The 72,089-nt window shown below is 42.0% G+C and overlaps 2 protein-coding genes across 4 annotated transcripts; one reads left to right on the plus strand and one right to left on the minus strand.

Moving 5' to 3' along the window:
* Positions 1–23,423: 23,423 nt before the first annotated feature.
* LOC129820208 (CCN family member 4-like) lies at positions 23,424–34,359 on the plus strand. Of its 3 annotated transcripts, none has more exons than XM_055877211.1 (6): positions 23,436–24,231; positions 25,394–25,502; positions 29,282–29,570; positions 29,972–30,226; positions 32,406–32,599; positions 32,851–34,359. In XM_055877211.1, the coding sequence occupies exons 3-6, from the start codon at positions 29,312–29,314 to the stop codon at positions 33,154–33,156; spliced, it is 1,014 nt and encodes a 337-aa protein (XP_055733186.1). In that variant the 5' UTR covers positions 23,436–24,231; positions 25,394–25,502; positions 29,282–29,311; the 3' UTR covers positions 33,157–34,359. The 3 variants fall into 3 exon arrangements, with proteins under 3 accessions (XP_055733185.1, XP_055733186.1, XP_055733187.1); XM_055877212.1 differs by having other exon boundaries at positions 25,394–25,456; XM_055877210.1 differs by lacking the exon at positions 25,394–25,502 and having other exon boundaries at positions 23,424–24,231.
* Positions 33,975–59,919, minus strand: LOC129820207 (protein NDRG1-like). The gene is made up of 16 exons (XM_055877209.1): positions 59,730–59,919; positions 51,846–51,921; positions 50,784–50,819; positions 46,158–46,263; positions 45,715–45,835; positions 44,394–44,456; positions 44,015–44,075; positions 43,487–43,573; positions 43,210–43,254; positions 42,923–43,026; positions 41,190–41,252; positions 40,942–40,993; positions 40,555–40,602; positions 36,228–36,263; positions 35,867–35,918; positions 33,975–35,499 (listed from the first exon to the last, which is right to left on the minus strand). The coding sequence occupies exons 2-16, from the start codon at positions 51,900–51,902 to the stop codon at positions 35,285–35,287; spliced, it is 1,146 nt and encodes a 381-aa protein (XP_055733184.1). The 5' UTR covers positions 51,903–51,921; positions 59,730–59,919; the 3' UTR covers positions 33,975–35,284.
* Positions 59,920–72,089: the final 12,170 nt, after the last annotated feature.

Genomic DNA, 72,089 nt, shown 5'->3' on the forward strand with positions numbered 1-72,089 from the left:
CATGGGAAGAGATAGGAAAAGATGCATGGGAATAGATAGGAAAAGATGGGACATCTTAAATGCCTTCATCCCATTTGTAAGGTATGGATGTGTGCACAAAAATCCAAAACAACAACGCATCAAATGTACCACATTCACTTGTGGCTGTTACTTAACCCCTAAAAGTCTAGGCCTTTGGGGGGAGGGGGACGGGGTTCTACTAAGCTAACATATGTCATTGTTTTAAGATGGTCATACCATAGATCATTTAGCTATTTGATTTGGAATATTCGGACCCCTGTAGATATATTTAAAAAATATATACAGTCCCAGTCAAAAGTTTGGACAAACCTACTCATTCAAGGGTTTTTCTTTCTTTCTTTTTTTACTATTTTCTTCATTGTAGAACAATAGTGAAGACATCAAAACTATGAAATAACACATATGGACTCATGTAGTAACCAAAAAAGTGTTAAATAAATGAAAATATATGTTATACAGTATTTGAGATTCTTCTAAGTAGCCACCCTTTTTTTTACCTTGATGATAGCTTTGCACACTCTTGGCATTCTCTCAACCAGCTTCATGAGGAATGCTTTTCTAACATTCTTTGAAGGAATTCCCACATATGCTGAGCACTTGTTGCCTGCTTTTCTTCCAACTCATCCCAAACCATCTCAATTGGGTTGAGGTCGGGTGATTGTGGAGGCGAGTCGACTGTTTGTTTTTTAAATAGATGCATCATTAACATTAATCACACAACTTACCATAAACCGTTACTATTTGGATATTGATAATTTCCTAATTCTTACAGTTTTCCAAATAACATCATTACTTTACAATGCGGGAAGAAAAAGAGCCAATGGAAACAAATATTTTTAGTGTTGGTGTGAAAAGGCCAAATGTATACCATCAGCACTTTAAACTAATCCCCCATGCATTTGAGGAATGAAATAAAGGCCATTGAATTGAACTGTTGCCTGCCAGCCATTTCAATACCGGCAGGCTCTTTCTTTCTCGCTGTTGTGACCATCGGTTACTGCCGCATAACATTGACTAATTATGTTTTTAATGAGAACTCCTTAAACATACACACAGACGCACACATACACGCACACACCTATACACACCAATACACACACACACACCTATACACACATACACACACCTATATACACACACACACCTATACACACATACACACACACACAGTCTTGTACAGCTAACCTTGTGGGGACATACAATTCAGTCCCATTCAAAATCCTATTTTCCCTAACCCCTAACCCTAAACCTAATCCTAACCCGTACTCTTACCCTAACCTTAACCCTAACACTAACCCTAACCCTAACCCAAAAACCTCAACTTTCTCCTAACCCTAAACCTAACCCTAGCTCCTAACCCTAACCCTACAACTAACCCTAGCTCCTAACCTTGATATTTAACTTAATTCTAACCCTAACACTAATTCTAACCTTAACCCTAAACCCCCTAGAAATAGCATTTGACCTTGTGGGGACTTACAAAATGTCCCTAGCTGGTCAATTTTTACTTTGTTTACAATTCTTGTAGGGACTTCTGGTCCCCACAAGAATAGTTAAACACGTCCACCTATATATATATATATATATATATATATATATATATATATATATATATATATATATATATATATATATATATATATATATATATATATATATATATATATATATATATATATATATATATATATATACATACATACATACATACATACATACATACACACACACACACACACACACACACACACACACACACACACACACACACACACACACACACACACACACACACACACACACACACACACACACACACACACACACACACACACACACACACTTCAAAGGCGTTGCAGTGAGTTTGACAGTAACTTTAAAAGGGGTAACAGTATTTTACTGTAATTACAAGGGAGTGGTTCAAGCAGGTTGGCTGTTAGGTAAGTTGTTTATGCATTACAGCATTGTAATGAATATTTGGTGTTTTATATCACTTACACTTTTAGAGGCCTTAACAAAGGCTTCTAAACCGGCAGCAAATACAGGGCAAAACAGAACAAAAGAACATGACAAAATGCTCAACCATCAAGACTTGCTGCCACTCCAATCTGTCCTTAATACATTTTAAATTGATGGGAAACTTTAACCACATATGAGTTCAATTACCACAGCATTCTCTCTCACGGGTGCAACAAATATAGCCTCTTACAAGGCACGCCTCAAAATATGTTAATGACCCAGAAACCACAATACCATGCGCCCACTATAGTGGTCAAAAGGTTTTTGGCGCTCCAAAGATACGGTATGGTACTGTTTTCTGTGGGGTGGAATTATAGTACCATTTGAAATGCAGCAATTATTTCTCCGCCCATACTGCAGTATTCTGCAGTGAAACGTTTCATAGTATTTAAGTGTTGATAAAACCTCAAATTACATTATAAATTACAGTTTTACGTTACAGTGCACACAAATATACAGCAGAATGCAGTTTATTACACCTGCTGTATCCTGTACACTTGACAAACTTTGAAACTTGAAACGCACACACACACACAAATACATACATGTTCTTAGGCTGGGTCCATATAGAGGATAGAGGGTCAGCTGGGGTAACTGTCCTGGTGAATGAATGCATACCATTAGAGGGCTAGGCATGACTTGATGTACACAGTAGGCTATGTGTTATGATTGTGATCAAACACTTTCAACTGGATTCATTTGTCCGTTTTTTTCCCCTTCCTGTTTGAGACGCATTATATGGGTGTAGTATTTGTACGGCCAGAAGACTACATAACGTTCAAGGATTAGTGTCTCTGTATTCCCTTGGTTGTTATCTGGCTTATGTTGAGCTTACACTACGTAAGGCTATTAAACAACCAAGGTGATTGGTGGAGCTGAAACAAATACACCTCACAGAGATCAAATCAAATGTATTTATATAGCCCTTCTGTCACGACTTCCGCCGAAGTCGGCCCTTCTCCTTCTCCTTGTTCGGGTGGTGTTCCACGGTCAACGTCACCGGTGGTTTTCTAGTCGCCATCGATCCACTTTTCAGTTTCGTTTTGTTTTGTCTGTATTATCCACACCTGTTTTCAATTACCCCATCATGTTCCCTATTTAACCCTCTTGCTTTCATTTCTGTTTGTCCGTGATTGTTTGTGCGTTAGGTGTTGTATTTTGATACGTGTCCGTATCTGTTTATGTTCCATTTGTGGAATTGTGCATTTATCGTGAGTAAATCTCTGTGGTTTCGCTCAACACCTGTGTCCTGCGTTTGACTCCAAGTATTCTCCGCACACAACCCCTGACACCTTCGTACATCAGCTGATATCTCAAAGTGCTGTACAGAAACCCAGCCTAAAACCCCTAACAGCAAGCAATGCAGGTGTAGAAGCACGGTGGCTAGGAAAAACTCCCTAGAAAGGCCAAAACCTAGGAAGAAACCTAGAGAGGAACCAGGCTATGAGGGGTGGCCAGTCCTCTTCTGGCTGTGCCGGGTGGAGATTATGAGATTATGTTTTTTAGGTTTTAGAATTCCATGGTCAAACCATAACATTTCTCTGAGCCTCCAGCAGGGTTGGAGTGTGTTCCATTTCAATTCATGAAGTGAACTGAGATTCCAATTTTTTTTTTTTATTGTTATACAGAAGTATTGAGGAAAGTCAGAATTGTTATGTCAGTTTACTTCCGAAATGGATTTGACTCCAAACCTGTTTCCAGGCCTTGTTAGTTTATAACAGAACAGAACATTATAACAGAACATGGCCAAGATGTTCAAATGTTCATAAATGACCAGCATGGTCAAATAATAATAATCCCAGTAGAGATCCCCACACACACAGAAAGGCAATGGTTTTTGTTGGGCCATAGGAAGACAGCTCTGCTTTTCTAGACCTGGCAGCATCCTAAATCAATGCGTTTGTGTCCATGATAGATGTCTTCACAGATCCACGTGTACCCAAATACCCGAGACCCGATCCGGGACCCGAGTGGGTCCGGATCCAGAATAATGTCACGGGTTTGGGTCGGATCTGAATGATTGTCACGGGTCTCGGGTATGTGTAATTTTACCTGACTTGTCCGGAAGGGCCCGTACAGATCCGAATGTGACTGCTGCAGTAGAGAGAGAGAGACATTTGATCATTTATGCTGCTGCTTTTCACGAGAGTGGAGCATGGCCCGTGTAGCTTCCCACTTGGCAAAGACTGGTTGAATCAGTGTTGTTTCCACATCATTTCAACCAAGAAAATCAATGTGATGACATTGAATCAACGTGGAAAACTGATTGGATTTGTAAAAAAATGATCAACGTAAGGGCGTTTTCGTATTTAGTTTGACCCAACTTTATACCTAAATCACAGGACATGGTGAAATTATTTAGGGATTTCACTTTGAATTCACGTTAGTTGAAAACTCAAACAAATGTAAATCAAAACTAGATGTTGAACTGACATCTGTGCCCAGTGGGTTGTTGTTGGTCAATCATTAGTCATCAAAGCTGCAATAGGCCACAGTCACACCACGTCATTTCAAAGTGGATAATTGAGTAATATTTGGTTGAGATGTTGATTAATGAGATTACAACTGATATTCATCCACTCAATAGACAGCCAAAATGTAGTTGAATTTCCAATGTGTTATCACTATGATTACACCCAGACAATTATTCTAGTATCAAAATTGACTACAAAGTGTAAGTAGAACCTCAATGTGTCACAACGGGTAAATGAGGTTGGGATTGGATTACAATTATGTCAACAAATCACGCCCCTTTTGCATGTGCACATCTTTCTCCATCTGCAATCGCTCCTCCACCCACTTTGTTTCCCTTTATTGAATAGGGCTCTGTTGTTTTCTCGCCCCCAAAACGTTCAAAGGATCACGGCCGTTTGAGACTGAAAAGCCCAATAGGATTGTCCAACTATGATTTGCATGCTCTGCCGAAGGAACCTATCATGTGGAATAGGTGGTTGGATTTGGTTGGTCCCCAGTGCAGTGGTGGTGAGTATACCGGTAGATAGACCATAGACTGCTGGTTACAGTGCACTCGGAAAGTATTCAGACCCCTTGACTTTTTCCACATTTTGTTAGGTTACAGCCTTATTCTAAAATGTATTAAATGTTTTTTTCCCTCATCAATCTACACACAATACCCCATAATGACAGACAAATTTATAAAAAAACAAACAACTGAAATATCACATTTACATAAATATTCAGACCCTTTACTCAGTACTTTGTTGAAGCACCTTTGGCAGTGATTACAGCCTCGAGTCTTCTTGGGTATGACGCTACAAACTTGGCACATCTGTATTTGAGGAGTTTCTCCCATTCTTCTCTGCAGATCCCCTCAAGCTCTGTCAGGTTGGATAGGGAGCGTTGCTGCACAGCTATTTTCAGTTCTCTCCAGAGATGTTCGATCGGGTTCAAGTCCGGGTTCTGGTGGGCCACTCAAGGACATTCAGAGACTTGTCCCGAAGCCACTCCTATGCTGTCTTGGCTGTGTGCTTAGGGTCGTTGTCCTGTTGGAAGGTGAACCTTCACCCTCAGTCTGAGGTCCTGAGCGCTCTGGAATCGGTTTTCATCAAGGATCTCTCCATACTTAGCACTGTTTGTCTCATATTACAGCCTAAAATTAAAATGGATTCAATTGAGATTTTGTGTCACTGATCTACATACCATACTCCATAATATCAAAGTGGAATTATGTTTTTAGAAATGTTTACAAATGACTACCCCATCTTTGTAACCTACACATACAATTATTTGTAAGGTCCCACAGTTGAGCAGTGAATTATATAAAACGATTAAACCACAAAGAACAGGGTGGTTTTCCAATGCCTCACAAAGGAGGGCACCTATTGGTAGTTCAGTAAAAATTGTCCTTTTGAGCATGGTGAAGTTATTAATTACACGTTGGATGGTGTATCAATACACTCAGTCACTACAAAGACACAGGCGTACTTCCTAACTCAGTTGCCGGAGAGGAAGGAAACCACTCAGGGATTTCATCATGAGGCCAATGGTAATTTCAGTTTAATGGCTGTGATAGTAGAAAACTGAAGACAGTGTTGTGACAAGGTAGGGGTGGTATACAGAAGATAGCCCGATTTGGTAAAATACCAAGTCCATATTATGGCAAGAACAGCTCAAATAAGCAAAGAGAAATGACAGTCCATCATTAGTTTAAATCATGAAGGTCAGTCAATCTGGAAAATGTAAAGAACTTTGAAAGTTTCTTCAAATGCAGTCGCAAAAACCATCAAGTGCTATGATGAAACTGGCTCTCATGTGGACCGCCACAGGAAAAGAAGACCCAGAGTTACCTCTGCTGCAGAGGATAAGCCTGAATAAATGCTTCACAGAGTTCAAGTAACAGACACATCTCAACATCAACTGTTCAGAGGAGACTCCGTGAATCAGGCCTTTATCGTCAAATTGCTGCAAAGAAACCAGTACTAAAGGACACCAATAAGAAGAATAGACTTCCTTGGGCCAAGAAACAGGAGCAATGACATTAGACCGGTGGAAGTCTGTCCTTTTGTCTGATGATTCGAAATATGATATTTTTGGTTCCAATCGCTGTGTCTTTGTGAGACCCAGAGTTGGTGAACAGATGATCTCCGCATGTGTGGTTCCCAACTGTGAGGCATGGAGGAGGAGGTGTGATGGTGTGGGGGTGCTTTGCTGGTGACACTGTCAGTGATTTATTTAGAATTCAAGGCACACTTAACCAGCATGGCTACCACAGCATTCTGCAGCGATATGCCATCCCATCTGGTTTGCGCTTAGTGGGACCATCATGTGTTTTTCAACAGGACAAAGACCTAACACACCTCCAGGCGGTGTAAGGGCTATTTGACCAAGAAGGAGAGTGATGGAGTGCTGCTTCAGATGACCTGTCCTCCACAATCACCCGACCTCAACCCAATTGAGATGGTTTGGGATGAGTTGGACTGCAGAGGGAAGGAAAAGCAGCCAACAAGTGTTCAGCGTATGTGGGAACTCCTTCAAGACTGTTGGAAAAACATTCCAGGTGAAGCTGGTTGAGAGAATGCCAAGAGTGTGCTATGTTGTCAAGGCAAAGGGTGGCTACTTTGAAGAATGTAAAATGTAAAATATATTTTGATTTGTTTAACACTTTTTTGGCAACTACATGATTCCATATGTGTTATTTCATAGTTTTGATGTCTTCACTATTATTCTACAATGTAGAAAATAGTAAGAATTTAAAAAAAAACTTGAATGAGTAGGTGTGTCCAAGCTTTTGACTGGTACTGTAAATCTACATAAACATCTATGGCAAGACCTAAAAAATGGTTGTCTAGAAATGATCAACAACCAACTTGACAGAGCTTGAATAATTTTTTTAAGAATAATGGGCAAATATTGTACAATCCAGGTATGCAAAGGTCTTACAGACTTACCAAGAAAGGTGATTCTAACAGGTATTGACTCAAGAGGTTGAATACTTATCTAATCAAAATATATTAGTGTTTTATTTTCCTTAAAATTCTTCCACTTTGACATTACAGAATATTTTGTGTAGATGGTAGACAGTTTTTTTATTAAATACATTTCAATCCCACTTTGTAACACAACAAAATGTGGCAAAAATCAAGAGGTGTGAATACTTTCTGATGGCACTGAATGCGTATTGGGTCCGGGTGGGAAAGCCCCAGGTCCAACTTTTTGGACCCGTGAAGACCTCTAGTCCGTGTCGCCTCTCTCCTGCCAAAACCACAGAGACAAACAAAGAAAAGTAGGCTTCATAAAGACTGGTGTCTGGTTTGACAGCAGAGTCCATTAATTCTTGGAGGAGAACCCTGGCCTGTGGTGGAAGCTGTTTTAGCGATCACACAGACAGACAGACAGACAGACAGACAGACAGACAGACAGACAGACAGACAGAGGCTTTGAAGCAGGCTTCTCTCTCACACTGCAAACACTCTGGCTCAGTGCCAGGCTTCTCTCCCACACTGCAAACACTCTGGCTCAGCGCCAGGCTTCTCTCCCACACTGCAAACACTCTGGCTCAGCGCCAGGCTTCTCTCCCACACTGCAAACACTCTGGCTCAGTGCCAGGCTTCTCTCCCACACAGCAAACACTCTGGCTCAGAGTGATACATGTTTGAGCCTGGCATTCAACCCAACAAATAAAGGACAAGGCTGGTTGGAGTTTGTATTGCAGGTGTCACGTGTGCTCCCTCTCTGGCCGCAAGGTCACCGGGCTGCTCGTTATGGCACAAACCTGTCACCATCGTTAGGTGCACCTGCATGTCATCAGACTCACCTGGACTCCATCACCTCCTTGATTACCTGTCCTATGTAAACTCAGCAAAAAAAGAAACGTCCTCTCACTGTCAACTGAGTTTATTTTCAGCAAACTTAACATGTGTAAATATTTGTATGATCCTAACAAGATTCAACAACTGAGACATAAACTGAACAAGTTCCACAGACATGTGACTAACAGAAACGGAATAATGTGTCCCTGAACAAAGGGGGGGTCAAAATTAACGGTCAGTATCTGGTGTGGCCACCAGCTGCATTAAGTACTGCAGTGCCTCTCCTCCTCATGGAGTGCACCAGATTTGTCAGTTCTTGCTGTGAGATGTTACCCCACTCTTCCACCAAGGCACCTGCAAGTTCCCGGACATTTCTGGGGGGAATGGCCCTAGCCCTCACCCTCCGATCCAACAGGTCCCAGACATGCTCAATGGGATTGCGATCCGGGCTCTTCGCTGGCCATGGCAGAACACTGACATTCCTGTCTTGCAGGAAATCACGCACAGAACAAGCAGTATGGCCGGTGGCATTGTCATGCTGGAGGGTCATGTCAGGATGATCCTGCAGGAAGGGTACCACATGAGGTAGGAGGATGTCTTCCCTTTAACACACAGCGTTGAGATTGCCTGCAATGACAACAAGCTCAGTCCGATGATGCTGTGACACACCGCCCCAGAACATGACGGAACCTCCACCTCCAAATCGATCCCACTCCAGAGCACAGGCCTCGGTGTAACGTTCATTCCTTCGACGATAAACGCGAATCCGACCATCACCCCTGGTGAGACAAATCCGCGACTCGTCAGTGAAGAGCCCTTTTTGCCAGTCCTGTCTAGTCCAGCGACGGTGGGTTTGTGCCCATAGGTGACGTTGTTGCCTTTGATGTCTGGTGAGGACCTGTCTTACAACAGGCCTACAAGACCTCAGTCCAGCCTCTCTCAGCCCATTGCGGACAGTCTGAGCACTGATGGAGGGATTGTGCGTTCCTGGTGTAACTCAGGCAATTGTTGTTGCCATCCTGTACCTGTCCCGCAGGTGTGATGTTTGGATGTACCGATCCTGTGCAGGTGTTGTTAAATGTGGTCTGCCACTGCAAGGACAATCAGCTGTCCGTCCTGTCTCCCTGTAATGCTGTCTTCGGCGTCTCACAGTACAGACATTGCAATTTATTGCCATGGCCACATATGCAGTCCTCATGCCTCCTTGCAGCATGCCTAAGGCACTTTCACACAGATGAGCAGGGACCCTGGGCATCTTTCTTTTGTGTTTTTCAGAGTCAGTAGAAAGGCCTCTTTAGTGTCCTAAGTTTTCATAACTGTGACCTTAGTTTCCTATCGTCTGTAAGCTGTTAGTGTCTTAACGACCGTTCCAGGGGGGGAAGGTTCATGAATTGTTTATGGTTCATTGAACAAGCATTGGAAACAGTGTTTAAACCCTTTACAACGAAGATCTGTGAAGTTATTTAGATTTTTACAAATTTTGAAAGACAGGGTCCTGAAAAGGGACGTTTCTTTTTTTGCTGAGTTTATGTCACTCCCTTTGGTTCCTCCTCCAGAGCTCTAGGTCGCCATGCTCCCGCGTCTCAGCCGGACTGACAGGTTTCCCGCGCCTCAGCAGAGGTGACCGGTCCACTCCTGATCCCAGGGATCATCATTTCGGTCAGCGTCCTGCAGCTGGAGCCGAGTGCTGGGGAGGGTGTACTGTCACGTGTGCTCCCTCTCCAGCCTCTAGGTCACCAGGCTGCTCGTTATGGCGCAAACCTGTCACCATCATTACGCACACCTACGCGTCATCAGACTCACCTGGCCTCCATCACCTGCTTGATTACCTTTCCTATATGTCACTCCCATTTGTTCCTTCCGCAGGCGTCATTGTTTCTGTTTCTTCTCTGTGTGCTGTTAGTGTTTCTTTTGTATTATGTTGCGTTTATTAATTAATACACTCACTCCCTGAATGTGCTTCCTGACTCAGCGCACATCGTTACAGCAGGGAGAAACTGGACAGAATTCAAACTGAAGTTTGTGCTCAATTTTTTATCCAGAAGTCAGTCAGTCAGATCCAAAAATGCACCCTGAAATTCTAACAAAGTGCTATCAACACAAGGAGCGTTATTTATCCACTTGTCAGTGCCAGGGTAATGTGACATGTATCCAACGAGGAGCTTAAATCTGACACTGAGCTTTGGTTAATAAATGAGCTCAGCATTGCAGAGGACAGAGAGAAATGACGGCAGCCATACTTTTTATGTCAACAGTGAAGAGGTTCCAAATCACAACTTGTCTCGTGCCAATTCTAGATCCTCTCGAATCAAGTGTCAAAACGTCAAGCAGAAAGCATCCCACGATCCGGCTCTGGTCAAAAGTAATGCACTATACAGGTAATAGGGTGATTTTTTCTTTTGCCGATTGGGTTTTATTTTTCTAAGCGTCTGTAAGGTCCTTCAGTTGAGTAGTGAATTTCAAGCACAGTTTCAACAACAAAGACCAGGGAGGTTTTCCAATGCCTCGCAAAGTAGAGAACAGATTGGTCAATGGGTAAAACAAATAAAAAAGCAGACACTAAATATCCTAACTTAGTTGCAGGAGAGGAAGGAAACCGCTCATGGATTTCACCATGATGCCAATGGTGATTTTAGGAGAAAACTGAGAAGGGATCAGCAACATTGTAGTTACTCAATAATAATAACCTTAATGACAGAGGTAAAAGATTGAAGCCTGTACATTATAAAAATATTCAGACGCTAAAGTAATACTGTGAAAAATGTGGCAAAACTATTTTGTCCTGATTACAAGGTGTTATGTTTGGGGCAAATCCAACACAACACATCACTGAGTACCACTCTTCATATTTTCAAGCATGGTGGCTACATCATGTTATGAGTACAGTATGCTTGTCATCGGCAACAGGATAAAAATAAACGGAATGGAGCTAAGCACAGGCAAAATCCCAGAGGAAAGCACCAGACACAGGTTGGCGAATTCACCTATCAGCAGGACATTAACCTTAAACACAAATCTACGCTGGAGCTGCTCACCAAGATGACATTGAATGTTCCTGAGTGGCCTAGTTACTAAATCTGCTTGAAGATCTATGGCAAGACATGAAAATGGCTGTCTACCAATGATGAAGAATTTTTGTTAAGATTAATGTGCAAATATTGCATAATCCAGGTGTGTAAAGCTCTTAGAGACACCCCAAAAGATTCACAGCTGTAATCACTGCCAAAGGTTATTCTAACATCTATTGACTAAGGGGCGTGAATTATTATCGTATCAAGATATATTAGAGTTGTATTTTTCATTAAAAGGGCAGTGCAGTCAAAAAAGTGAATATCCTGTATCTTTTTCACACTTTGAGGTTCAAATAAACACTCTGGAATTGTGAAAATTATGATAATTCCCTTTTAGTGGAAGAGCTTTAAAAAAAAAAAAAAACATTATTTTCAGGTGGGATGGAGTTTTTGGCCAACAGCATGACATCACAGTCTGTTCAGATTACCAATAACCAGTCATCTTCTATTTGCATAAATGTCCTCCTACTTTGAAGGGGTAAGCAGGGTAAGGTATAGTCTAGACTCTAGATGATCCTATCCGCCAATCAGAGCTGTGTATGTAAATATATTTAGATTTGTATCAACACGCCCACACAAGTGTTTCGATGGCAGAAGGAGGCTCATGGAAATAAATTATAAACAATATATTTTGAGTTATTTTCATTAAATAAACACACAGTGATGTATTAGACATACAGTGATGATATAAAACATTAATTAAAATGACTGCATGTGTTTTACATACAAAGCTCTCCCCCACCCTCCATTTGGCAAATCTGACCATAATTCTATCCTCCTAATTCCTGTTTACAAGCAAAAACTAAAGCAGGAATAACCAGTGACTCGCTCAATACGGAAGTGGTCAGATGACATGGATGCTACACTACAGGACTGTTTTGCTAGCACAGACTGGACACCCTAGACCCGCGATCAACGTCTGCCATGCTGATCGATAACACTGGGGCCCCTCAGGGGTGTGTACTTAGTCCCCTCCTGTATTCCCTGTTCACCCACGACTGCGTGGCCAAACACGACTCCAACACCATCATTAAATTTGCTGACGACATAACAGTAGGCCTGATCACCGACAATGCTGAGACAGCCTATAGGGAGGAGGTCAGAGTACTGGCAGTGTGGTGCCAGGACAACAACCTCTCCCTCAACGTGAGCAAGACAAAGGAGCTGATCGTGGACTACAGGAAAAGGCGGGCCGAACAGGCCCCCATTAACATTGATGGGGCTGTAGTGGAGCGGGTCGAGAGTTTTAAGTTCCTTCGAGAGCATCCTGACCGGTTGCATCACCGCCTGGTATGGCAACTGCTCGGCATTTGATTGTAAGGCACTACAGAGGGTTATGCAAACGGCCCAGTACATCACTGGGGCCAAGCTTCCTGCCATTCAGGACCTATATAATAGGCGGTGTCAGAGGAAAGCCCATAAAATTGTCAGAGACTCCAGTCACCCAATTTATAGACTGTTTTCTCTGCTACCACACAGCAAGCGGTACCGGAGCGCCAAGTCTAGGACCAAAAGGCTCCTCAACAGCTGCTACCCCAAGCCATAAGACTGCTGAACAATTCATAAAATCGCCACCGGACAATTTACATTGACCCCCACCTACATGTACAGATGACCTCAACTAGCCTGTACCCCTGCACACTGACTCGGTACCGGTGCCCTGTATATAGACTCGTTATTCTTATTGTGTTACTTTTTATTATTACTTTTTATTTTAGTCTACTTGTTAAATATTTTCTTCTTCTTGAACTGCACTGTTGGTTAAGGGCTTGCAAGTAAGCATTTCATGGTAAAGTCTACACTTGTATTCGGCGCATGTGACAAATAAAGTTTGATTTGATTTGACATTACATAATATTTTGTGAAGATTGTTTGTTGACATTTTTTTAAACAATTTAATCCATTTGAATCCCACTTTTTAACACATGAAAATGTGGAAAAGGTCAAGGGGTATGAATACTGAAGGTACTGTAAGCCCTATGGAGGCAGCTGGGTCTCAGACACAGAATTCCACATGAATCATTTTGGATTATCAGAGGGAGTAGTGCTCTCCTGCAGTGAAATAATCTACTGAGGAAAAATGATATATTGAATGGAAATAATACACTACTGATTTAGAGAGAAAAGTATACCTCTTGAAAGTGTTGGAAATTAAAAAGTGAGAAATAATTAGATAACTTTGAAGCATTACAACTGTCCTTATTACCCTATCAAGACAGAGTGCTGTGGCTGCTGGAACTTTAGCTGTGTTTGCATGTGTGTGTGTGTGTGGGCGTGCGCCTATTTGTGTGTGTGTGTTTCCACAGGTTCTGAGTCAGTTGCTTTGGTCCCAGTCTCAGGGCACAGAGCCGATACTCTGAGACTTCTAAATAAAATAACTGTTGTTTTTGGCAAGGCTGTGGCTCGCAAAGATTTTTGCAATATCTCATGACTTTTCATTCAACAACACATTGAGACATGAATGGAAATGTCAACTTTTTTATATATAAATGGTAATTAAAACGATTGTGCAATCTATAAATACCAAAAATGGTCAATGAATAGCAGTGTTCCTGTTCCCATTGCGTAGTATTGTGGTCACACATGCCTCAAACAAATCCTCACAATGTACATATAAACCTGATTTATGATTTTTGTTTGGACCCCCATAGGCTGAACATAGAACATAGAACACAGAACATAGAACATGACATAAATCACAACACTAATGGACAGGAACAGCAACACTAAAAAAGGATAAAAAAGGAACAATTCTAGGAATAATGTGTTAGAGTGTGTGTGTGTCTCTTCACAGTCCAAGTTGTTCCTTGAGGTTTTTTATCTGTTTTGTAAAACTGATTTTATTGCTTGCCTGAGTTACCTGAGGTGTAGTCATGGCTCTGTACAGTACTGTGCATTTCCCAGCCTCTGTTCTGGATTTGGGGACTGTGAAGAGACCCCCGATTGCGTGTCTTGTGGGATATGTTTGGGTTTTTGAGCTGTGTGTTAACTGGCTGAACAAACAATTTGGTACTTTCAACACATCAGTACTTCTTACAAAGACCAGCAGTGATGCAGTAAATCTCTCCTCCACTCTGAACCAGGAGAGACTGACATGCATGTTATTGACATTAACATGTATTGCAAGAATTAGTAATTTCATGTTATTTTATCTTAGAGCCTAGAAACATGTTTGTTTTTCCCTGCTTTTATGAACCGTCTCGTAGCCCTTAACAAAGAGGGAGACAACACGGAGAGAAAGAAATAACAAACATATATTTATTAAAGAAAGTGAACTATATACCAGTAACAATGGTGTGTGTAGTCAGTAGTGTAAGTGAGGGATGTGTTCATAGATGGTGATAATGAGGGGTGTTGAGAGGTGCTAAAGAAACAAACACAAAGTAGCCCCAAAATGCCACAACCAAAAACAACAGTGTGTCTGCATGGAGAGAGTCTCCTCAATGAATGGGGGAAAGGTGTATTTACACCCGAGCCCAGGTGTGTCTTATTTCACTGACGACCCTGCCAGCTCCACACACCGACATCCTATTAAAACCTCTCTGGGATAGGCGGGACGCTTGCGTCCCACTTGGCCAATAGCCAGGGAAAATGTAGAGCGCCAAATTCCAAAAAAAATATAAAATCAAACTTTCATTAAATCACACATATAAGATACCAAATTAAAGCTACACTCGTTGTGAATCCAGGAAACATGTCAGATTTCAAAAAGGCTTTTCGGCGAAAGCATAAGATGCTATTTTCTGATGATAGCACAACAGTAAACATAGAGAGTTTAGCATATTTCAACCCTGCAGGCGCAACACAAAACGCAGAAATAAAATATATATCATGCCTTTGACTAATTTCTTTTGTTGGCACTCCAATATGTTCCATAAACATCACAAATGGTCCTTTTGTTCGATTAATTCCGTCCATATATGTCCAAAATGTCCATTTATTTGGCGCGTTTGATCCAGAAAAGAACAGCTTCCAATTTGCGCAACATCACTACAAAATATCTTAAAAATTACCTCTAAACTTTGCCAAAACATTTCAAACTACTTTTGTAATACAACTTAAGGTATTTGTAAACGTTAATAATCGATCAAATTGAAGACGGGTCTATCTGTTTTCAATACAGGATGACAACAAACTAACGATACTTTTCTAGTCTTGCGCAACTCTCAAACAGTACACATAACGTTACACTGATTCCAGATGGCTGTTCTTCTTCATTGCACAAAGGAATAACCTCAACCTATTTCCAAAGACTGGTGACATCCAGTGGAAGCGGTAGCAACTGCAAACAGGTTGATTAGAAATCTAGTATCCCAATGAAATTCATTGAACAGACGGTGACCTCAAAAAAAAAGAATCTGAATGGTTAGTCCTCGGGGTTTTGCCTGCTACATAAGTTATGTTATGCTCACAGACATGATTCAAACAGTTTTAGAAACTTCAAAGTGTTTTCTATCAAAATCTACTAATAATATGCATATCTTATATTCTGGGGATGAGTAGAAGGAAGTTGAAATTAGCACGCTATTTATCCAAAAGTGAAAATGCTGCCCCCTATCCTAGAGAAGTTTTAAGGAAAACAAGAACAGAGAGAAATAATTTGGCAGATAGGGTGGGAGGGTCGTCACACTGCCCTGATCACATGTCAGCTACGGATGCAATAAGGTCTGGCTGCAGAGTGTGTTACACAGTTATACCTTTGACTCATCTGTCTATACAACATTCTTCCAAGAGGCTTGGTGACTATTCAGGTGCTTCCAGGTGCTTTTTGACAAACTTGAGTCAACTTTTTGAACAAGATAGGTCCCATTATGTCTGGCGAAAACCAAACACTGCATTCCACAGTAAGAAATTCATACCAATGGTAAAGCATGGTGGTGGTAGTGTGGTGGTTCAGGGATGCTTTGCTGCCTCAGGACCTGGACGACTTGCCTTAACAGAAGGGCCTCCGTCAGTGAGCTGAAGCGCAGCTGGGTCATGCAGCAAGACAATGATCCAAAACACACAATCAAGTCTACATGAAAATTATTAAAAAGCAACACATTTTAAGTTTTGGAGTGGCCTAGTCAAAGTCCAGACCTAATCTCAATTGAGAAGATGTGGCAGGACTTGAAACGAGCGTCGACAGAGAGGGCTGCCTCACTTCTTGCTCTTGGGAAACTTTTTTAAAATGTATTATTTCTTACATTGTTAGCCCAGAAAATGTTTTGTGTTATTACATACAGCCGGAAAGAACTATTGAATATCAGAGTGGCGGTAACTCACCAGCACTGCCAGCATCACAACCAGGAATACGACTTTCCCGAAGCAGATCCTTTGTTAGCACCCCCCAGGGCAATTGAACTGATTCCAGAAGCCGACCCAAAACAACGCTGGCAAAGGAGAGGTACTGGTCTTCTAGTCCAATTTAGGAGGCGCGCACACCACCCACAGCCACCACGTGAATCACAGGCTACCTAAGTATGATTCTCAATCAGGGACAACGATTGACAGCTGTTTCTGATTGAGAATCATACCCGGCCGAACACAAACAACCCAACAAGAAAATAACACCTTGACAACCCACCACAACTCACGCCCTGACCAACTAAATAAACACAAGAAAAAGGAAAAACAGGTCAGGAACGTGACACTCTCCTCCTCCTTCACTTTTAAATACATTAGTTTGCGCTCATGAAATTCCATGGGAAGTTTCTCATGCATGCTCAGCCTCTTTGTCTTTGTCCTCTGGCCCAGGTTAGTGACACAATCTTCCCTCCTGGTTGCTGCAGTTGTAGCAGGTTGACCTTCATCCTGTTAAGCCCCTCCAAGCTATGGTGATCATCTGCCTCTAAAAAATGATTACATTGCTGCATTAGAGAACATTGTTTATGAATTATAATTTTTTATTATCGGAGTGCAAGAGATGACTGACAACATTACATATTCCCTGCAGTCTGGGGATGAATGAATGTGTCCTACCAAATTAGGATTGGAACGGTCCCCCATCTGTACTGTCCAAATGGTCATCATCGGGGATACCTTTCAGAGGTCGCTGGCTATCAATGATCCCAGTTAACAAGTCCCCCAGCTCATCTGTCTCTGGTCTTACCAATCTTGAAACGCTCCCTACAAGCAACAGCCTTTTTTCTCTTTTAATTGATTTTTATGTTTTTCCACAGGACCATAGAAAGAAAAGACAATATAGAGATGTTATTAGTAATTTTGTATTATATTGTTTGTTTTACATTTCTATCTCACAAATACATTTAGGCAGTGGTGGAAAAAGTACCCAATTGTCATACTTGAGTAAAAGTAAAGATACCTTAATAGAAAATGACTCAAGTAAAAGTCACATAGTAAAACACTACTTGAGTAAAAGTCTAAAAGTATTTGGTTTTAAATGTACATAAGTATCAAACGTAAATGTAATTGCTAAAATATACTAAAGTATCAAAGTAAAAGTAAAAGTATAAATAATTTCAATGTCCTTATATTAAAAAAGGGTTTGATCTGATGGGTTGAGTGATGCAGAAACCAATTTCATAAATCGGCTGACTGTAGAAAACCAAGCCTTGAGGTCAAAGGAATTGTCCATGGAGCTCTGAGACAGGATTGTGGCGAGTCACAAATATGGGGAAGGGTACCAAAAACATTCTGCAGCATTGAAGATCCCCAAGGACACAGTGGCCTCCATCAGTGGCCAAACTGAGCAATCGGGTGAGAAGGGTCTTGAACAGGGAGGTGACCAAGAACCCGATGGTCACTCTGACAGAGCTCTGGAGTTTCTCTGTGGAGACGGGAGAACCTTCCAGAAGGACAACCATCTCTGCAGCACTTCACCAATCAGGCCTTTATAATAGAGTGGGCAGATGGAAGCCACTCCTCAGTAAAAAGCACATGATAGCCTGCTTGGAATTTGCCAAAAGGCAACTAAAGACTCTCAGACCATGAGAAACAAGATTCTCTGGTCTGATGAAACCAAGATTGAAGTCTTTGGCCTGAATGCCAAGCGTCACGTCTGGAGGAAACCTGGACAGGGACTGGAAGATTAGTCAGGATCGAGGCAAAAAATAAGGAAAAATGAAAGGAGGAAAGTACAGAGCAATCCTTGATGAAAACCTCCTCCAGAGAGCTCAGGACCTCAGACTGGGGCGAAAGTTCACCTTCCAACAGGACAACGACCCTAAGCACACAGCCAAGACAACGCAGGAGTGGCTTCGGGACAAGTCTCTGAATGTCCTTGAGTGGCCCAGCCAGAGCCCGGACTTGAATCACATCGAAAATCTCTGGAGAGACCTAAAAATAGCTGTGCAGCAATGCTCCCCATCCAACCTGACAGAGCTTGAGAGGATCTGCAGAGAAGATTGGGAGAAACTCTCCAAATACCGGTGTGCCAAGCTTTTAGCGTCATACCCATGTAGACTCGAAAATGTAATCGCTGCCAAAGGTGCTTCAACAAAGTACCAAGTAAAGGGTCTGAATACATATGTAAGTGGGATATTTCAGTTTTTTATAAATTAGCAAACATTTCTAAAAAACAGTTTTTGCTTTGTCATTATTGGGTATTGTGTGTAGATTGATAAGAGGAAAAAACTATTTAATACATTTTAGAATAAGGCAGTTACGTAACAAAATGTGGGAAAAGTCAAGGGGTCTGAATACTTTCCGAAGGCCCTGTATATACAGGGCTACAGATGTAGAATCTTAATCTGATCGTCCTATTGCAGGAGAACTTTGCTGCAGGACATTTTAAACTTGTAGGCTAATTCTACTTAAATTAATCCAGATTTTTAAAAATTGCTTTCTGAGATGTTGATTAACTTCAGATGAATTAGTTCTAGACTAGGGAGTCCCAGACTAGGGTAAGTAAGGACTAACCACTTAATCTTTGTGAAGCCTGATTAGATTAACGATATCCACATGGTCCTGATCTGAGGATGCTTCAAAAAACAGGGATGGGACACTAATACGTTGCATTGTGTGGAATTGGAGCAAGTCACCTAAACCAAACAATGGACAGAGGTAAAAAAATAAATAACGGCCAAAGAATGTCAGTGACTTTGAAAAAACCCTCTTGAAGCTACTTTTGTCACACCACCCAATTATGGAGAATAAACATGAAATAATGCCTGGACAAGCATCTGTAATGAATTCAACTCAATTGAAAAAGTAATCAAAAGGAGGCTACAACAACTTCAGGTAAGATACTGTATTTATTGTTGGCCCACTTTTACAAAATTACAGTCGCTTTGAAATGTTACTTCTTCTTGTGTATTACAACACAGTGGGGCCTAAATGTAGTGGTGTAAAGTACTTAAGTAAAAATACTTTAAAGTACTACTTAAGTCGCTTTTGGGGGTATCTGTACTTTACGTTACTAGTTATATTTTTACTTTTACTTCGCTATATTCCTAAAGAAAATAACATACTTTTTACTCCATACATTTTCCCTGACACTCAAAAGTACATTTTGAATGTTTAGCAAGACAGGAAAATGGTTCAAGTCACACATCAAAATCTCTGGTCATCCGTACTGCCTCTGATCTGCCGGACTCACTAATGCTTTTTCATTTTTTTCTTTTGTAATGATAATTTTCTTAGTTTTTTTTGTTGTTTAAAACAAATATGTATATTTATTTTTTAGGGGGTGTTTTGTTTGTAATTTATGTCTGAGTGTTGAAGAGTACCCCTGGCTATCCGTCAATTTAAAAAACAAGAACATTGTGTCATCTGGTTTTCTTAATGGTTGAGATAGAACAGTCCCTATTTTATCAAATGTCTCAGAGTTGGAGTGCTGATTTAGGGTCAGTTTTGCCTTTTAGATCACATTTAATAAGAATACATGGACATGGAGGAACTGATTCTAGGTCAACAATCCATGAGCCTCCTTGTGAATAACTTTAAACATTAGGAACTGGTTGTGACAAGAAAATTACCTTAGGTCAGCCAACTCTCATTGGGCTGAAGCGGAAGCATAGGTCAGCCAACTCTCATTGGGCTGAAGAGGAAGCATAGGTCAGCCAACTCTCATTGGGCTGAAGCGGAAGCATAGGTCAGCCAACTCTCATTGGGCTGAAGCGGAAGCATAGGTCAGCCAACTCTCAGTGGGCTGAAGCGGAAGCATAGGTCAGCCAACTCTCAGTGGGCTGAAGCGGAAGCATAGGTCAGCCAACTCTCATTGGGCTGAAGCGGAAGCATAGGTCAGCCAACTCTCATTGGGCTGAAGAGGAAGCATAGGTCAGCCAACTCTCATTGGGCTGAAGAGGAAGCATAGGTCAGCCAACTCTCATTGGGCTGAAGCGGAAGCATAGGTCAGCCAACTCTCATTGGGCTGAAGAGGAAGCATAGGTCAGCCAACTCTCATTGGGCTGAAGAGGAAGCATAGGTCAGCCAACTCTCATTGGGCTGAAGAGGAAGCATAGGTCAGCCAACTCTCATTGGGCTGAAGCACAGTGGTGGGAAAAGTACTCAACACTACTTGAGTAAAAGTTTTAAAGTATTTATTTTTAAATATACTTAAGTATCAAAAGTAAAAGTATAAATCAGTTGAACGTTCTTATATTAAGCAAACCAGATGGCACAATTTTTTGTTGTTGCCAGGGGCACACTCCAACACTCAGACATAATTTACAGACAAAGCATTTGTGTTTAGTGAGTCTGCCAGATCAGAGGCAGTAGGGATGACCAGGGATGTTCTCTTGATAAGTGTGTGAATTGGACCATTTTCCTGTCAAAATGTAACAAGTACTTTTGGGTGTCAGGGAAAATGCATGGAGTAAAAATTACATTATTTTCTTTAGGAATGTAGTGAAGTAAAAGTAAAAGTTGTCAAAAATAGAAATAGTATAGCACAGATACTTCAAAAAACGTCTTAAGTAATACATTAAAGTATTTTTACTTAAGTACTTTACACCACTGCTGAAGCATAGGTCAGTCAACTCTCATTGGGCTGAAGCATAGCACATCCTATACTTAAGGCAAGGTGGTAGTCAACATGGTTGTTATTACTAGGGCCATGTGTGCAATCATGTGACATACCTGGATTTTAACATTGATTTAAAGCTTTTTCATTTAACAGTCCCCTTTTCTTTTTCTGTCGGACGGACAATTGCTTACATAGTCACCCGAATCTCTTCACCACATGCAGTTTGATAACGCAGCTACAAACACATGCAAAACAAGCCGCCTTGCCTCAGGTGCAGTTTTTGATTGACATTTTTATGATGCACAGCTTCACACTGAATTTCACTATTGTGTTAAAACTAAAATTAGTAGCAGATGCATGATGAATGGTTTATCACCGGGACACTAGGTGAAATGTGTTCAGTCCTGGTGTTATCCTCTGGTAGTGGATAGTGACAATGTTTACTGGGCCGGAGAAGAGGACAAGGTGTGTGTGCTCTGAGGGGTAATGTCAGTGTCTGTCTGTGTGCTCTGAGGGGTAATGTCAGTGTCTGTCTGTGTGCTCTGAGGGGTAATGTCAGTGTCTGTCTGTGTGCTCTGAGGGGTAATGTCAGTATCTATCTGTGTGCTCTGAGGGGTAATGTACTATGAGGGGTAATGTCAGTGTCTGTCTGTGTGCTCTGAGGGGTAATGTACTATGAGGGGTAATGTCAGTGTCTGTCTGTGTGCTCTGAGGGGTAATGTCAGTATCTATCTGTGTGTAATGTACTATGAGGGGTAATGTACTATGAGGGGTAATGTCAGTATCTATCTGTGTGCTCTGAGTGGTAATGTACTATGAGGGGTAATGTCAGTATCTATCTGTGTGCTCTGAGGGGTAATGTACTATGAGGGGTAATGTCAGTGTCTGTCTGTGTGCTCTGAGGGGTAATGTCAGTATCTATCTGTGTGCTCTGAGGGGTAATGTACTATGAGGGGTAGGTTGATGTGGGAAAAAACACCTCTCAGATCACCTCAGAGCATCGCTCTCGTCAGTTTACCTGGCTTTACACATGTCCACAATACACCAATGCATTGCTTTGGTTTAGTACAAAGAGGTTTTTCCATAGTATGTAGACCAGCAGTCAGCTACACTTGGTCAGGAGTGAGAACTCCCTGTGTTGGAGAGTGTGAGCTGTCTGTGCTAAAGTGACTGTGGATCTGAGACATAACCACCTTTCACATAAATCCGTTTCCTTAACACATTTTCCACACCAAAGGCAATGTAGAAAACTTCAATAGGCCTATGTCATTTAATAGCAAAGGCCGTTAATTCCAGACATTTAAAAATACATCATTGTCTTCCTGAACTGAACATCTGTGAACCAGACGAGTATTCAACCAGACACGTTTCATTTAATTCCTATAGGCTAGACTCTTAACTTTGAGGGGAAATTCAACTCACCTTGGTGGTCATATGAAAACATCATAAACTACTTCTGCCTTCTTTAGAGAATGTAGGACTATCCCTCCCTAGTCATACAGCTACACGTAATAATTCCTGTTTGTTTACCAATGCTATTGAACAATCTACAGCTCAGTGGCATAGCTGGGATGCACATTGCTCAGTTCATGGCCAGTTCGTCGGGGGGGGGGGGGGGGGGGGGGGGGCTTGTCCAACTTAAAGTGTCATAAAAAAAAATACACTCCCCTCTCCAACGTAAAAAATATTTCCACATGACCCTCCCATTTTACTGAAAAGAACATTGTACACCCTCCCCCGCATACAATCAACTCACAATATTGTTCCATGAACAGGTTTCTGTGCCAATGCACCACAACCAGTAAGCAAAGCATACCGATTTCGGGCACTTCAACATTATGGTATACGTCAACATTATTTTAGGAAGACTTGAAGAAGAATGGCCAGCTACTGGGCCTTTCTAGACATTATAAACTGTCCAGAGTAGACCCACAACTGGTCCAAATGGAATGAATGGAATTAAATATTCACATCACAGGGCTTTTGCGTCGTTATTCAAATGAGATTTTCACTGCAGTTTACAACCTAGAGTAGAATTTTGTACTCACTTGAAAACAATTATGCAATTTTTCATTTCATTGTGGTGTTGTAGGCTAGTCTAGGTAGGATAATAATATGGTCCCTAAACAAGCTCAGTAAGGGAGCTTTTTGAAATGTGTGTCTCATGTCTTCACTGTTCTTTCATGAGCAATGACATACCTGGCCTCTCCGCATTTATTGAAAATTAGTGCAGCTTTGAATGAATTTATGTGTGGTATGATTACTAGTTAGCATTTTGTAGATCTGGACGAACGATCCACCTACCACTATTGTCACTATGAATGGTGGATAGAGGGCAGTTAGACTGGTAGACTATATTGACTTGTGGTATAGTTAGCAAAAGGAAAAGCATAGTGCATAATTGAAGTATCAAGACACCTCGACATAGGGGAGGCGCAAGCAGACGAAATGTGTCTTGGACGGAATAAATGATATAGTAAAACCTGCAAAAGGGCAAACGTAAAACCTAACCCTCCCCAAAGCAAAAAAAAGGTTTGACAATCCTCCCCTATTTTGGAAAAACACCACCCTTCCCCTAATAAATGTTGAACTGTCCCTTATTGACAAGCCACCTCAACTTCATGAAAGGCTTTCGTGCCTGAGGAGCAGCGGGTGAGAGTGGAGGAGAGGGAAAAGACAGAGCGCTATGCTAGAAAAATGCGGGGCTCGTCCTAAAACCTGACGTCAGCAGCACGAGCTTTAATAACATCTCCAGTCCCAGTCCGAGACAGTGGTCCTCGCGGAGGAGATGACAACTAGAAGAAGCAGAATGCCTGAGACTTGTGCAGTGCAAAATATTTTGTTTTTAGAAAAGGAGTAATTCTGGGTTCAATGAATTTAAAATTCCTAACCAGTGATGAGCTGGCTCCTGGTGTGGATTCTTATAGCAGCTGGGATTCAAAAGGTGAGAAATGTCATAATAATTTTTATTAACAGATGGTTGAAACTTTATTTTGCAAATATATTTCTTTCTGAAGTACCAGACCCGACTCTTATGATTTATTTAGATTTATTTAGAATTTTAAGTCCACCAGATCAGAGGCAGTAGGGATGACCAGGGATGTTCTCTTGATAATTGTGTGAGTTGGAATATTTTCATGTCCTGCTAAGCATTCAAAATGTAACAACTACTTTTTTGTGTGTCAGGGAAAATGTATGGAGTTCTTTGGGAATGTAGTGGAATAAAAATACAAGTAATCAGAAATATAAATATTAGTCCAGATATGCAAAAAAAAAAACTACTTAGGTAGCACTTTAAAGTATTTTTCACTTAAGTACTTTCCACCACTGCTAATTTCCAATTAAGATATAAACATAGTCGCTAACGATGAAAAAGCTATATTGAATATTGAATGGCCTACCAATATGTGATTCCTTAGTCACCTTTAGGCTTCAGAATCAGAGAAGATAATTATGCAGAATTGACTCCTCTGGCATTGGATCTACTGTGATCACCCGGCATTCCTTTTACACATCCCATTCTTAGTCATACTTTACTGCCACCTTGTGGTTGTGTGGAGTCAGGTTTTGTATTTTACTCCAGATTCCACAAGTCATTGGAAAATACTATTATTTGCATGGCCTCAACAAACAGCAAAGTTTCAGTTTTTTCTAGTTTAATTGTCCTCATGAAAGATTTTAAAGAACCTCAATAGATTTCAAAAGTTAAAACTGCTCACATCGTCTCTGATTTGCTGGGCTCAAACGTATGTTGTATCACACACCCTCCATCAAGATAATTGACAATTGATTGATCACATTTTCAGTCTCAGCACTTTACAGCGTTTGATGATATATGTCTGTTTAAGGTCACAAGGTCACACAAAGGGTCAAAAGGTTATAACCTTGAACACATCATGGTATTCGGGTTTATCTCAACTCCAATTTCAGCTGTCTAGATATGATGGGGGTTAGGAATGATGCAACTATGCAACAATGTACCCAAACCGACATGCACAAAGCTTGTCATCTCATTAGAAAGCCCAATTCAACTTCCTGTTATGCCATATGTATATGGATATTATGACATTATTGACTACACCTCTCTACTTTCTCTTCCTTTTTAGGTTAAAGAAGGGAAGCTACATGAAGACAACAAACTGTTAATGTCATGATCAGTTGTTGTTGTGGTCCGTGTGGGTTTCATTACCTTGAGAAACACCCATAAAACGCAATGTGAAGCATAAAGTGACATTTTGTGATTGTGTCCCTAATGGCACCCTATTCCCTATATAGTGAACTACTTTTAACCATGGCCCATATTTCTCTGCTTAAAAGTAGTGCACTATATAGGGAACATAGTACCATTTGAGACATATCCGTGTTCTCTGATGTTGTTGTGTGATTGACAGCCTGATGACAGCTGACTGGGCTTCATCAGCAGAACCCCCTGGTTACTGGCTCTGTGCTACACTCTTGATTAAGCCTCATTGATCTGTATTAAGCCTCCTATGCACGTCATGAATTTACTATTTATTAACAGAAATCTATTAGAAAAACGTAAAGGAAGCTTAAGAGAAACAATATGAGAAACTTATAAGATGATTAAGGGGTCTTTTTTACAATTAATGAATTGGAGATGAATTGTGTGTGTATAATTTACCTGGATTAGAAGCTCTTTGGTTTCTATGATATTTAACATGTTGAGGCTGAAATGTAAGAGGTTAGAGAGGTTTAATTAAGCAATAAGGCACCGGGGGTATGGTTAAAGGTTGTTCTTCAAAAAATAAAGGAGAGCCGCACACTCTAGGAGCTCAGATGAAGAAATATTTATGTCCAACATTTCAACAGACAAGCTGTCTTCATCAGGGTATAATGACAAACACTGCAGGGTGACTCATTTATATAGTGTCTAAAGACACACACAGGTGTCTGTAATCATGGCCGGGTGTGGCCTGATATCATTGGTTAATTCGCATATATTTAAACAGCATACAAAAAACTAATGGATGGCGTACTATCATAGATACAATTTGGCTACATAAGCCTACAAACATTTACAATTGCAAAATCACAATAATCACAAGAATGGCTTCAGATCAAAGTCTACGTTGAGACCGAAGGGAGCAAGGGTCTTTAAATTAAAGATCCAGGCAGCCTCTCGTTTTAACAATAAATTGTCGAGGTCACCCCCTCTCCTAGGGAGGGTGACATGTTCGATGCCAATGTAACATAGAGATGAAATCGAGTAGTTTTATTCCAAAAAGTGGGCCGCAACTGGGTAAGTCCAGTTTTTGCACCTAATGGTGCTTAATTCGCGCTTTGTTTTACCCACATAATTTTTACCACAAGGACAAGTTATAAACTAAATAACTGCCTTGGTGAAGCACAGATTGGGATCTGTTTCCCTGTTTGGAGGTGTTTAAAGGATCTACATTTATAAGTGCCATTGCATTGAGCACAGCCATTACGCTTCTAGTTTCCATCCAGTAGAGGCGCAAATACACGTTGTGCAGGGGTATCTTGGGGTGGTAAATCAGAGCTTACCAATTGATCTCTGAGTTTTCTGCCCCGCGAGAATATGACCAAGGGAAGGTCCGAAAACACATTACTGATACCATCATCGGATCTTAGAATGTGCCATTGTTTGTGAACGATTCCCTTAATTTGTTCAGAGCACTTTGACTAGAGGGTAGTTAGAACACAAGAATGCTACGGGTTGTTCTTAAGCATGACGCAACACGGACTTCCTGGATACAGCCCTTAGCCTTGGTATATTGGCCAGATACTACAAACCCCCAAAGTGCCGTATTGCTATTCTAAACTGGTTACCAATGTAATTAGAGAAGTAAAAATACATGTTTTGTCATACCTGTGGTATACGGTCTGATATCACACGGCTGTCAACCAATCAGCATTCAGGGCTAAAACCACCCAGTTTGTAATAGAGAATTCTACCCTGCAGTAAGCTGTATGGGAATCTCCAAGACAAGTTCGTTAAGCAGTGTTGATCGGCCCATACTGGAGGCAGTGGTTGCTGTTATGACAGTAACAACAAGAGTTAATATTGTTTTCAATGCGCCGGTTTCCCGGACACAGATTAAGCCTGGTCCTGGACTAAAAAGTGATTTCGATAGAGAATCTCTATTGAGACAGGCCTAGGCTGGAAACCGGTCTGTGAAACCCGCCCAATATGTTCTGATTCTGAAGAAAGTTCCCCAAAAAGTGTCTGCTGTTGAATGTTCAGACATTAGAAATAAGAGTAGTCACAACATTTTGGCCCGCAGATGGCATGCAAGGCACAGCCAAAATAGAATGTATGACATTTTAAATTAGACCATTAGGCGATCTGGCTACTTGATCTGTAATAATGTGTTGTAGAACATTCTGTGTCCTGACTCATACAAGGAAGTCATGCTCTCTTCACACTCAGACAGTCTGGATCCTAGACTAAGAATCATGTTTGTAGCCAGTCTGAGCCAGCGGACGGGCCAGTTTCCTCAGAAGAGACCCATACACTCTGGATCCTAGACTAAGAATCATGTTTGTAGCCAGTCTGAACCAGTGGACGGGCCAGTTCCCTATGAAGGGACTCATACACTCTGGATCCTAGACTAAGAATCATGTTTGTAGCCAGTCTGAGCCAGTGGACGGGCCAGTTTCCTCAGAAGAGACCCATACACTCTGGATCCTAGACTAAAAATCATCTTTATAGCCAGTCTGAACCAGTGGACGGGCCAGTTTCCTCAGAAGAGACCCATACACTCTGGATCCTAGACTAAAAATCATCTTTATAGCCAGTCTGAACCAGTGGACGGGCCAGTTCCCTATAAAGGGACTCATACACTCTGGATCCTAGACTAAAAATCATCTTTATAGCCAGTCTGAACCAGTGGACGGGCCAGTTCCCTATGAAGGGACTCATACACTCTGGATCCTAGATTAAAAATCATCTTTATAGCCAGTCTGAACCAGTGGACGGGCCAGTTCCCTATGAAGGGACTCATACAGTCTGGATCCAAGACCAACCGCCATTTGTTTGGTTGTAAAACTCTCCCTGGTGGCTTGTTCAGACAGCATCTGTTTATGAGTGCTTTAAAAATGTTCTGTTACTGATCTTGGCATGAATATATAGTTTGTACAGGCAATATTCATTAGGCAAAATGTTGGACACCTTTTATTGAACTTGTTTTGTCACTTCAGCTATGAACATACTTTATAATTTCAAAGAAACAATATGAGAAATAGGCTGAATAATATACAGCCAGAATATTATGTAGACAGGAATCAAGTATTACCTAGACTAGCCAGTATCATATTGATGAAATCATTTTTTCAAATGTAGCCTTGGCCATGGGACAGGCCTACTAACTCAAGACCTGTGGAACAGCAGGTAGCCTAGCGGTTAAGAGTGTTGAGCCAGAAACTGAGAGGTTGAATCCCCAAGTTAACTAGGTGTGCTTTTGGGCAAGCAACTTAACTCTAATTGCTCCTGTATGTCGCTCTGGGTAAGCACGTCGCCTAAAGGACTAAAATGTAATTGTCTCTCCGTTACCCTGTAATTCAACATTGCTATAAAGAAGGCCTGCAAACCAGACCTTTAAGCCCATTCGGGAGGTGCAACATTTATCCAGCCAAATAAGGGAATTTGGGTCTATTACGTCGTTGGCCGAACGAGAGGGAGTTAATTAGGACAGGTTGGAAATGAAAAGATGAAGTAGATGAAGTGAATTATGACTTTATTCCTTTGGGTGAATTAATACTGCTTATGTAACAGACTATTATTCTCCTGTACTGTTGCTACTTCAACCGAGTGCTGAGAAGTGTTTTAAATTGTCCCAGATATGGTAGCCTACTCAGAGAAAATACATATTTGATGCCTTAGGGATGTCTGTTCTCTACTTACATGGTTTATTGTGTTACAAGGTCATAGCGTTTGACCATACCAAACTAAAATATGTATTATGCATATCGAGAGCGCATAACCCTAACTCCTCCTTGTCCCTCTCATCTAGGCCTACTCCCAGACCCAGAATTCCACTGCAATGCTGCCCCTAACAGAACCCACAGACCTGGAGCCATACAACCGGACCCAGTACTGCCACTGGCCCTGTGAGTGCCCCCCGGTCCTCCCCCCCTGCCCCGCAGGAGTGAGCCTGCTCATGGACGGCTGTGACTGCTGCAAGGCCTGCGCCAGGCAGGTGGGGGAGGAGTGCAACGAGGCAGACACCTGTGACTACCATAAGGGATTGTACTGCGACTACAGCGCGGACAAGCCGAGGTACGAAAAAGGAGTGTGTGCATGTAAGTGTCATTCTAACCTACTAAAGACCGTTGTCTTACGTCAAATCGTGTCACTTTACACCACGCTCGTCCCTCAACCGAGTGTAGGTGGAATCAACTCGCTATCTGACGTAAGACAATGACTAAAGACACCAATCATAAGTCACAGTAACACTGCTATCATCATGCCCCAACACACTAATTGCACATCTAGTAACATAATCCTTGAAGAAAATGAGAAATGTAATGACAAATTAACAATTAAAAAGTGAACATGTTTCATAATCATATTACCCGATGTCATGACATGTTTGTTATTGTTCAGATGTCACTAAAAACAAAAGCTGCTACATTACCTTGTCATCATTACCACTGTGTGTCTCTCTGTGATGTAAGACTTCTGTCCTGACCTTCTTTGCCAGATATGGTTGGCACGGGCTGCGAGCATGACGGTGTGATCTACCGGAACGGGCAGAGCTTCAAGCCCAGCTGTAAATACCAGTGTCTGTGTGTGAACGGGGCTATCGGGTGCGTGACCCTGTGTACGGACTCCCAGCCTCCCCGGGTGTGGTGCCAGAACCCGAGGAGGGTCAAGATCCCCGGACGCTGCTGTGAACAGTGGATCTGTGACGAGCCCAAGAAGGGGAGGAAGACTCCTCCAAGACATGCAGTGGAGGGTAGGACACAGATCCATCAATCAATCAATCAATTAAGGTTAAGGTCATGTTTTATTATGCCATTTGTAAGTATCAGAATACATACATTGGGATGTCTTTTGTAAGAGCTCTCAACAATCATTAATTTAATCAGTCAATCAATGGTGGCTGGTGTCACTTAAAATGTGGGGACATGCTCATACTAATGACTGGAATGGAATGAATGGAACAGTATGATACCATTCCAGTCATTGCTACAAGCTGTCCTCCCGTCACCAGCCTCCACTGCAGTATGTTACAGTTGATATGTATCTATTGAGAATCTTAAAACACTAATAACACAGGTGCATATTGGGTATTCCTTTGTGAATTGTGAAGCAAAATAGTTTGAGGACAGTGCTTCAGTGTAGCTCACAGGTAGTGCTGCTGTTGCAGCAGTATGTTGTGTGGGTTCTTGGAACAGTATCTGTGGTGGACTAGGGTGTGGGCGTAGGTTGTTACTCCAGGGAGGAGCAGAGGTGCAGCTGTGTAAGAGAAGACCAAACGCTTTTCCTGTACACTCTCACTCTCTCTGTGTCTCAGTGTTATTTTTGGGTAGTTCAAGTGCTCAGCGATCCTGGCCAGTAGTGTGCAAAGCCAAAAGAGAACTTGGATTTACTAGAGAATGTTTGTTTTGGTTAAAAATACAAAATAGCAACGAGAACTGTCACCCTTGCACAACTATCAATCTTGAAGGTAAAAGCACTTCTCATGGCAACAAGCTATTAGGTCCAGTTTTGATGAATAATTATGTCACTGCCCGTATTCAATTGTTATTATTCTCTGTCTCTCTCTCTTTATCTATGTATCTTTCTCTCTCGCTCTCTCTGTATGTCTCTTTCTCTATGTATCTCTCTCTCTCTCTCTCTCTCTGTATGTCTCTTTCTCTATGTATCTCTCTCTCTCTCTCTCTCTCTCTCTGTATGTCTATTTCTCTATGTATCTCTCTCTCTCTCTCGCTCTGTATGTCTCTTTCTCTATGTATCTCTCTCTCTCTCTGTATGTATCTTTCTCTATGTATCTCTCTCACTCTCTCTTTGTTTCTCTCTTTCTCTATGTCTCGCTCTCTCTCTCTCTGTATGTCTCTTTATCTATGTATCTCTCTCGCTCTCTTTGTTTCTCTCTCTCTCTCTCTGTATGTCTCTTTCTCTATGTATCTCTCTCTCTCGCTCTCGTTGTATCTCTCTTTCTCTATGTCTCTCTCTCTCTCTCTTTGTATCTCTCTTTATCTATGTATCGTTCTCTCTCTCTCTCTCTCTCTGTATGTCTCTTTCTCTATGTATCTCTCTCTCTCTCACTCTCTTTGTATCTCTCTTTCTCTATGTATCTCTCTCGCTCTCTTTGTATCTCTCTTTCTCTATGTATCTCTCTCTCTCTCTCTTTGTATCTCTCTTTATCTATGTATCTCTCTCTCTCTCTCTCTCTCTCTCTGTATGTCTCTTTCTCTATGTATCTCTCTCTCTCGCTCTCTTTGTATCTCTCTCTATCTTTGCATCTCTCTCTCACACGCTCTCTCTTTGTATCTCTCTTTCTCCATGTATCTCTCTCTCACCATCATGTGTATCTCTATCTATGCATCTCTCTCTCTCTCTATGTATCTCTCTCTCTATGTATCTCTCTTTCTCCATGTATCTCTCTCTATCTATGCATCTCTCTCTATCTATGCATCTCTCTCTCTCTCTCTATGTATCTCTCTCTCTGTATCTCTCTCTCTCCATGTATCTCTCTCTATTGCTCTCTCTATCTAGCTACGTATCTCTCTCTCAATTCAATTCAATTTGCTTTATTGGCATGACATAAGCTTACTTTTGAGATTTCCAATATTAACATAATTAAATAATACCAACCAATATTGTCAACAATAATCACGGGAAAAAGTATCATACATTGAACAATAACAATGACAATGGCATAGGGGACATGTGCAGGTTGGTTGGTCTGTCAGACACTCTCCCTCTTCTCTCTCTCAATTCAATTTCAATTTAAGGCCTTTATTGGCATTGGAAACATATGGTAACATTGACAAAACAAGTGAAGTAGATAATAAACAAAAGTGAAATAAACAATACAAATTTACAGTAAACATTACACTCACAAAAGTGTCTGTCTGTCTGTCTGTCTGTCTGTGTGTCTGTGTGTCTGTCTGTCTGTGTTGACATAGGTCTTCCTGCTGAGGCTCAGGGCCGGAGCAGGAACTGTGTGATCCAGACCACCTCCTGGAGTATCTGTTCTAAGACGTGTGGTCGAGGTCTGTCACTGCGCGTCTCCAACGCCAACGAGAGGTGTGAGATGGTGAAAGAGTCCCGCCTCTGCAACATACGGCCCTGTGGGGTGGACATCACCAAGCACATCAAGGTACATGTACTGACTTGCACAGACACACTTCCACGCTCAAATATGCACGCACACGTGGACACAGACACACATGTGCATGCATGCATAGACGCACATGCATTGCATAGAGGTCAAATGTTTGTTCATGATATCTATATTGAAGAGTTCACCTAAAAAAAATACAACATTCACAATATTATAGGAACATTACAAAGCCTTGATTCAATCATTCAACTTGTCCTCTTTCTCTTTCGCTCTCTCATCGCTCTCAGCCAGGGAAGAACTGTCTGAACATCTACAGAGAAGAACAGCCAAAAAACTTCACAATCTCGGGCTGTGTGAGTAAGCAGCCTTACTGGCCTAAATACTGTGGGGTGTGCGTGGCCACGGACCATCGCTGCTGCATTCCCTACAAGTCCAAGACCATCGACGTGGAGTTTATGTGTCCCAACGGGGCCCTGTTCACCTGGCAGGTCATGTGGATCAACGCCTGCTTCTGTAACCTCAGCTGCAGGAACCCCAACGACATCTTCGCCGAGCTGGAGAATTACTATGGCTACCCTGAGATCGTGAACTGAGACATTTCAATAATTAGCCGTAAGCTTATTAAGGGCTCTATTCAGTCTGGATCGCTGAAGCGTTACAGATTGCACAATATAAATTTAAAGGTCATTTCTGATTGACCCAACATATGCAGTGTTTACCGTGAATGCAGCCGTCGCTAACACGAGAACATTGCCTTTAAATTTTAATCACGCTGTAACACTAAACTTCAGTGATACGGAGTAGAGCCCTAAACTTCCATCTACCTACATTTTGATCTTCTTTTCCTTTCCTCAAACGTTTTTTGTCAGAACTTCCGAAAAATGTTATGTTTGTATACATAAAGGCAGGTATTCAATCCGAGGCGCGTTATAGGGCACAGCACCATACAACAGACAGTCAAGCCTAAATTACCTTTACAAGTCTGTTATAGTGTGCTGCTCTATATCTTGCATTGGATTGAATCCCACCCAAAGTATTTTTCTTTAAGGGGATATTTAAACGTGAGGATTTTTTTCAGCATATCTTTATGCTCTGTATAGGGTTGTTTTGGGAATGAGTGTGAAATATTTTAGTTTTAATTTATTCAATACTAAATGATTGATTTTTTTTTGCCATACAGGTATTTTTTGAAAGTCACAGAAACAAGTTTCACGAAATCTCGTCCACACTCATGTAAAGATTGGTTTGATCACGTGGCTCTGAATTGAATAATGAGTAAGAGACGGCGTGAGATGCTACTATAGAATGCATGTACTATATATGGTTAAATATCCATCTGTGGAAGTGTGGTGTCATTCTTACAACGTCACATTCTACTTATGATCATTGAAGTAATCACAAAACCAGGACAAAAAGTTATAGGTTTTTATTTATTAAATAAATACAAAACTGTTATGCCATATGTAATGCTTCTCATCTACAGCATTAGGCAGTGCATCTTTACAAAGCGATGTAGGCCTGTGTTGCTGTAGTGCAAGTAAGAGTGGGAGGGTTTTTGATACGTTCTATGGATAACTATCCTCACATTACATTATGTGGATCTATCGGCTTGACTCTCTCAAATCCATCACAACAAAATAACTTGAATAAATCAGAGAAGGTTTCCATGGCACATCTTTGTTCTGCCGTGCTTGATTGCATAGAAAACATTTACATACACACACAAAAAAATATTGAAAATAAAAACTTTTGTCTGAAGCAATGATCTGTTAATAAAGCAATAGGATGCAAAGCTGTTCGATTTAGTGTTTTGTGTTTGATTAATGAAAAGAATAGCGTATTTTGGAATGTTCTAGAATAGAACAGTTACAATTGTTTGATTCCACAGAGTTGACAGATACAGAACATCCAGGAGACTTAACTCAAAATGAATGGACAACATCATAAAACAGAGGAATGGTTACAGGAATGTGTTGTATGCACATGATACATTTCCGATTCCCTCCTTCCCACGGTTTCAAAGACAAATCAATTTGAGCAAAGAAACTATCCACTTGCCTCCCTATTCTTTCTCCACATCTAGGCCTAACACTGTCTATCCTATACCACACAGAACATGAATTATAACACTGAAAAGTTAATGAACAACCACAATGAGAACAGAAAGAAGCACTCATTTACAGTCAGGTACGTATTTAAGAAAACTGTGTCAGATGTGATAAAACACTACAAACAAACAAAAAAATCCTAATGAGAGATTTAAAAGAAAAATGTACAAACTGGTGTACTAGGTACTCGCTCTGCAGCAACAGCTTTCTCCCACATTCTCCGTTGCGGTGTCACTATTCAGCCACAGCTATCTCCCACATTCTCTGTTGCAGTGTCGCTCAGCTGCGTTGCCCCTAACACCTAGATATTCCACCGGACTCTGCAGATGGGAAGGGATCAGTTTATTTTTTTTCATCTACAGAATTTCCTTTATTATGCAGTAGTATATACTTGCATATCTTTACAAAAACAACTCTTTGCATAGAGAAAACATTCTCCAATTGGGGGCATCCCAATTGCATTGAATGGAATCGTGTGTGTGTGTGTGTGTGTGTGTGTGTGTGTGTGTGTGTGTGTGTGTGTGTGTGTGTGTGTGTGTGTGAGAGAGAGTGGTTAGTGGCAGAGCAGCAGGAACCAGGGGGCTGGAGGTTAAAGGTCGAGGTTAAGGGTCGTCTAGCAGGACACTTCGGTGGACTTGAGAGCGGCGCTGCGGTTTGCTGTGCCTTCCATACTGTCTGTGTGGGAGCGGCCACGCTTCTCGTTGGTGTGTGACCGGCTTCGGTTTCCCTCATTGGTGTGAGACCGGCTCCTGTTGCCTTCCATGGAGTGGATGCTGGATCCGGACGCCGTGCGAGAGCGGACCAGTCTGGTCATGCTGGCAGCAGGCACTGAGGGAAGGAGGAAGAGGAGAGAAGGGGGAGGGAAAGGAGGCAGGGGGAACAGGAGGAGTTTAATGATCCATTCACACTCCTGTGTCCATGGTCAGCTGAATTCCTATTGAGGGCATTATGTAATATATTGTATTTAATCATTACAGAACAGGTAACAGACTTCCTGTTGTCTAAATGTGTAATCTGAAGGTGAAGTTACTCATCTCCTAGTTCTAGACAATGTCATTTTTACAGGTTGTCGTGAAGATCCATATTATTAGTTGGCAGCCACACTAATAGGGTAACAGGCTTTTATATTTCTACATACCTAATGTTAATATGATTACTGGTCAGCGTTGGTTACACAGAGAGAGTGTGTACTTACTGTAGCCCATTCCCTGAATGAAGTACTTGAAGGCCTCTGTCAGCTTTGCAGGCTGTTGAGAGAGCAAATGATAAAGCTAGGCACTTTTTCCCCCTGTTATTATCCACATAATGACATATCAACTGACAGATTCATGGCATATCCTACAGACTCTGTGATAATGAGAGGCGTATGTATGACAGCTGTTGTAGCAGATGGTGCTGAGCTGGGTATAAACTCTCCATCCTGACGTCCGTGCCTCATTGCTACTGTCACTAATGCTCTTAAGTGAAGCTGCCCTGTGTTAGCCCCTTAACTGTTATCCCTTGGCCACCCCAATCCGCCCGGCCTCCGTGAACGTGTTAACAAGCTAGAAACACACCTGGTCAACCATGGGCAGGCCTCCACAATCAGCCATCTGGATGGAGGAGGGGAGAAAAGAAAGAGGCTATGAGTTTGGAGTCAGTTAACACCTCATGGGGTGCGTCATTCAAGAGAGCAGAGTTAAGGTAGCACGTCATCAGCGGGACAACATTAGTCACCCGCCATAACTCTTCATTACACAAAAAACCTCCCATTTAATATATAACACTGTCTCAGCAAACAACAAGGTCCATTAACATCACGTGTCAATTAACATCACGTGTCCATTAACATTAACATCACGTGTCCATTAACATCACGTGTCCATTAACATTAAGTGTCCATTAACATTAACATCACGTGTCCATTAACATCACGTGTCCATTAACATCACGTGTCCATTAACATTAACATCACGTGTCCATTAACATCACGTGTCCATTAACATCACGTGTCCATTAACAACACGTGTCCATTAACATTAACAACACGTGTCCATTAACAACACGTGCCCATTAACATTAACATTACGTGTCCATTAACATCACGTGTCCATTAACATTAACATTAAGTGTCCATTAACATTAACATCACGTGTCCATTAACATTAACATCACGTGTCCATTAACATTAAGTGTCCATTAACATCACGTGTCCATTAACATCACGTGTCCATTAACATCACGTGTCCATTAACATTACGTGTCCATTAACATTAACAACACGTGTCCATTAACATCACGTGTCCATTAACATTACGTGTCCATTAACATTAACATCACGTGTCCATTAACATCACGTGTCCATTAACATCACGTGTCCATTAACATTACGTGTCCATTAACATCACATGTCCATTAACATTAACATCACGTGTCCATTAACATTAACAACACGTGTCCATTAACATCACGTGTCCATTAACATCACGTGTCCATTAACATTAACAACACGTGTCCATTAACATCACATGTCCATTAACATTAACATCACGTGTCCATTAACATCACGTGTCCATTAACATTAACAACACGTGTCCATTAACATTAACATCACGTGTCCATTAACATTACGTGTCCATTAACATCACGTGTCCATTAACATTAACATCACGTGTCCATTAACATTAACAACACGTGTCCATTAACATTAACATCACGTGTCCATTAACATTAACAACACGTGTCCATTAACATTAACATCACGTGTCCATTAACATTACGTGTCCATTAACATTACGTGTCCATTAACATTAACAACACGTGTCCATTAACATTAACATCACGTGTCCATTAACATTACGTGTCCATTAACATCACGTGTCCATTAACATCACGTGTCCATTAACATTAACAACACGTGTCCATTAACATTAACATCACGTGTCCATTAACATTACGTGTCCATTAACATCACGTGTCCATTAACATTAACATCACGTGTCCATTAACATTAACATCACGTGTCCATTAACATCACGTGTCCATTAACATTAACAACACGTGTCCATTAACATTAACATCACGTGTCCATTAACATTACGTGTCCATTAACATTACGTGTCCATTAACATTAACATCACGTGTCCATTAACATCACGTGTCCATTAACATTAACATCACGTGTCCATTAACATTAACATCACGTGTCCATTAACATCACGTGTCCATTAACATTAACAACACGTGTCCATTAACATCACGTGTCCATTAACATCACGTGTCCATTAACATTAACAACACGTGTCCATTAACATCACGTGTCCATTAACATTAAGTGTCCATTAACATTAACATCACGTGTCCATTAACATTAAGTGTCCATTAACATTAACATCACGTGTCCATTAACATCACGTGTCCATTAACATCACGTGTCCATTAACATTAACATCACGTGTCCATTAACATCACGTGTCCATTAACATTAACATCACGTGTCCATTAACATTAAGTGTCCATTAACATCACGTGTCCATTAACATTAACATCACGTGTCCATTAACATTAACATTAACATCACGTGTCCATTAACATTAAGTGTCCATTAACATCACGTGTCCATTAACATTAACATTAACATCGTGTCCATTAACATTAACATTAACATCGTGTCCATTAACATCACGTGTCCATTAACATCACGTGTCCATTAACATTAACATCACGTGTCCATTAACATTAACATCACGTGTCCATTAACATCACGTGTCCATTAACATTAAGTGTCCATTAACATTAACATCACGTGTCCATTAACATCACGTGTCCATTAACAACACGTGTCCATTAACATTAACATCACGTGTCCATTAACATCACGTGTCCATTAACATTAACATTAAGTGTCCATTAACATTAAGTGTCCATTAACATTAAGTGTCCATTAACATCACGTGTCCATTAACAACACGTGTCCATTAACATTAACATCACGTGTCCATTAACATCACGTGTCCATTAACATTAACATTAAGTGTCCATTAACATTAAGTGTCCATTAACATCACGTGTCCATTAACATTAACATCACGTGTCCATTAACATCACGTGTCCATTAACATTAAGTGTCCATTAACATCACGTGTCCATTAACAACACGTGTCCATTAACATTAAGTGTCCATTAACATCACGTGTCCATTAACATCACGTGTCCATTAACATTAACATCACGTGTCCATTAACATCACGTGTCCATTAACATTAAGTGTCCATTAACATCACGTGTCCATTAACATCACGTGTCCATTAACATTAACAACACGTGTCCATTAACATTAACATATCGTGTCCATTAACATTAACAACACGTGTCCATTAACATTAACATCACGTGTCCATTAACATCACGTGTCCATTAACATCACGTGTCCATTAACATTAACATCACGTGTCCATTAACATCACGTGTCCATTAACATTAACATCACGTGTCCATTAACATCACATGTCCATTAACATTAACATCACGTGTCCATTAACATTAACATTACGTGTCCATTAACATTAAGTGTCCATTAACATCAACATCACGTGTCCATTAACATCACGTGTCCATTAACATCACGTGTCATTAACATTAACATCACGTGTCCATTAACATTAACATCACGTGTCCATTAACATCACGTGTCCATTAACATTAACATCACGTGTCCATTAACATTAACATCACGTGTCATTAACATTAACATCACGTGTCCATTAACATTAACATCACGTGTCCATTAACATCACGTGTCCATTAACATCACGTGTCCATTAACATTAACATAACGTGTCCATTAACATTACGTGTCCATTAACAACACGTGTCCATTAACATTAACATTACGTGTCCATTAACAACACGTGTCCATTAACATTAACATAACGTGTCCATTAACATTACGTGTCCATTAACAACACGTGTCCATTAACATTAACAACACGTGTCCATTAACATAACGTGTCCATTAACATTAACAACACGTGTCCATTAACATTAACATCACGTGTCCATTAACATTAACATCACGTGTCCATTAACAACACGTGTCCATTAACATCACGTGTCCATTAACATCACGTGTCCATTAACATCACGTGTCCATTAACATTAACAACACGTGTCCATTAACATCACGTGTCATTAACATTAACATCACGTGTCCATTAACATTAACATCACGTGTCCATTAACATCACGTGTCCATTAACAACACGTGTCCATTAACAACACGTGTCCATTAACATTAACAACACGTGTCCATTAACATTAACAACACGTGTCCATTAACATTAACAACACGTGTCCATTAACATTATCATCACGTGTCCATTAACATGAACATCACGTGTCCATTAACATCACGTGTCCATTAACATTAACAACACGTGACCATTAACATTAACAACACGTGTCCATTAACAACAAGTGACCATTTCCCTTAGCCTCTGGACAGTTAACAGTTAATGTTGGTATGACGTGCCCATTTGGTCACAGCCGGGGTCATGCATTTCATAGGTAAGCCTAAGTAGTAGGTCAAACAGGAAGAATTGTGATATGGGTCATGTTCATCAGGAATCAAACAGAGGTCAACAAACTCAAACAGGGAGGCCTCTTGCTGGACTTCGTGCAATAAATAATGCAAGTTTTTGTTTTCCGTTGCGAAACGTATTATATTACATGCCTAATGAACAGGACCCTGGAGGCTGGGTACAGCAGCAGTAGCCTCGGCCTGTGGCAAGGCTAGCAAATCAATCACCAGGTCATTACTGAGCTACTGGAAGCTTATCAGTGATCGTCTTTCCATGATCAGATCTGTTATGAGCAGCAGGAGGGAGATTGTTGGAGGCCACTCACCTTCAGCAGTGTGGTCTTTGTCGGGTCCAGCTTAGTATTGCACTCCACCTGTGGACGCAAAGTACAGAGTCTAATTTAGCGACTAAATATCATTCATTTACCATAGTAGAGAAATAGGTAGTCAAATTAAAGGAATTGGGGGAGTAATATTTCATTGCTAGAATTGTTATAGTTGTGTTTGACTTCTTTCCCTATTTTGTCCCATATTTTAATCATAAACAACATTTTTAACCGTCCATTGTTAATCTTTAAAAATCTCCTGTTAACTTAGGCGAATGTTCAATGCATCAACACATGTTCCTAGGGACCGGGAATGAGGACAAGAGGCATTATCGTTAATGATTTGTTTATGACATTTAGGATTACAGAGTGTGTACTTGAACTTACCACAGCGTCAACGGCCGGAGAGCTGTCTCCTACCACCAACAGAGAAGGACACCTGAGAGCAATAACAGGAATTGGAACAAATTTCAACCTGTTGGGTTAGAGGATTACAGGGCCAAGTGTTTCCTCGACTATGTGACCAGGCTATAACTAGGGCCCAGAGTTTCCAGGTCAGGGAAAACTCAGGGCTCTAGCAATATGCCATGTGAGGTGATTGAGGTATGGTGAAAGTCAGAAGGTTTGGAACTCACGTCAGGGTTCTGACGGTGACTTTTCCACCAGGAATGGGCCTCTCAATCTCCAGATCCCGCCGGCTGGGATGGGAAAAGGTGGGATATCATTGAGGCACAAAATTAACATACATATATTACAAATATAATAAATATACTATTAAACACATGAGACATTGAATATATTAGAAATACATAGATCATATATATGTTCAGTGTACTCTGGAAGACTTTGAAGACTTGAGTATGTATATAAAATATACACTGAACAAAAATATAAAAAGCAACATGTAAAGTGTTGATCCCATGTTTAATGAGATGTCACACAACACAATGCCACAGATGTCTCAAGTTGAGGGAGCGTGCAATTGGCATGCTGACTGCAGGAATGTCCACCAGAGCTGTTGCCAGAGAATTTTAATGTTAATTTCTCTACCATAAAACATTGTTTTAGAGAATTTGGCAGTACGTCCAATCTTCCTCACAAACGCAGACGACGTGTAGCCACACTAGCCCAGGACCTCCACATCCAGCTTCTTCACCTGCAGGATCGTCTGAAACCAGCCACCCATACAGCTGATCAAACTTTGTACAACTGAAGAATTTCTGCACAAACTGTCAACCTTCAAGGAAGCGCATCTGCTTGCTTGTTGTCCTCACCAGGGTCTTGAACTGAATGCAGTTCGGTGTCATAACTGACTTCAGAGGGCAAATGCTCACCTTTGATGGCCACTGGTACGCATGAGAAGTGCACTCTTCACGGATAAATCCCAGTTTCAACTATACTGGGCAGATGGCAGACATGGTGTATGGCGTCATGTGGGTGAGTGGTTTGATGATGTCAACGTTGTGAACAGAGTGCCCCATGGTGGTGGTGGGGTTATGGTATGGGCAGGCATAAGCTACGAACAACAAACACAATTGCATTTTATTGATGGCCATTTGAATGCACATAGTCACCGTGACGAGATCCTGAGGCCCATTGTCATGCCATTCATTGGCCGCCATATCCTCATGTTTCAGCATGATAAATGCACGGCCCCATGTCGCAAGAATTTGTACATAATTCTTGGAGCTGAAAATGTCCCAGTTCTTCCATGGCCTGCATACTCACCAGACATGTCACCCATTGAGCATGTTTGGGATGCTCTGGTTCGAAGTGTACGACACTGTGTTCCACTTCCCGTCAACATCCAGCAACATCGCACAGCCATTTAAGAGAAGTGGGACATCATTCCACAATCAACAGCCCAATCAACTAACTCTATGTGAAGGAGATGTGTCGCGCTGCATGAGGCAAATGGTGGTCACACCAGATACGGACTGGTTTTCTGATCCACACCCCTACTTTTTCTTTAAGTTATCTGTGACCAACATATCTGTATTCCCAGTCATGCGAAATCCATTGATTAGGCCTAAAACATTTATTTCAATTGACTGACTTCCTTATATGAACTGTAACTCAGTAAAATCTTTGTAATTGGTGCCTTTTGCTTTTCTATTATGTTGATGAGTAGTCAACGTATGCTCATGGTATTCTTAAGCAATAAGGCTTGAGGAGGTGTGGTATGTGGCCAATATACCACGGCTAAGGCCTGTTCATAAGTACGACGCAACGCTGAGTGCCTGGACACAGCCCTTAGCCGTGGTATATTGGCAATATACCACAAACCCCAGAGGTGCATTATTGTTATTATAAACTGGTTACCAACGTAATTAGAGCAGTTAAAATAAATGTTTTGTCATTGATTTACCTGTTGTAAGCTTTAACAAAGTGTTGAAGGTTGTACTGGTTCATGTCATTCATGATGTGATGGCGGTAGGTGGCGATAAGGTCATGGTTGTTGGAGATTTCCTCCTACAGAGACAAAATAAACACCTCCTCAGACTCTGTGATCTAGTGACACAGTACGGAACATTCTAAGCCAGCTGTGAACTGTCTTATATCTATGTAGCCGACAATTAGAATAGATTCAGTGGGATTATGTTGACGTGATTTGCAGTTTCAACCACTGTCTCTATCTGGGGGCTCACTGCTTACCTTTCCAAAGAGATGGCCGATGAGCATGTCAGGCAAAGGAGTGACCTGAAAAGAGATTCAAAAGCAGATTTATATCACAGCAACGATCAATCATATGCTGTATACACATACATAGTTATGTGATGCTTTGTTGAAATGGGTAGAGAATGTACCAAGCTGATTGGGAGGGTGGGACTTTTGTGATTTTATGACAACTGTTGACAATGTAAAAACGGCTTTATAAAATCAAAGTTGATTGATTGTTGTGGATCTGTGGACTTTAGGAGATGTATAATACCTTGTTTGCAGCCCAGTCCATCCACCCCTCAGCACAGGGGTTGATATTAATCAGAACCAGGCCTTCCACCAACGTGGGGTAGTCCAACTAAAAACAGAAACAAACATTCGGTCACTGACTTCTTAATGGTGAAAATATTGTTAAAAGTACTAGTTGAAACTTCAAAGGGGTCGATTTTATTCACTACACTTATTGAAACCTCAACGTTTCATTACAGAGAGAGGTCAGATGTGGGTCAGTTAGGAGTTAAAACGTCCTTTGTGTTCCTCCATTGCTGGGTATCAGCACAGTGAGACCCCACAGAGCCGGGTGTTTTGGTGCAGAGCCAGTCTAGAACATTCCACAGACTCTCAGCAAGCAGCAGACTAAAGCAATAAGCAGGAGTGAAGTGCCAAAATCAGCACAGCATCACTGGAAACATTGATCTCGGTTCTAATCCCAGTTTGATTAAAACTCTTCATAATGAAGCAAACTTAAGCATGATTGAAAGGGGAAATAAGGAAGGCGGGAGAAGGACATCAAACTCACAGCGAATCTTGCAAGGATGTAGGCTCCAGCTCCGACGGCCATTCCAATGACGCTCTTCAGACTGTGGTTAACAACAAACAAAGAGAATATCATCAGAATCTCTTTTTTGATCCAAAATGGATGCAGGTCTAATACACCATGGTCTGTATTCATAAAGCATCTCAGAGTAGGAGTGCAGATCTAGGATCAGTCTTAGTCATCATGATCTACAGGGCAAAACAGCAGCTCTAATCTGAGACGCTTTTGTATGTATATGAATCCTGAACGGTCAGCAGTGTAAACCCTATGGACTGGGTTCAAATGTATGAGGAGAAATACATTGCATAATGAAATTATCTGATCAATTTCAAAATCGTTTAAAGTCCTTCTTTGGACTTACCCAAAATGCTTGAGGACCATGGGGAGAGACTCAGACAGCAGATCCATGGAGGGGTACTCGTACCTGGAGAGAAAACAACAACCGTCAGGGGTAAAGTACTTCAATTATCAACACTTTACAATGTATCTTATCACAGCCCTCCATCTCTCTATTCCATTAATGGCCTTATACTGGATTCTGATATCTGTTTTTTCACTTTGAATATCTCTCCTATTCAAGTGAAGTGTCAAAGCATTCAGGTAAAAACAAGCAGTGTAAACCAAGCTAATGATTTATCAAGAGAGTGTAAATGTGTCACAAAAATAATCTAGATCAACAATAAAGAACTTTGATGGGGGCCACAAATAATCTAGATCAACAATAAAGAACTTTGATGGGGGCCACAAATAATCTAGATCAACAATAAAGAACTTTGATGGGGGCCACAAATAATCTAGATCAACAATAAAGAACTTTGATGGGAGCCACAAATAATCTAGATCAACAATAAAGAACTTTGATGGGGGCCACAAATAATCTAGATCAACAATAAAGAACTTTGATGGGGGCCACAAATAATCTGAACTCATCATACAGGGCTGCAGTTGCTCGCAGGTCTGCGTCATTTTTTTGGACATTTTAGAGTTAATGTTGTGCAATTCACATTTTTCCATGGTGCGTAGAGAAAATGTTGCTGTTTTAAAGCAAGTTGCTGCAATTCTACACATTTTAGCATGGGGCGGAGAGAAGATTTTGCTGTTTTAAAGCAAGTTGCTGCAATTCTATACATTTTAGCATGGGGCGGAGAGAAGATTTTGCAATATTATAACTAATTTCATGCAATTCTAAAAATGAGAGAAATGTTTGCAGTTGTTGATATATCTGACTGAAACTGTATAAGAAAATCAAATGGGGCCCCACGGACGGAAATTCGACCATAATAACAAGTTTCGATAGCTGAACGCAAAACTAACTTAGCAATTTAAAAACGTACAACCAAATTTCGAAATTGCACCTTGTGTACTCTACTATTCTAACTCACAACAATAAGACCCCGACTGAGTAAAAAAATACATATAGTAATAATTGATCTGGAGATCTTCAAAAGGAAGCATGGAGCCACCAGTTGCCCTTCCCTGATCTAGATTCTCTGGCAAACAGACGGACAAGCTGGCAAACAGACAGGCAGGCTGACCTACATTTGGTGCTAAGGCGAGGTGTGGCGTGGCCTAGGGTGGTTTAACAGTGGGTTCGATTCCGGTCCATTCTCTCCTCTATTTCCCCTCAGATTTTTTTGTTGATTGGATTGTACTGTGAGATGATGCTAGGCGACTGGACTCACCCGGTAGAGAAGGTGTTGGCCCCCTCGTGCTGTCCAGGGGCATCGACATGGCACACAGCAAAGTGCTGCATGATCTCCTGCATGTCCTCATGTTGGAACATGGAGTCAAAGCACGTCTTGTCTGAAACAACATGGAGGGCAGGGTACAAGATGTTAGTGATGAGGTCTCACATGATTTGTAGATGTCAGATTTCGAACACGGTGACATGGTGACCATTGAGTGTTTCTTCTTAGCCAATAAAGAGAACCAATTCTCTTTTACAACAATTGACTCAAGCTAAGTAAATTAACTGTCGTTGACCAGCCGTTACAAATCAACAAACAGACGTTCTCATTCACAATGAAGGCAATAAAACCAAAGTGCATGGGAGCTTTAGACTCACATTGGGGGTGACATTAAATCCATTAAATATTATGAGATGAATTAAGCGTTTGAGGCTTACGGTTCAGTCCAATGTCATGGAAGGTGAGGATGACGGGGCGGTCTCCTTTGGGCACCCCCTTCATGGTGCAGTGGATTCTTCCATGGGGAGTCTCTACATCGTGCTCCTAAAGATGGAATAAACCACAGTTAGCAAATAGGGGTACCACAGAACTCAGTCAACTTTCTAAGAAAATATTATCCATAGCAAAAATAAACATTATTGAAGAACTCTACCCGACCTGGACAAGGTAAACCCTAAGCGAAACTGAGTTGAACTGCACCAAGGTATCCATGCTTAGCAGAGAATGGTTTTCCAGAACACTGTTCAAACGCACCAATACAGCCTATAGCTCATGTGGTGAGCCCTGAAGATGGCAGTGTAGAGAAAACTTTATTTAATTTTTTTACTTTGATCTGCATGTGTTTTTTCTCCAATACTCAAAACATTGTAATCAGAATACATCCACTGACTTTAAGTCCTTCTGAATAAGAGCAAATGCTAAATGACCAAAATGTAAATGCTTCATCAGTAACAGCCATTCAAAACAAAACACATGTATCCAACCTTCTGTGAATCAGACCATTGGCTCATGCAAAAGAAGTTAGCCTTTCTGCATCTAGTTCTTTCAGTATGTTCCGTTTCTCGAGGAGTCGTCAGCCAGAGCGTCTGGCTATAATGCTTCAAATAATCAACTATATTTGGCTATAATGCTTCAAATAATCAACTATATTTGGCTATAATGCTTCAAATAATCAACTATATTTAATCCAACATCATGATTTCTGACTATGATGCATATTACTTCAAAGGGACCATTAATCCACAATATTTATCACAGTCTGAGATTTTCTCTTCATTTCAATCCCACAAAGGTATAAACAGACAAAAAGCTACAGAAGGTAAACAAGCCCAAGGCTATCCATCAAAGCACACTATCAACTATAGACAGAGAGACCCAATAGTACTCACAGAGGTTTCAATCTCAGCCATAACACACTCCATGTCCGAATCCCCCTCAAGAACCATGTTTCCTAGTGCCTTTTTGGTCACTCGTAGGGAGTAGTGAACTGTGAACGGATGTAATGTTCTGAGCTATAGATCGAATTGGTGGTAAGCTTCTGTAAAGGCGCTTATGAGGGGACTTGCCTGAGGGTTGTGTTTTATACCCCTGGTACTTACTACTCTGCATAAGACCTGGTACTCCCATGGTGCTTTGCAAGGTGGTCAAAACAAGCTAATTCTAGCTGAAGAGATCCTTAAATTGGATCAGCACAATGTCAGACAGTGGGGCAGCATGGGATATTTAGTGAAGAGTAGTGCAAAGTGAAGAGCAAGCAAGCAAATCAGATCAATGGGAATATACAAGAGCAATGATTAACCTTTAACCCCGTTTGTCAAAACCTCCTAATTTGTCAACACATCAGGCGGTCAAGAAAGTGACAAAATAGCACTGGCAACACTAGCAATATAATCAATTATTACTTTTCATAAGCTTGTCTGAAGCCTTTATAGTGTATAAAGTCATAGTATGTTAAGTCTGTCTATGTGGTAATGTTTCAATAGATTGAAAATGACTAACTCAGGATCGTTATGGGATACATATCTTGTCTTATTGGTCTATTTCACAATAATCTGGGATAGCAATCCACCATTATCAACGAGGGAGAACCATCTTTATACTACTACTCCAGAAGATCAGAGGCGATTGGCCCCTAGGGGGAATTTTGTTTGAGGCATTGTGTAAAGGTTCAACTTCATAGGTGGCCGGTAGCCTAGTGGTTAAGAATGGTGGTGCCAGTGACCGAAAGGTCTCTGGTTTGAATCCATGAGCCAACTAGGTGAAAGATCTGTGCCATCAAGCAAGGCACTTAACCCTAATTGCTCCTGAAAGTCACTCTGGATAAATTACTTTATGTCATAAACCCCATACACTGACCAAAACTCTTACAAGAAAGGTAGTTAGATCCAGTTTGAGACCCTTAGGAGGGAGGTTAGGTGTAGTATAGAGGGTCAGGGGAAAAGTCAAAACCCTAATGGCACCCCTATTGCACAGCTTTTGACAAGATATCTAGGGCCCTGGTCCAAAGTAATACACCACATCAGGAATAGGGTGTCATTGGAATGTAATAAGAGTCAATTACATAACTGAATCCAGTTAAACCAAGGCTTCCCTCCAGTAAGAACATTCATATAACCTGTTTACATGACTAGAGGTAAACAACTGACGGCAGTGCCACCTAGGTAGCCAGGGCTAAATTAGCGGCCGTTTGAATGCAGACACATGCTGAGCTAATCCCAGACGAGGCCGGGGGAGAGGAGGAAGGAGGAAGGATACGTGTGGACCTAGTGTGTCTGAAGGCAGCCTCGGAATGGGACAGATGGATGAAGTGTCCCTCTACCTACGTCACTAGGGCTCCAAGACACAAGGCGATTTTGAACGTTGCCCTGGAAACCTGAGTTGACTAATCCTAGCCGTCGTTAGGGTCGGTTAGCACGAGATGGTTAGCTGCAGGGAGCATACCTCTACTGGCCTCGTTGATAACACTCTAGAAGGAAAAGCTGTTTGACTCTCAGGTTGAGAGGTATGAATCAGATATATTGGGACGTGGATAGGCTATTTGTAAAGGCACTTCAACAAGTTAAGCATGATTGTTAGGTAGTGGTTTCCATGTGGTGCTATCCAAGGTCCTGAATGTATGTACTTGGTACAGTATGCTGTACAGTTGAAGTTGGAAGTTCATATACACCTTAGCCAAATACATTAAAACCCAGTTTTTCACAATTCCTAACATTTAATCCTAGCAACAATTCCCTGTCTTAGGTAAGTTAGGATCACCACTTTATTTTAAGAATGTGAAATGTCAGAATAATAGATAAATCATTCTATTTCAGCTTTTATTTCTTTCATCACATTCCCAGTGGGTCAGAAGTTTACATATACTCAATTAGTATTTGGTAGCATTGCTTTTAAATTGTTTAACTTGGGTCAAACATTTCAGGTAGCCTTCCACAAGCTTCCTACAATAAGTTGTGGCAATATTGGCCCATTCCTCCTGGTATAACTGAGTCAGGTTTGTAGGCATCCTTGCTCTCACACGCTTTTTCAGTTCTGCCCATATATTTCTATAGGATTGAGGTCAGGGCTTTGTGATGGCCACTCCAATACCTCGACTTTGTTGTCCTTAAGCCATTTTGCCACAACTTTGGAAGTAGGCTTGGGTCCATTTGGAAGACCCATTTGCGACCAAGCTTTAACATCCTGACTGATGTCTTGAGATGTTGCTTCAATATATCCACATCATTTTCTTTCCTCATGATGCCATCTATTTTGTGAAGTGCACCAGTCCCTCCTGCAGCAAAGCACCCCCACAACATGATGCTGCCACCCCCGTGCTTCACAGTTGGGATGGTGTTTTTCGGGCTTGCAAGCCTCCCCCTTTTTCCTCCAAACGTAACGATGGTCATTATGACCAAACAATTCTATTTTTGTTTCATCAGACCAGAGGACATTTCTCCAAAAAGTACGATCTTGGTCCCCATGTGCAGTTGCAAACCATAGTCTGGCATTTTATAGCGGTTTTGGAGCAGTGGCTTCTTCCTTGATGAGCGGCCTTTCGGGTAATGTCGATATAGGACTCGTTTTACTGTGGATATAGATACTTTTGTACCGGTTTCCTCCAGCATCTTCACAAGGTCCTTTGCTGTTGTTCTGGGATTGATTTGCACTTTTTGCACCAAAGTGCATTCATCTCTAGGAGACCGAACTCGTCTCCTTCCTGAGCGGTATGACGGCTGCGTGGTCCCATGGTGTTTATACTTGCGTACTATTGTTTGTACAGAGGAACGTGGTACCTTCAGGCGTTTGGAAATTACTCCCAAGGATGAACCAGACTTGGAGGTCTACACTTTTGTTTCTGAGGTCTTGGCTGATTTTTTTTGATTTCCCATGATGTCAAGCAAAGAGGCACTGAGTTTGAAGGTAGGCCTTGAAATACATCCACAGGTACACCTCCAATTGACTCAAATTATGTCAATTAGCCTATCAGAAGCTTCTAAAGCTACAATTTTCTGGAATTTCCAAGCTGTTTAAAGGCACAGTCAACTTAGTGTATGTAAACTTCTGACCCACTGGACTTGCGATACAGTGAATTATAAGTGAAATAATCTGTCTGTAAACAATTGTTGGAAAAATTACTTGTATCATGCACAAAGTAGATGTCCTAACCGACTTGCCAAAACTATAGTTTGTTAACAAGACATTTGTGGAGTGGTTCTAAAATGAGTTTTAATGACACCAAGTGTATGTAAACTTCCGACTTCAACTGTATGTCAAGTCAACAGATAGTCACACAAACTAATATTACAGCAGGCCATACTTTTTCCACTTCAGATTACACAAAGCGTGTGGTCATCTCAGTATCAAAGAGCCCAAAATGTGGGCAAATCTTCCACCACAAAACACTAAGGGGCACCAAGTGCTGCAAGATGATATATAAATCATTGCCCACCAGATGGGGCTAAATAATACTGAAATATCATAACCTAATCCACGTGGAAACTCATCTGAGAGTAGGCTCTACACTGAAACAAGTGGATCATGTGTGAATTTTTATGGATATCTAAGTGTGGACCATAGGGACATACCTTAATCACAAGTTGTGCTACAGCCTCTCTCAACCCCTAGAAATGACAGAAACACAACGGTTATATAAAGCTGAAGGGATACTTCAGGATTTGTTGAATGAAGCTCTTTATCTACATCCCAAGTAAGATCAATTTGTGAATACCATTTTTATGTCTCTGTGTGCAGTTTGAAGGAAGTTGCTAACTAGTGTTAGCACAATTGCTAACTAGGGTTAGCACAATGACTGGAAGTCTATGGTAACTGCTAGCATGCGAGTAGATACCATAGACTTCCAGTCATTGTGCTAGTTAGCATTGTCTTGCAAAACTACCTCTAACTTCCTTCATACTGCAAAAATCCCAAAGTATCCCTTTAAATTAAGCAATTAAGATATGATAACAAAGACAATAATTGTCCTTTGGGCTGAATTATGTTTTAAATATAAAGAAAGTGAAAAATTAATTTATGTATCCATAAGGACCAGTTTCATTGTACTGTGGACATATTTCAGACAATTCCTGACATGCTAAACAGACATAATTCATCTATGGAGTTCAGCTGTCATATAACAACAAAGTGTGAGCTACATGGTACTACTGGGCAAGGTATAGAAAGAGTGACAGGTAGAGCCTCTAGGATTAGTGCAGATGTCCCCTTCTGCAGCTGCTCTGTGGCTGCATCCTGTATGTAGTATCCTGGACTGTAGTGTACTGTACAGTGTAAAGTGCTGTGGTGTTAGCGCCAACCACAGCCCGTGTCAGGTAGGGAGGGGCTTTGGGATGCCAGTTCAGTGGGGGAAAAGGCCAGGGGGCAGTGGGTTGTTGTTGACATGTTATAAAAAAAATATATATATATATTTGCACTTGTCTTTTCCTACTAGCACTGACTTTGCTGATAAATACTTTGTTGAGGAAATGTATACTTGATATGATACGTTCTTGTCTCACATAGCTATCTTAAGATGAATGCACAAACTGTAAGTCGCTCTGGATAACAGCATCTGCTAATGACTAAAATGTACATTTTTCACAGACAAGTAAACCGCAGGCTATACATGCAAAGCAAATCATGTGTCTACTTACTGGCAATTCCCTGTCAACGAGCAGGGGAGCTTTTGATGCAACCTGGATATCATCCATGTCTTTCAATTGAGGAAACCTGGAGGGAGAGAGGGATGGGGGAGAGAGAGAAAGAGAGAAAGAGGAGAGGGAGAAAGAGAGACTTATTTAGACCCATGCCGGACTGGTTCAGCCAGTGGTGGAGCGTTCCTTCATGTTTGGAACCTTTCAATTAAAGGAATTTTCATATTACACACATGCCTTTCTGATCCTGAGACGTTTTTTGAGATCATGTTATTAGGATAATAACTTACCACTCAGAAAAACACTGATTCAATCTCGTTAAACAGGTTCCAATGTGGATTTTATATGTACAGATGTAGGATCTTAATTTGAGCCAGTTAGATACAGCAGGAAAATAGTCATGCAGCAACAGGAAATGTGAATTATTATGCGGATTATAATGAAGAGACATTTTTTTGTAGGGGTTGATACAATTTATTGTTATGGCAAATCAAGTCTGACATTTTTAAGTGGAACCTACAAACTTTAGAAGCACTTTTAAACCTTGAATACACAACATGTTTGCTGAGAAAATTCTCAGCTAAAAAGTGTGATAAAATTAAGATCCTACATCTGTACACACCCCAACCAACCAAAAGGGAAAAAAGGTATTTTCATTTCCATGACAACAGACTGTACAATTAGAATAAATTCTTATTTAAAAGGACGGCCTACACCGTCCAAACTTGGACGATTCTGGGACACCCAATCACAGCCGGTTGTAATACAGCCTGTAGCAACCAATACAAGTTAATAACAAGTTTATTACCTGTTTTTTTTTTACAAGTTTATTACACGTTATTACTAAAAAAGGCGTTACAAAGCCAAAGTCGCCTTTCACCGCGCTACATTTCCTATACTTACATTTAACTGTATAGCAGTACACCAGGCCCTCTAGCTACAACTACAGTTTCCAATGCATTCTAAACCAAAATGAACTCAAATGAACTCTTGTGAGAGTCGCTCCGGCTGCTTGCTATTTCGACAGAGGCGAGGGAGAAACGAAATCAAGCTGCTGTCTGCAGTTCATGCTGTTGTGGATCGTGATGCCATTTTGGTAGGAGTGGGAGCTCTGCTGTGCATGCTAATCAAATCAGATGGTACACAGACAGGGGCTTTGTGTCCGGCAGGCCAAGGCAGGACAGGCCAGGAGTCAGGCTCTTCCTCTGTGGTGTGCTGGGCTAACTGGGCTTGGCCAGCTCACAGGAAGCTACTGACAAGTCACAGCTTCCATAGCTCCCTTCACACACATTCTCTGTGACTAATCCTCTCTCATACCCTCTCAGTAAATCTCTCCCCCTTCCTGCCTCACTCTTTCTTGCTGTCGCTCTCTCCCCCTCTGTCTCTCCCGCTCTCAGCTATAACAATATATTTTGCATCTGATCTACCTACAGGTTTCAGATGCGCCTCTACAGGTTTCAGATGCGCCTCTACAGGTTTCAGATGCGCCTCTACAGGTTTCAGATGCGCCTCTACAGGTTTCCGATGCGCCTCTACAGGTTTCCGATGCGCCTCTACAGGTTTCCGATGCGCCTCTACAGGTTTCCGATGCGCCTCTACAGGTTTCCGATGCGCCTCTACAGGTTTCCGATGCGCCTCTACAGGTTTCAGATGCGCCTCTACAGGTTTCAGATGCGCCTCTACAGGTTTCCGATGCGCCTCTACAGGTTTCCGATGCGCCTCTACAGGTTTCCGATGCGCCTCTACAGGTTTCCGATGCGCCTCTACAGGTTTCCGATGCGCCTCTACAGGTTTCCGATGCGCCTCTACAGGTTTCCGATGCGCCTCTACAGGTTTCCGATGCGCCTCTACAGGTTTCCGATGCGCCTCTACAGGTTTCCGATGCGCCTCTACAGGTTTCCGATGCGCCTCTACAGGTTTCAGATGCGCCTCTACAGGTTTCAGATGCGCCTCTACAGGTTTCAGATGCGCCTCTACAGGTTTCAGATGCGCCTCTACAGGTTTCAGATGCGCCTCTACAGGTTTCAGATGCGCCTCTACAGGTTTCAGATGCGCCTCTACAGGTTTCAGATGCGCCTCTACAGGTTTCAGATGCGCCTCTACAGGTTTCAGATGCGCCTCTACAGGAAGTGATTCCTTTTCGGGCATCTGGCCAGCTTTTCAACAAAACAGCTTCCTGACTCTAGGGCTTTGTCCCAAATAATACCCTATTCCCTATGCACTGCTGGTCAAAAGTAGTGTACTACATAGGTAGTAATTTGGGATGCACTTCAGCCAGGCCTCACAATAGTGCAGAGAGGAAGAGGAGTATAAAAAAAATATATATATTTTTTTTAAACTGGGAAATATTTATTCTGTGGTTTTTAGGAAAAACCTTCTACTGCAAATCAGATGCGCCTCTACAGGGTAATCTTTACCTTGTAGAGTGCGCTAAACATTATTGGTAGTCTTAAACAAATTTACTTTGAAACAAAAGTATGCACCTCACACACATGGTCATGGGCAAAACAAGAAGGCACCTGTACCATGTCAGATATAAAGTTGAAATGTATTACATTTTGAGTCTGCATCCCAATATTACACTTTATATACATCAGAGAAGACTGAAATATAACAAAACTGTGACATACTGTGTGTCAATTTTTTTAAACGCAATAATCTTTATTAATTATGAAATTATGAAAAATATTAATAACATTCCACTCATGAGGCTAAAAGGGGCACTTTTGGTCACTGACTGCATGAAAGGGCTACAGGAAGTGATTCATTTTCGGGCATCTGGCCAGCTTTTCAACAAAACAGCTTCCTGACTCTAGGGCTTGTCCCAAATAACACCCTATTCCCTATGCACTGCTGGTCAAAAGTAGTGTACTACATAGGTAGTCATTTGGGATGCACTTCAGCCAGGCCTCACAATAGTGCAGAGAGGAAAAGGAGTATAAAAAAAAATATATATATATTTTTTTTAAACTGGGAAATATTTCTGTGGTTTTTAGGAAAAACATGGACGCCTTCTACTGCAAATCCTTTGTTGGAGAAACTGTCCGCCAGCTCCCACTGACATTCCAACATTCAATTCAACTGAAAGCATGTGAGAGAAGTTACGTAACCATAAATAATCTGGAAATTCAGATAATAGAAAATAAAGTCATTTGTATTTACAGCAACACGGTTAATCCTACTTAACATAGGCAAGTAACATTAAACCCAAACCAGTTTCCAGACCTGTAAATAGGCTAAGTGCTGAGCAAGTAGTTTGAGGCCACTAGGCAAACCTATTTTTACAAGATAAGATTCCCTTCTGACACCCCTAAACTAATCTTTTACCTGGCAGTATCAAACACCTCTCAGGACATCAGTAATGTCTCATTGAGATCCACATGGGGCACCTCACAAGTACAGAATTCTCTCCCAATTCAATTAAAATGGCTTTATTGGCTTGGGAAACCAAAATCCCTCTCGCTTTCACTGCCCCCCTCTCTCTCCGTCTTTCACTGCCCCCCTCTCTCTCTCCGTCTTTTACTGCCACCCTCTCTCTCTCCGTCTTTTACTGCCCCCCTCTCTCTCTCCGTCTTTTACTGCCCCCCTCTCTCTCTCCGTCTTTCACTGCCCCCCTCTCTCTCCCCGTCTTTCACTGCCCCCCTCTCTCTCCCCGTCTTTCACTGCCCCCCTCTCTCTCCCCGTCTTTCACTGCCCCCCTCTCTCTCTCCGTCTTTCACTGCCCCCCTCTCTCTCTCCGTCTTTCACTGCCCCCCTCTCTCTCTCCGTCTTTCACTGCCCCCCTCTCTCTCTCCGTCTTTCACTGCCCCCCTCTCTCTCTCCGTCTTTTACTGCCACCCTCTCTCTCTCCGTCTTTTATTGCCCCCCTCTCTCTCCCCGTCTTTCACTGCCCCCCTCTCTCTCTGTCTTTCACTGCCCCCCTCTCTCTCTCCGTCTTTCACTGCCCCCCTCTCTCTCTCCGTCTTTCACTGCCCCCCTCTCTCTCTCCGTCTTTCACTGCCCCCCTCTCTCTCCGTCTTTCTCTGCCCCTCTCTCTCTCTCCGTCTTTCTCTGCCCCTCTCTCTCTCTCCGTCTTTCACTGCCCCCCTCTCTCTCCGTCTTTCTCTGCCCCTCTCTCTCTCTGTCTTTCACTGCCCCCCTCTCTCTCTCCGTCTTTCACTGCCCCCCTCTCTCTCCGTCTTTCACTGCCCCCCTCTCTCTCTCCGTCTTTCACTGCCCCCCTCTCTCTCCGTCTTTCTCTGCCCCTCTCTCTCTCCGTCTTTCTCTGCCCCTCTCTCTCTCTCCGTCTTTCTCTGCCCCCCTCTCTCTCCGTCTTTCTCTGCCCCCCTCTCTCTCCGTCTTTCTCTGCCCCTCTCTCTCTCCGTCTTTCACTGCCCCCCTCTCTCTCTCCGTCTTTCACTGCCCCCCTCTCTCTCCGTCTTTCTCTGCCCCTCTCTCTCTCTCCGTCTTTCTCTGCCCCTCTCTCTCTCTCTCCGTCTTTCTCTGCCCCTCTCTCTCTCTCCGTCTTTCTCTGCCCTCTCTCTCTCTCCGTCTTTCTCTGCCCCTCTCTCTCTCTCAATTTAATTAAATTCAAAGGGCTTTATTGGCATGGGAAACACATTTACATTGCCAAAGTAATTGAAACAGATAATAAACAAAAGTGAAATAAACAATATAAAATTAACAGTAAACATTACACTCACAAAAGTTCCAAAGAAATAGAGACATTTCAAATGTCGTATTATGGCTATATACAGTGTTGTAACGATGTGCAAATAGTTAAAGTACAAAACGGAAAATAAATAAACATAAATATGGGTTGTATTTACAATGTTGTTTGTTCTTCACTGGTTGCCCTTTTCTAGTGGCAACACAAGTCACAAATATTTCTTCTGTGATGGCACACTGTGGTATTTCACCCAGTAGATATGAGAGTTTATCAACAGTTGATTTGTTTTCGAATTCTTTGTGGATCTGTGTAATCTGAGGAAAATATGTGTCCCTAATATGGTCATACATTTGGCAGGAGGTTAGGAAGTGCAGCTCAATTTCTACCTCATTGTGTGGCCAGTGTGCACATTGTCTTCTCTCCATTTAGGGCCAAATGGCATTCTAGTTTGGAAAGAATTAACAAAAAAAACTGTGCAATGTGTCAAGTAATTATCTTTTTGTTTTCTCGTGATTTGGTTGGGTCTAATGGTGTTGCTGTCTTTGGGCTCTGTGGTTTGTTTGTGAACAGAGCTCCAGGACCAGCTTGCTTAGTGGACTCTTATCCAGGCCAACTCTCTGTAGGGAATGGCTTTGTTATGGTAGGTTTGGGAATCACTTCCTTTTAGCTGGTTGGAGAATTGAACCACACTTTTCTGGATTTTGATAATTAGCGGGTATCTGCCCAATTCTGCTCTGCATGCATTATTTTGTGTTGTACAAGGAGGGCATTTTTGCAGAATTCTGCATGCAGAGTCTCAATTTGCTGTTTGTCCCATTTTGTGAATTATTGGTTGGTGAGCAGACCCCAGACCTCACAACCATAAGGGTCAATGGGTTCTATAACTGATTCAAGCAATTAGCCAGATCCTAATTGGTATGTCAAATTTCATGTTAATTTTGATTGCGTAGAAGGCCCTCAGATTGTTTACAGCTTTGAGGAAGTTACCTGTTGCACTGATGTTTAGGCCGAGGTATGTATAGTTTTGTTAGTTACTCTCCAACTGGGAGGGAATATGACAATGACAGTATTGCCACAGATACAGCTGTGTGGTGGTCAGCTACGTATCAGATCCTAAGCTTCCTGAGTTCCTTTCACTCTTCTACAATTTGTGCGTAGACATGGACAACAGACAATTCAATAAAATAATCTTGGCCTGCAGAAGTAAGACTGCCTTATGCAATCATCCAAAACAGGAAATATTGGAAGGATAAAGTGTCTGCGTTACAAATATTCAACACTTTCTGACTGAGAAGGCTTTACATGTTGAGATCGACTGCTTAAAACCAGATAATGTAAGTTATATGTTACAAAACACCAAATCTCCTCTACTTTGTTCACAAAACCCATTTGTGGCTTACTGATTGGAATTGGGAAGCAAAGTCTCTCTTTTAGATAGCTAGAATTAAGGCCACTGCCACTCTGCCTTTCCCTTCATATGGGTTAAATCCAGAAACCAATCCAGCTACATCTACACAAACAATGATTACTTCCCTAATCTTTCATCGCCCATTTAATCTGTCAAATCCCCTCATTCTGAAATATTAGCAGCAGGGCAGGCTGCTGCTAGCTAAATTAAGCTCTTACAGACATACATTTTGAAATGGTAAAAGATATCAAAATGTATGTGCGTGGCTCATACTCTGGGGATGATACACATCCGAGTTATTTTTGTCTCTATGCACACTAACAGGACCCTCCCTACACACTTACCCACACTGACACTCTAACACACACTCACTCCATCATTTGCTCTCACACACACACACACACACACACACACACACACACACACACACACACACACACACACACACACACACACACACACACATTTACACCCACATACATTTACACCCACTCACATTTACACCCACTCACATTTACACCCACTCACATTTACACCCTACTTTGTTAATCATATATCCTGTTGCCTAGTCATCTTACCTCTATACATATCTACCTCTATCGATCCAGTATCCCTGCGCATGTAAATATGGTGTTGTAACTGACCCTGTATATAGTATGCTTGCTTACTTAATCATATTCTTCTTATTTTTATATCTTCTGTGTTTTGTTTCTATTTTTAGTATTATATTGTTATTGATTACTGCAAAGGCATTTCACTGTACTTGAGCATGTGACATTAAAACATGATATAGTTGGTCTGTGGGTACCACAAAAACACACACTAATAAGGCAAAAGGTTGAACCAATTCAAATGAGAGGGGATCTCTTGCGATGCTACAGAAAATGAAGGATGGGTATTTCACTACTAGATGTTCACTGCATAGGCCATCTTACTTTGGACTTAGCTACATTCATTAGTGATAGCTGCCAAGCATACTTGTGAAAACAAAAATCATGTATCATAATTGAAAAAATATCCTCTCAATCCTGAAAGACCCTGTCCTTGTTATATCTCTTAAAAAACACATGAATAAGAAACTGGAAAATGTATCTTGAAATAGTCAGAACACTGACATTAGTTCCTAATGAAAGAGACAAATATTGTCACATTGCCATGCCATCTTAATGTCACACTTCTGCATCTTCTGCCCATGCTGTCACATCCACAATTGCTTGCTTGACTGTAGGCAACCACCCCTGGGTATTTTGACTACACATTCTAATAAAAACACAAACGCAAGCTTGTGCATCCACTATTACACAAACAAAAGCAGAAGGTATACGGTTGTTTAGTTATGAGGTAGAGGCGTCCACAGAATCCGGTCACGCAGCCACTCCATTGTTGAAAATGTAAACAAACAATCTTCCTGTGTGGCTTAGCGGTGCTCGTGGCACGTGCACAGCAGCATGTAATATGTTTAGACGCAATAGCAGCTACACTGGCACGAGCATCTGGACAGTTTTAAAATGACCTATATATTTAGGACCTGCATTTAATGTGGAATGCGTTGTAATATCCTGAGATCTACCAATTAAAAAAAAAAAATACATTTCGACTTTCAAATATCTGACTGAGTGGAAGTTATAACATCAAAATAAATACTATAAAAGGAATACAAAATGTGAAAAATATCGATATCACTGTAGTCAATGAAAGTATGATTTTATACAAACCAGAAACCAAAATAAAATGCAGACTTACAAAGTGTAAAGATGTCTAGAAATTACAACGTCATAATAATTATGATAACCATACTCATCGTTCTATTGTATGCAAAATAACTTACCTGTAAAGCTTGATTGTCCACTGGTGATCACCCACAACAAGTCCGTAAACACTCTTTAAATGCTTTGCAAATCGCCTCAGTACTATTTCTTCACTATAACAAAGATTTGGTTATTTACTACGTGCAATTGAAGCGCGGATGTATCGGACGTTTATAAAGACCTCAGACCAGCCTCTTTTCCCTTCTCCACTTGCTATTGGGCAATATCACTGCATTTGGTAAAACAGCTACACTGTTTACAGCGGTTGCACGACAAAATGGGATGACACAGAGACTGCTGATTAAAGTGTGTCAATAGCACAGTTGTAGTGAAGTATTAGTACATTCACTTCTCACCTCTTAACTACATGTATATCTCCGGACATTTGTGCATTTATGTAGTGCAGTTATTGCATTTACTAATTTTGCAACGCGTTTAGAATCAGAGAGGGATCACTTTGATGTGAGTTTTTTTTCGGGGAAGTTTGTTAATTTGTCAACAGTCCATGTTTTGTGGTTAGGTGATAATTGCTGGGATATTACTTGGGTACACTTTCACTAAACAGTGGCTGGGTGTGTACTGGAATCTTGGCAACCCTGTCGTATTTATATGAGACCATGCCAAACTAATTAATCTGCTTTGAGTTTTAAGGGGAAAGGGAGTCTGGGATGTATTTCTCACTCCCTCTGTATGACTTTGTCAACCGGCAAAGTGCAACTTTTAAGCTTTGGAAGAGGAGGAGGAGCAGGAGAATGCCTGCAACCTTGGGTTTGTATTCTCCAGAGCTACCCAGAGATAAGTCTGTATGAAGGGAAGCCATTCCCTTCCCTCAGCATTTCCGGATGGGATATTGGGGATCCTGTGCAGATAGTGTTTTCTATCTCTGTGTTGTTCAATCAATACTAGAAGCAATACTAACTCCAGTTTGACCTCTGGGCAAAAGTAGTCCACTACATAGGGAATAGGGTGCTGATTGGGACGCACACATGATCTAGGGAGAGGTGCGCTTGTACTTTTGTACTCTACTTGACTGATTTACACTGTATGTGGTCAATAACATTTGTAGCTTCTTTGTCCTGATAGATCCTGTGTATACGATCATCCACACTTATTTGACAAATAACACAAATGTGGTTTCATCCATAAACTGTTGAATTGGAATGACTGTGTCTGTGTGTAAAGTCTCTGGGGCAATACAATGCCTTCACTGTGGTTTTGTAAATGTGAGGCCCTCAATAGGAACACGTGGAATACAATGGACACGTTGGATAGAAAATATAACCATTATGCTAATCACTAAGTCACGAAGTACTAGACCAATAAACTGAATAAGAGCCAATGACGATAGATTCCTAACAACATTGTAGTTTCCCCGGCCACATTTAAGTCATACTACACAGAAAACATTCTGTCATACTACACAGAAAACATTCTGTCATACTACACAGAAAACATTCTGTCATACTACACAGAAAACATTCTTGCACTTCAGCAAGTCAAGTTTCACTACATGAAGTTCTGATTAGCAGCGTTTTACATACTTACAAAGAGACAGGGCCATATTGAAAAGAGAAGTCTGCAGCATAAATGATGTACTACAAATATAAGTTCAGTGTTGAATGATGCTGATTCTCAATAGATTTCAGTTTTGATATTGTGAGTAGCTAATAGAAGTTTTAGGACTCTGTATTTGGGTCAAAGTGTCTCAACACTTTATAAGAATGGTGGACTTTTACCTGGCTGATTACAGTGTTTGTGAGAGCATTCAGAAGACCTGTGTGTGTGTGTGTGTGTGTGTGTGTGTGTGTGTGTGTGTGTGTGTGTGTGTGTGTGTGTGTGTGTGTGTGTGTGTGTGTGTGTGTGTGTGTGTGTGTGTGTGTGTGTTGCATCCACATACACTATCTGGTGTGTGACATGTACCAACAGTTACATGTCAGTGTGAAGTCCTACTATCCCAGACTCTGGTTATTTGGGGTGGTGTATATAACTTTCTGAACGGTCATTTATTTGATGTATTTATAAATTATTTTATTCATCATCATCATATTGTAGCGTATGGCAGGAAGGGAAAACCTGATCGCTGCGTGAAAGGTAAACACCCTAGGTTCATAGAGTATCAGTCTGTTTGAACTGTGAGCACACTGGGTTCATTCATTCCTCTACTGCCTTGATCTTCACTGCAAATGCCCTACATGTCCTCTTTGTCCCACCTCACCTCACCTCTCTCTGTAATGAGATTAAGTATCTATTGGATATGTAAGAGTGAACCTTTCTCCCCTCACCCCAGGTTCCTGGGAGATAAGGAAACAGGTTAACCTTTCTCCCCTCACCCCAGGTTCCTGGGAGATAAGGAAACAGGTTAACCTTTCTCCCCTCACCACAGGCTCCTGGGAGATAAGGAAACAGGTTAACCTTTCTCCCCTCACCCCAGGTTCCTGGGAGATAAGGAAACAGGTTAACCTTTCTCCCCTCACCCCAGGCTCCTGGGAGATAAGGAAACAGGTTAACCTTTCTCCCCTCACCACAGGCTCCTGGGAGATAAGGAAACAGGTTAAACTTTCTCCCCTCACCCCATGTTCCTGGGAGATAAGGAAACAGGTGAACTTTTCTCCCCTCACCCCATGTTCCTGGGAGATAAGGAAACAGGTTAACCTTTCTCCCCTCACCACAGGCTCCTGGGAGATAAGGAAACAGGTTAAACTTTCTCCCCTCACCCCAGGCTCCTGGGAGATAAGGAAACAGGTTAACCTTTCTCCCCTCACCCCATGTTCCTGGGAGATAAGGAAACAGGTTAACCTTTCTCCCCTCACCACAGGCTCCTGGGAGATAAGGAAACAGGTTAACCTTTCTCCCCTCACCCCAGGTTCCTGGGAGATAAGGAAACAGGTTAACCTTTCTCCCCTCACCACAGGCTCCTGGGAGATAAGGAAACAGGTTAACCTTTCTCCCCTCACCCCAGGTTCCTGGGAGATAAGGAAACAGGTTAACCTTTCTCCCCTCACCACAGGCTCCTGGGAGATAAGGAAACAGGTTAAACTTTCTCCCCTCACCCCATGTTCCTGGGAGATAAGGAAACATGTGAACTTTTCTCCCCTCACCCCATGTTCCTGGGAGATAAGGAAACAGGTTAACCTTTCTCCCCTCACCACGGGCTCCTGGGAGATAAGGAAAAAGATTAACCTTTCTCCCCTCACCCCATGTTCCTGGGAGATAAGGAAACAGGTTAACCTTTCTCCCCTCACCACAGGCTCCTGGGAGATAAGGAAACAGGTTAAACTTTCTCCCCTCACCCCAGGCTCCTGGGAGATAAGGAAACAGGTTAACCTTTCTCCCCTCACCCCATGTTCCTGGGAGATAAGGAAACAGGTTAACCTTTCTCCCCTCACCCAGGCTCCTGGGAGATAGGGAAACAGGTTAACCTTTCTCCCCTCACCCCAGGTTCCTGGGAGATAAGGAAACAGGTTAACCTTTCTCCCCTCGCCCCAGGTTCCTGGGAGATAAGGAAACAGGTTAACCTTTCTCCCCTCACCCCAGGTTCCTGGGAGATAAGGAAACAGGTTAACCTTTCTCCCCTCACACCAGGTTCCTGGGAGATAAGGAAACAGGTTAACCTTTCTCCCCTCGCCCCAGGTTCCTGGGAGATAAGGAAACAGGTTAACCTTTCTCCCCTCGCCCCAGGTTCCTGGGAGATAAGGAAACAGGTTAACCTTTCTCCCCTCACCCCAGGTTCCTGGGAGATAAGGAAACAGGTTAACCTTTCTCCCCTCACCCCATGTTCCTGGGAGATAAGGAAACAGGTTAACCTTTCTCCCCTCACCCCAGGCTCCTGGGAGATAAGGAAACAGGTTAACCTTTCTCCCCTCACCCCATGTTCCTGGGAGATAAGGAAACAGGTTAACCTTTCTCCCCTCACCCCAGGTTCCTGGGAGATAAGGAAACAGATTAACCTTTCTCCACTCACCCCAAGCTCCTGGGAGATAGGGAAACAGGTTAACCTTTCTCCCCTCGCCCCAAGCTCCTGGGAGATAAGGAAACAGGTTAACCTTTCTCCACTCACCCCAAGCTCCTGGGAGATAGGGAAACAGGTTAACCTTTCTCCCCTCGCCCCAAGCTCCTGGGAGATAAGGAAACAGGTTAACCTTTCTCCCCTCGCCCCAAGCTCCTGGGAGATAAGGAAACAGGTTAACCTTTCTCCCCTCGCCCCAAGCTCCTGGGAGATAAGGAAACAGGTTAACCTTTCTCCCCTCGCCCCAAGCTCCTGGGAGATAGGGAAACAGGTTTGAATAGAGATAACATGTAGGTCTTTAGTCTGTAGTACACTCTTAGAGAAAAAGTTGCTATCTAGAACCTAAAAGCGTTGTTTGGCTGTCCCCATAGGAGAACCCTTTAAATAACCCCTTTTGTTCCAGGTAGAACCCTTTTGGTTCTAGGTAGAACCATGTTGAATTCTATGTAGAACCCTTTCCACACAGTTCTCCTATGGGGACAGTCGAGGAACCCTTTTGGAACCCTTTTTCTAAGAGTGTACTCTTACGAGGAAGGAAGGATATTAATTCATTGACTTTTAGCAGACGTTTTTTATTCTTAAAGCATAAGCCTGTCTCAATGTCATCAGGATATCAGTTTAGCCTGGATCAAACCAGCCATCAGCATTAAGAGGTAGAGTGATGCAACTGGGGTGTTACAATGATGAGGGCTTGTGACTCAGACACTCGTGACATGACAGTTACAATAGATTGCATCGTAAAAGCTGGCAAGGCCAATGGTGATAAGATAACTAATTTAGTGAAACTCTTTCCATTGATGGTACTCAGTATTTCCACAAGAACACAGAGACATCCAACATAAACAACCAGAGAAGGTGATTTTAGGGATGATGACACAGCAGTCTCTATTATTGTGCCATAGAAAACACATTTCCCCTTCACCCTATGACCTTATAAATGATGAATAGTGCCTCATAGACAGTTCACTGTGCAGTATGATGTTCAACTGTAATCTCTACAGACGGATGAGCAGTTGTTGAGATTAAAAATGTGATGTGAGTATGTATGTATGCATTCCAAATGGAACCATATTCCCTATGTAGTGCACTACTCTTCACCAGGGTCCATAGAGAATAGGGTGCCTGTAGTGCACTATGTAGGGAATAGGGTGCCAGTAGTGTACTATGTAGGGAATAGGGTGCCAGTAGTGTACTCCCCCACCTTTGGAAGATCTGTCTTGCCGAAAAAGGTTATAACCAGAAAGGTTAACATCAGTATTCAAAACACTCTTCTTTAACCACGTCTCAGTAATGACCAACACATCTGGATTGGAGCTGTGAACCCACACTTTCAATTGATCCATTTTAGGTAATAAGCTTCTAGTTTTAACGTGCAGAAAACCCAGGCTTTTACTAGAGCAGAAATCAGTGAAACAGATATCAGAGCACAAGTCAGAATTGTGGCTAGCAACAGTAGATGATGGGCCAGGGTGTACATGCACATTTCCAGATATTATCAACAGTAATACAATCAAGGCATGGCAGAGGACAGGGAGAGCTCTGCAGTGCTGATTTATGACATTTGAATGTGCATTAGATGGCAACAATATCATATTATACTGCAATTTCATCAGGTAACAAAAGCCAGCAAGAGGTGGTTAGAATAGGATGGGAGGCTAAAAGTCTGTGTAACCAATAGAAAGTCAGAGTCCCGAGTGTGGGAACAAACATAGTCTGTCCCACGGTTGGGTAAACAAGAAAGTTCATAGTCAACAAAACATGCAGGAGGCATGAGGCAAATAGCAAAATGCACAATAAAAAAAATATACGTATATATATTTCAAATATATATAACAACTTGGGGCTAGCCATTGTAAGTTCAGAGTCACTCGCCCCAACAGTGCCTGTGTGCCGGAGGCGAGCGAAAGCTCGGGAGAGAGGGGGGGCGTGTGGTGGGGGTAGCTGTACCAGACAGGGAGACAACCAGGGCAGATGGTGAACAGATCGCCAGGTGGAATTTGAGCAGCAGTGCAGCAGGCAACAGGAGTAGGTTTCATACCCACTTGGAAGAAGCTTATATTTCTGGAGGCAGAACTATGTAGGGAATAGGGTGCCAGTAGTGCACTATGTAGGGTATAGGGTGCCAGTAGTGCACTATGTAGGGAATAGGGTGCCAGTAGTGCACTATGTAGGGAATAGAGTGCCAGTAGTGCACTGTGTAGGGAATAGGGTGCCAGTAGGTAAGCAAACAGAGTATGCAATAGATTTGGCCAGATGTAGGTCACATCTAACTAGTGTTGTAAATGATGTACCAGGCAAAGCGTGGCCAAAACCATGTCCTTTTGTCAAATATCAGGACGTGTGAATCATGTATTGAGGCAAGTCTAAAATAACCTTTTGATTTGCGCAATATAGCCTGATCATTTCACTATAACCGTCCTACTGCTTTGTGAACAACTATGAGCAGGACATGAACTGTGTGTGCGGATGTAAACCAAACAAAATATATGAGGTGAATAGGTTGTCAGTGGTGGTCTAGTTGGCTATTGCACGCATACCTAGACCACAGGAGGCTGGTGAGGGGAGGACAGCTCATAATAATGGCTGGAATGGAGTAAATGGAATGGTACCAAACACATGGAAACCACGTTCGATACCGTTCCACTTATCTTTCCAGCCATTACAATGAGCCTATCCTCCCCATCCTGTGACCTAGACTGACCTGAATTTGACATTGATTCCTTGAAAAAAGCTCTAGCTATGATTACAATGAGAACGCTAGCTAGGCTAGAAGCCAATTCCCTATTTTCTGCTAGATTTATGCTCGTAAGTTACTGAATGGCTAACCTTGCTTGTTATTTTCAATCATGTACGACTGTAGTATCATTAAACCGTATCGAACTTTAAAGACCATGTTTATCTAGATAGGGGTATCGTGTGTCAAAGATTGTGTGTCTAAAACACACACACATACCGCCTGCTGAAATGTATGTCTTGTTTAGTTGAGCATTGTCACCTCTTGTGTATCCTCTTTAACAGTTTGTTAATTAACATGCAGAGGTCTGAGTAATTACATTTGACATGAGATTTTCAGTTATCAATGAGACCTATTGTGAGATTCCGGTTTTGTGCCCAAGCACTGGTGTCAGCATCTTCTGCATCCCAAATGGCAACCTATTATTCCTTATATAGTGCACTAAATGGGCCCTTGTCAAAAGTAGTGCACTAAATAGGCAATAGAGTGCTATTTGGGACACATTATCACATTTCTAGATCAAAAATGCCAGTCTGGTGACATGCTGCAGCAAGTAGGACTGATGACTCAGTATGGTCAAAACAGTCCACCAACAAAGGCCCTTTCGTTACCCTTTCACCCAACAGAATCAGATCAATATGTTGGTATGAAACAGAGAGTTAGAACACATGTTCAAAATGGAAATAAACTCAAATCGAATAATATCCAGGATTTTATGGCTGGTTTCCCAGACTTGAATTAGGCTAGATTAAGCATGATTCTGTGTGTGTGTGGGGGGGGGGCAGCCTGACTGCCATTAGGTACCGAGATGAGATCCTCAGAGCCCTTGTGAGACCATATGCTGACACATGCACATTTGTGGCCTGCTGGAGGTCATTTTGCAGGGCTCTGGCAGTGCTACTCCTTGCACAAAGGCGGAGGTAGCGGCCCTGCTGCTGGGTTGTTGCCCTCCTACGGCCTCCTCCACGTCTCCTGATATACTGGCCTGTCTCCTGGTAGCGCCTCCATGCTCTGGACACTACGCTGACAGACACAGCAAACCTTCTTGCCACAGCTCGCATTGATGTGCCATCCTGGATGAGCTGCACTACCTGAGCCACTTGTGTGGGTTGTAGACTCCGTCTCATGCTACCACTAGAGTGAGAGCACCGCCAGCATTCAAAAGTGACCAAAACATCAGCCAGGAAGCATAGGAAATACTGGACTGTGCTAGTCTAGGCTGGGCTGGGAAGAGCTATACTGGACTGTGCTAGTCTAGGATGGGCTGGGCAGAGCTATACTGGACTGTGCTAGTCTAGGATGGGCAGAGCTATGCTATGCTGTGCTGGACTGTGCTAGTCTAGGATGGGCAGAGCTATGCTATGCTGTGCTAGACTGTGCTAGTCTAGGATGGGCAGTGCTATACTGGACTGTGCTAGTCTGGGATGTGCGGAGTTATGCTATGCTGTGCTAGACTGTGCTAATCTAGGATGGGTAGAGCTATGCTATGCTGTGCTAGACTGTGCTAGTCTAGGATGGGCGGAGCTATGCTATGCTGTGCTAGACTGTGCTAGTCTAGGATGGGCGGAGCTATGCTGTGCTGGACTGTGCTAGTCTAGGATGGGCAGAGCTATGCCATGCTGTGATGGACTGTGCTAGTTTAGGGTGGGCCGAGCCATACTGGACTGTGCTAGTCTAGGATGGGCTGGGCAGAGCTATGGTATGCTGTGCTGGACTGCTAGTCTTTGATGGGCTGGACAGAGCTATGCTGGACTCTGCTGGTCTAGGATGGGCAGAGCTATGCTATGCTGTGCTGGACTGTGCTAGTCTAGGATGTGCAGAGCTATGCTATGCTGTGCTGGACTGTGCTAGTCTAGGATGGGCTGGGCAGAGCTATGGTATGCTGTGCTGGACTGCTAGTCTTTGATGGGCTGGACAGAGCTATGCTGGACTCTGCTGGTCTAGGATGGGCAGAGCTATGCTATGCTGTGCTGGACTGTGCTAGTCTAGGATGTGCAGAGCTATGCTATGCTGTGCTAGACTGTGCTGGTCTAGGATGGGCAGTGCTATACTGGACTGTGCTAGTCTAGGATGTGCAGAGCTATGCTGTGTTTAGGGCCCTCCCCGTCCTGTTTCAATTAAAGGGACAGGACCCATGTGACTCACAGAGGATACACTAAGAGCCATGGGGTGGGATTCTGTTTTCTTCTCATCGCTCAAACTGGAAAATGACTATTGATCTGGGGAAAAAACTTGATATATAAACACTGGCTACAGCTGGGCAGAGTGCTCCTTGTTGGTCAGCGGGAACGAGCGGGACTGGCCGAAATACCCGTCCCCCTGAAGACAGAGGGACACTGAGGGGGACAGATGGAGGGGATTGGGGGGGACAAAACAGGGACAGGGAGAGAGGGGATACAAGAGGACTGAACACAAGCCCCTCCTAAAAAATATATAATAACAACAACAACAAAAAAGAAAGGTGGCCCCTAAAGAATGAGAGGGTCATGCCATCTAAACTGGAGACGGGGGGTTAAGAGTACATTAGGATGTTTTGGTAAACTGAAGCTGTCAAAGGTCAAATTAGGTGAATTTATTTAACTAGGCAATTCAGTTAAAAACAAATTATTATTTACAATGACAGCCTACCGTGGCCAAATCCTCCCCTAACCCAGACGATGCTGAGCCAATTGTGCGCCGCCCTATGGGACTCCCGATCACGGCCGGTTGTGATACAGCCCTGGATCGAACCAGGGTCTGTAGTGACGCCTACTAGCACTGACATGCAGTGCCTTAGACGGCTGTGCCACTCGGGAGCCATAAATGTGAATTAGATAACGACTCATTAATAGCCGTCAATTCTGATACTGAGCAATATAACATTACATTACACAAAACAATGGTAGCCTATTTTAATCTGGGAGATTCACTACTGCAGCCCTCGAGGACAAGAGAGTATATTGGTTTTCACTACAGCCCTTAAATCCTTGAAAATAACTATGTTTTTTTTTTCATCTTTGATACACTCCATGTTATTCAGTAGATATGGATACAGACAGCCCTAACTAGTTTGTGACGGTGTTAATGATTATAGTTTGGGGAGGAGTCGGTGGACACTTGGGTATTTGGCCTAGATATCAGAAGAGACCTGTTAATGATTTTATTAACCTATCCTAACCTTACAGTCATGCGATGCTTTGAGGTGTTTTTCACTCCTCTGCACACACACGTACACAAAACAAGGTGACATTTATCACTGTGTTATAAACAAGTTGTAAATGTGAATAATACTGATATAAGCCAATGGTTTCTCATCTCAAAATGTGACCATGTAACTTCCTATAGACCTGCAGACACAACATGTTGTTACCTAGTTCATGTTGTTGAAAGCAATTTTTGTCAAAGCCCAAACAAAAAGCCAATTCAAGTCAACAGAATTGTAATTATGCTACAGACAATGTCTCCTCATCTTTCAGCACTGAATATATTACTACGTCTCTAAGCAGCATTGGGCATTGACAAGTGTGAGCAACACGTTGGCCTACATTCGGTTTATGAAAACATACAGTATAGGTAACCTAAGCAGAAGACAGAGTGCAGTAATTATAAGATAGTGATCATCACTGTTGGACTCTCTTCACCGCTTTTACGATGTTTCCTTTTATGGCCCGTGCAAATGCGCACGGCAGTGGGACAAGTTATAATCGATCTTGGAACAGATACGTGACATCATTGTAACTCGCTGTCTTATTACACTGGGCAGCAACTGCGAGTGATTCAGAATGAGGCGTTGTCCCGACGTGAAAGACGTGCGCAACGTGACTGCCTTCTGTGTAATACTATTATTGGGCGGGGCGCAAAGAAAGCGCGTGTTTGGTGTTTATCATCCTCCTGCGTGTGCAAGCATATGGCGCAACACGAGGTAGTCGAATAGTACTTGCCCAGGTAATGGGTTTGGTTAATGTGTAATGTGTTGTATCAAATGTAACTCCTACAGTCATAATAAATGGATAAAAGGCCACCATTGAGATCATACCCTTAGCAGCCAATTGATCATACTATACGGACATCTTTCACAGGAACAGGAAGTTGAGAACTATTGTGTTATCACATCATGATAAAATGTTCATGCTTTCAAGAGTTTAATTATAATATTATTGAGTTCAATTAATCAATCACATTTATTTTATTAGTCCCTTTTTACAGAAAATACCTTTGGTTAATTGATTGATCTCAATAATAAAATCATAATTGTATAGGCTACCCAGTATGGTAATAAACCTAATCCAGAGCCATCCAGTGTCATCCTATTCCAGTGTCATTCCAAGCAGCAGTATGGTAGCCTATGTATTGCTTGATTTGACCCAGTTTTCCCACAGTGCGCTAAAAGGACATGAGCAACAAATGCAGTGAAAATTGAAAAAAAAAATACAGGTTTACTGCCAAAATGAGAAGTATGCTTGTAACGGCTTTCTTCCTGGGATGAAGGAGAGGACCAAAACGCAGCGCGGCTATTGTTCAACATGGTTTAATAAAGATTATAACGTGAACACTACAAGAAACAAAACAATAAATGTGAAAACCGAAAACAGTCCTATCTGATGCAGAACACAAAGACAGGAAACAATCACCCACAAACCAACAGTGCAAACAGGCTACCTTAATATGGTTCCCAATCAGAGACAATGACAAACACCTGCCTCTGATTGAGAACCATATTAGGCCAAACAACAAACCCAACATAGAAACACAAAACATAGAATGCCCACCCAGCTCACGTCCTGACCAACTAAACACAGACTAAACAAAGGAAATAAGGTCAGGAACGTGACAATACTAGACCCTACTACACAACAGTAGCCTCTCCACTTGATGTTAACAAACTGAACCACAGCAGCTGTCTTCAGATAAGCCAGAGTGGAACACAGACATGGGTCAGAGAGACACAAGCCAAAGCCATGGGTCTGGCCAGTCACAACCAGGTAATCAACTGACCAGTCATATAACAGATCAACATAGGCCCAGGCGTCAGGAACGTAACACAACACAGAGCCATCCATCCATCTCTCTCTCTCTCTCTCTCTCTCTCTCTCAGTCCTCACTCTGTGAATCTGTCATTCTTTCTCACCCTCTCTCTCTCTCAGTCCTCGCTCTGTAAATCTGTAATTCTCTCTCACCCTCTGTCTCTCTCTGAGTTCAGTTTAGAGGCTGGCATTAACTGCTCAGTATAAAGTGCAGGCCAGGGAACCAGATTAATGGCTGAACCAGTTTACAGACAAACCTGTAACAGGCCCTATCATCCCTGAAGGAACAATAGGGGGAATTGTTTCCATTTACCGTGATTGTTCAATTACAGTTAATCCGTTGGAATAACCATGGCGATTTTCCAATTGAATTAATCTGGATTGGATGTCTGTTTTGCTGAAACAAAGAGCTCAGAGGGCGAGACCCATCTGGAGAGAAACAAATCTCATTAATACGGGACAATGTCCAGTATCACATCAGCAAGACCATGGACCCAGGGTCAAAAGTAGTGCACTATATAGGGAATAGGGTGCTAGCTCACAACATGGATGCATTATAAGGTGGGAGCACAAATGGTTTTAACCAGGCTTTTTGGCTAGGTAGGGGATATACTGTAATAAGAGCGTGTGAAAAATA

The sequence above is a fragment of the Salvelinus fontinalis genome, chromosome 22 (genome assembly GCF_029448725.1).
Source record: "Salvelinus fontinalis isolate EN_2023a chromosome 22, ASM2944872v1, whole genome shotgun sequence".
NCBI classification, from domain to species: domain Eukaryota; kingdom Metazoa; phylum Chordata; class Actinopteri; order Salmoniformes; family Salmonidae; genus Salvelinus; species Salvelinus fontinalis.

Excerpts from the sequence above, each read along its gene's own strand:
- LOC129820208 (XM_055877210.1), top strand. The coding sequence starts at position 24,184 with ATGAGCTGGCTCCTGGTGTGGATTCTTATAGCAGCTGGGATTCAAAAG. Across the intron at positions 30,227-32,405 it reads TCCAAGACATGCAGTGGAGG|GTCTTCCTGCTGAGGCTCAG; the intron begins GTAGGACACAGA and ends GTGTTGACATAG. Across the intron at positions 32,600-32,850 it reads ACATCACCAAGCACATCAAG|CCAGGGAAGAACTGTCTGAA; the intron begins GTACATGTACTG and ends CATCGCTCTCAG.
- LOC129820207 (XM_055877209.1), bottom strand. The coding sequence starts at position 51,902 with ATGGATGATATCCAGGTTGCATCAAAAGCTCCCCTGCTCGTTGACAGG. Across the intron at positions 41,253-42,922 it reads TTTGTTAAAGCTTACAACAG|CCGGCGGGATCTGGAGATTG; the intron begins GTAAATCAATGA and ends TTCCCATCCCAG. Across the intron at positions 40,994-41,189 it reads GTCACCGTCAGAACCCTGAC|GTGTCCTTCTCTGTTGGTGG; the intron begins GTGAGTTCCAAA and ends TATTGCTCTCAG.